This window comes from Salarias fasciatus, chromosome 4 (genome assembly GCF_902148845.1).
Source record: "Salarias fasciatus chromosome 4, fSalaFa1.1, whole genome shotgun sequence".
Classification (NCBI taxonomy): Eukaryota; Metazoa; Chordata; class Actinopteri; order Blenniiformes; family Blenniidae; genus Salarias; species Salarias fasciatus.
Genome location: NC_043748.1, coordinates 24,343,744 through 24,414,317, shown reverse-complemented (window position 1 = coordinate 24,414,317; position 70,574 = coordinate 24,343,744). Strand labels below are relative to the sequence as shown.

Below are 70,574 nucleotides of genomic sequence, written 5' to 3'. Positions count from 1 at the left end.
GTAATTTCCAGGCTCTGCTGGATCCAAATTAGGTTTCTTTAAAATAGGACTTATCGCAGCCTGTTTTAAAAAGTCTGGAACCAAACCAGAAGAAAGGGAGACATTAATGACTTTCACAACATGTGGAGCAACAACGTCAGTAACTTTGTAAAGCAAAGATGTCGGTAACACATCAAAAGGGCAGGAGGAGGGCTTCATTTTCCTCAGCATTACCATGACATCTTCCATTGACACAACAGGAAACAAAGACCAGGAGCAAGTGATAGGAGACACAGAAGTCATGCGCACACTAGACGGATTCACATTTTGTCTGATGTCTTCCACTTTTGTCACAAAATATTTCAGAAACTTGTTGCAGTCATCAGTGGTGAAAATAGACACAGGTGGAGATGAACTGCCACCTTAACGTGGTGGGGGAGTTTGAGAGCCTGCATGATCCCAGGAGCTATGTTGCCGGGGGGCTTTATGCCCCCTAGTAGGGTCTCCCATGGCAAACAGGTCCTGGGTGACGGGCCAGACTGAGAGCAGTTCAACAGCCCTTATGAGAAGAGAGACAACAAAGGTCGTTACGTCGCCCGGTATGGCGCAGCCGGGGCCCCACCCTGGAGCCAGGCCTGGGGTTGGGGCTCGTAAGCGAGCGCCTGGTGGCCGGGTCTTTGCCCCGTGGGCAAAGACCCGTGGTTTCCGAACCGGACCCCCTCCGGCCCCTGGCTGCACCTAGAAATTCTGTCCATGAAGATTATGAACAGAACCGGTGACAAAGGACAGCTCTGCCAGAGTCCAACATGCACCGGGAACAGGTCTGACTTACTGCCGGCAATGTGGACCAGACCCCTACTCCGGTCATACAGAGACTGGACGGCCCTTAACAAGGGGCCCCGGACTCCGTATTCCCGGAGCACCCCCCACAAGACACCACGAGGGACGTGGTCCAACGCCTTCTCCAAGTTCATGAAACACATGTGAACCTCAGCCTCTGCTTCCTCCACGGAGGATGTGGTGATGGGATTAAGGAGGTCCTCAAAGTATTCCTTCCACCGTCTGATAATATCCTCAGTTCATCCCCAGAGGTCAGCAGCTCCACCTCCACTGTAAACAGTGTTGGCGGAGACCTGCTTTCCCCTCCTGAGGCGCCGGACGGTTTGCCAGAATTTCTTCGAGGCTGACCGATAGTCCTCCTCCATGGCCTCCTGAACTCCTCCCAGACCCGAGTTTTTGCCTCCACAACCACTCGGGCTGCAGTTCGCTTGGCCTGCCGGCACCCGTCAGCTGCTTCTGGAGTCCCATGAGCCAACAAGACTCAATAGACCCCCTTCTTCAGCTTCATTTTCAGAAATATCAGCATCTTTTTTAATTTTTTTTCATCTTATTCCTGTTTCCAATACTTTTAGATATTTTTAAAAATGATATATTTTTTATTTTTACATGATTGCATGATTAATGATTCCTTTTTGTATTTTATATAAATTTACTATTATAACAGTTTAAGGTGTATTTCAGTGCTACTTTACATTGTTTAGATTTTTTTTAGCAACAAAATTGGATTTTATGCCACTTAAAATTTAAAGCTTCATTTATGTAGTTAAACTTTTTTTTCAGTTTTTCTTTCAAGGATTTTCTTTTAATCTCAGTAATTTATCAATTCAATTCAATTCAATTCAATTCAATTCAATTCAATTCAATTCAATTCAATTCAATTCAGCTTTATTTATGAAGTGCCAATTACAACATGGTTGTTTCTAGACACTTTTACAGAGAAACCCAACAGATCCACATGAGCAAGCATAAGCCACTGTGGAAAGGAAAAACTCCCTTTAAGCAGGAAGAAACCTTTTTTGAACCAGGCTCAGAGGAGGAGAACCCTGCAGAACCAGGCTCAGAGGTGGTCTTTCTGCTGTCCCGGTTGGGGTGAGGGGACAGAAACAGAGATAGGACAGACAGGTTCTTGTATCTACATACAGTTCATATATAAACACAGAGTACATAGGCTACAAGAGGAACAATCATCAATGACATGTAGTAATACAATGAAATTACAGTAGTACAATGAAATTACACTGAAACGAGAGAAGGAGCACAACTGGGAGCCGGTTCCACATGGTAGGAGCCCGGGGTTCAGTAAACCTTCCACCCACTGGGTCCGGGTTCCTCCATTAATCAGTGGAACAGCTGTTTTGATTGATGCCGTATTAGACTTGCACCCATTGGATCCAGGCTGTCTCAATGGATCAGCTGATTGATGTTCTGTCTGCGATCCCTCAAGCACGGCTCTAGTCCACCTCAGAGACAGCCTCTTCGTCCAGGCTTCTGGTGTTCTGACTTTTTGGTCTCCCACAGTGGAGAGAGAGAGAGAGAGAGAGAGAGAGAGAGAGAGAGAGAGAGAGAGAGAGAGAGAGAGAGAGAGAGAGAGAGAGAGAGAGAGAGAGAGATCATGCTATTTCCATTGAAGTGGACACAGGTTCACAGATTTATACAATAAATCCACGACTCATTTTCCCAACATCACCTTACAGAACAGTTACATAATGGTTGGGAGAGAGAGAGAGGACATGACCCTAGCTGTAAACTTTATTGAACAGAAAGGTCTTCATCCTGGTCTTAAAGCAGAGACTGAGTGAGTCTCCCTTACAGACTCTGGGAGCTGGTTCCACATAGCAGGAGCCTGATAGCTAAAAGCTCTGCCTCCTGTTCTACTGTTAGAGAACCAGGAACCTCCAGCAGACCAGCACTCTGAGAAGGAAGCGTTCTCCTGGGACAGTCTGGGACTAATAGCTGTTTAAGATATGATGGTTCCTGGTTGTTCAGGGCTTTATAGGTTAAGAGGAGGATTTTGAATTCTATTCTAGATTTAATGGGAAACTAGTGAAGGGAAGCTAATATTGGGGTGATATGATCTCTCCTACTGGTTCTTGTGAGAACTCTTGCTGCAGCGTTTTGAACCAGTTGGAGACTTTTTAGGCAGTTATTGGTTCCTGATAACAAGGAATTACAGTAGTGTACACTGGAGGAACAAATGATGGATTCATTTCTCAGCATGGCTTTGAGTCAGCATGTTCCTGATTTTAGAAATATTAACAGGTGAAAGAAGGAGGTCCTGCAGACCTGTTTAATGTGGGAGTTAAAGGTCAAAGGTCACTCCCAGGTTCCTCACAGTGTTACTGGGAGTTAAAGCAACACCATCTAGGGTCAGTATTTGATTAGATAAGTTTTTCCTCAGGTGTTTTGGGCCAAATAAAATGAATTATGTTTTGTCTGAATTTAGGAGGAGAAAATTATGATTCATCCAGGTTTTTATGTCATTAAGGCAAGCTTCTAGTTTGACAAGCTGATCGGTGTCGTCTGGTTTCAGGGATAGGTAGATCTGTGTATCATCTGCATAACAGTGGAAGTTAATGGAGTGTTTCCTGATGATGTTCCCTACAGGAAGCATGTATAATGTGAAGAGTATAGGTCCTAAAACAGAACCCTGTGGGACTCCATATTTAACTTTGATCTGGGCTGAAGAATGATCATTAACATTAACAAAGTGGAACCTGTCTGTCAAATATGATTGAAACCAGTTTAATGCTGAACCTTTAATCCCAACAGTATATTCTAGTCTCTGTAGTAGAATATCATGATCAACAGTGTCGAATGCTGCACTGAGATCTAACAGGACCAGAACAGAGACCAGTCCTCTATCTGAGGCTGTGAGAAGATCATCAGTGACTTTTACCAGAGCTGTCTCTGTACTGTGATGAGCTCTGAACCTGATTGAAAAGACTCTAATAGGTCATTGTTATATAAATGGTTGCTAAGCTGACTTCAACAGCTTTCTCTAGGATTTTAGAAATAAAGGGAAGGTTGGATATTGGTCTGTAACTTGTAACTTGTGAAAACTATCAGTTTTGTCCATCATTCAGGCATCGTTTCACATGGTTACTTGTTGCTGTGGAAGCGGTCTCAGCTTCTGAGTCATTTTAGTAGTTTTTCTGACACTTTCAGCTGTTTTGGCTGTTCTTTTTTAAAATAGTTTTACCAATATTAGTCTTTTTTTGAGTCCTTTCACAGCGATTTTAGCTGCTGCGGCTGTTTCAGATGTTAAATCCATTTTACCCAGAGTGGAGGCTGTTTAACCTCATTACAGCTGCCATCGTCAGCAGTGGAGTTTCCTCTGTGGTGAGACTGCAGCAGCTGCTCCAACAGGAGCAAGAGAAGAAGGACAATGAGGAAAAAAACAGTGAAAAAAAGACACAACATCATTCCAGCGACCATCCTGTTGGGGCAATGTTAATGAGTGTGTTGATGTTCATCATCCTAAACTAGATTTTTCTGTTCAAAAAGCCATTGTTACAGTGGATGGCCTTAATCACACAGCTGGGATTCAAACCAGGGACCCCAACACCACCGGTTCTCCACTAATCATCTTACCATTTACAAATGAAGCGATAAGAAAGCTGAGTTTGAGTAAAGATGACGTGTTCCTGGGGTTTGTGGGTCATCTGGAGCGCTCCGTGTGAAGTGGACTGCACTTCATGCTTTTATCACGTCTCGGCTGCATTACTGCAGCCAGCCGGGCTTTCCACGCACGTCTCTGGTTCACAACGTCTGAGTGGAGCAGGAGAGAGGGAGCATCACTCCCAGAATGCTCTGGACCTGCAGCTCTCAGCGAAACACCTTCCTCTTTTCCATATTATCTGCAGATCTGGATCCAAATCCATCAGCCGGTTATCGAGTTAATCTGCTCTGAGACATAAAAACTGAAGCTTCCTGCTGCAGAGGAAGACTGGATTGTGATGCATGAGGCAATAAAAACTGCAAAATGACCAAGTGAGCAACCCCGACGATGGTGAAGAAGAAAACCAGCTGCTGCAGCGACGCCTGAGGTGAAAAGGTTTGCTAAAATATGGTTTTGAGCAGGACGCTAGAAGGGCTCTGCAGCAGGGACACAGCTCCAGACTGTCCAGGCTCATCTGGAGGACACAGTCCGCACGCCTCTCATGAAAACATGCACTTCCTCATGAATATTTAGGGCTTCCTCCATCTTCCTCCGTCCGTTCAGACAGCTGCTGATGGAGAAGTAGATTAGATTATTTTAGCCCCTTCTGGGCGTCGCAAAGCTGCATTTATGATTCAACAGACAGTTCTAGACGTGAATCTGCTGGAAGACAATGTATGAAATAACTTTGGGTTATTGAATTATTGGCAAAATGTCTGAACAGTATTGGCTCAAATATTGTGTGACACTATTAGAAAGTCAATTCTTAGAAAATGGAGGCAGTTCTTCCATTGGAGGACAGTCCTCTACCTTCCTTCTGTTCCTGTGAGCCGTGAGGGAAAAAGCAGAGCTGGAAACTCCTTCAGTCGGCGGGTCGATCACCTCCAACTCCCTCCAACCTTCTCATGGATCTAACATCACAACTGTAATCGTCTCATGCTATCGTTACATCTGCTCCCAGGATATAGACCCCTCCTGTCGGAATGTCCCACAGCCGAGCAGCCAATCCGAGATCCAGCCCAGAGATTTGAACCCGAGGCTCCTTCCTTCACAGCTCATTGATCAAATACTCTGTCGTTTAGCTCTAATGTCGAGCTGCTCTCATTCCAGAGCTCGGCACTGGAGGACAAACCGGTGGAGCAAAATGAAACACTGTGTCATGGATTCATCCTTTAGGTTCCATCATGGAATAATAATAATAATAATAATGATGGCAGAGCAACAGACCGCGGGTCAAACTGCTCGTTCTACTGCAGATACGTTCCACATTTAATCAGCATTTAAGGAATTTACATCCACCAGTGTGGAGAGGAGGTGGAGGAGGCGAGGGAAAAGAGAGGCGAAGCAGTTCCTGGGTTGTGAATGAGGCCTGATGGAGACCCCGAGAGGCCGGCTGCTCCCAGAACTGACCCATCCAGCTGAAGCCTCTTTAAAGCCTTCGTGTCTTCAGCTGCACCGGGTGGACGTCTGCTCCGAGAAAAACAGAAAACAAAAGTCACGACAGCAAACCCTCCAAAACCTCCGGCAAACACTAGAGAGGAGGAAAAGCCTCGGCGCTGGACGGCTTCACTGTGAGGAGCTGGATCAGCAGCGTCAGGAGGTCAAGTCTGCAGTCCAGGGTGGAAAAGAACCCTTCAACAACCTCAACAAATAGTTTTCTTTCTTTTCTAGAATCCACGTTGTGTTCACTAAAAGCTTGAAGTGTGTTTGTTCATAGATTATATTGCAGGAATAATCAGATTCCTTCAAACGACTGCAGGGGACATTCAAGACAAGACCGTTCTTTATTGATCTCACCATCAGGAGTTTTCCTCTGTTACTACAGCAGATACTAGAGTTCTAATAAATATCAAAAACAATAATGTCACAATCACATAAAAACAGGAAAGTAATGTTGGAAATAATTTGACTGAATACCAGAAATTATTACAATGGCACAGAATAAGTAAAAGAATCATGTGTATTGCAGTGACAGATGTTAACAGATGTTTTATTGTCCAGGTTTGAACGTTGACTTGTTGTGATTCTGTTGAGGTTTGGATGAAGGGATCGGGGCTGCACTGCGTTCCCTCTGAAGAGAACTGCCGAGACGCTTTAATAAAACCCAGTTCAGTCAATAAGGAACGGCTTTCCTTTGCGTGACGAGGCGGGGTTTCAGTCTTTCAGGCTCAGGCCAGGACTCTCTGATGAGCGGAGACGACTGTCACCACCGTCTTGGTCTGAGGCATGAAGGCAGGGAAAACCTCCCATGAGGACAAATAGGGAGGAAGAGGGCGCCTGTATAAATAGCCCGGCCCCGGGGGCTCGGCGCTTATGTAAGTCCAATTAGGGCCTCTGAGTGGCTGCCAGACCGCCAGGCCGCCCTGGACCGGGACGCTGAGGGAGAGGAACCCGGCTCTCCCTCCGATGGCACCCAGGAAGCAGGTCATCTGATCCCCTGGACCCGCTCAGTGGCTCCCCCTGCTGGCCCCTCACTCCCCCACCCCCTTCCTGACAGTCAGTCCCTGCTGACCAACACCCCCAAGAGCAAAACCCTGGTGGTCCTGAGGAGGCGTCAGCTCAGTGAGAGGGGTCAAAGGTCACAGCGGCGTGTTTCTAATCAATACATTTCCTGAAGACCGCTGAATGAGACCAACAGGAAGTGGGATCTGGGGTCCAGCCTCAGTCCCAGGTGTGGTCCAGGTCTGAGAGGACCAGCCACCTGGTTCTCCACCTCCAGCGGAGTCTGACTGACGGACTTTCTCCAGGTTTTTATGATTCTGCCTCCGCCTCAGTCTTGGATCCAAATCTGATCCTGATCCTGATCCTGAGCCACGTTGGGCCCGGATCGGGGCTCTCTGCCCACCGGGGGAGAAGTTCTACCCTAAACACCCCAGCAGGACGCCGAGTGGCTGCCCTGTGATTACACACCAGCAATCACATCCTCCGACATTACACTGGCTGTGTGTGTGTGTGTGTGTGTGTGTGTGTGTGTGTGTGTGTGTGTGTGTGTGTGTGTCACGTTTTTCCACTGACATCAGTGACTTGCTGTAGCAGGGCTCTTTGGCTGGTTATGTAAGGTTGTATGTAACATCTCTTTTTCTTGCTGTGCCTGACACACACACACACACACACACACACACACACACACACACACACACACACACACACACACACACACACACACACACACACTCGCCCGGTGGCCTGATGGGCTCAGTGATGCGTGCAGAGGACAGAGGACAGAGCAGGGACGCCTGTCAAGGAAGCAAGGGACAAAGAATCACCTTCAGTGTTGTCATATTAGAGCTGGTTTTTAGTATTAACTCTGAACGTCTTGTTTCTGCTGCGAAGCGCTTTAAAAAGAGATTATTTAAATTGATGTTATTGATTTTGTTTACAGGACAGTTATTTTGAGGTGTGGGCATTTATACTGTATTTATGTGTAATTATTGAATCATATAAACTCTGTGAGGTGTCTTATAAATGAAAGATAATGCTAAAAACAATGCCGTTGAATGTTCTGGTCAGTGTGTGTTTTTGTACTGAGTGTATCAGTGATTGAACGACTATAAAGGAATCTCATTTTTCCATTTTCACCCAAACTGAACGGGGAACCTGAAAACCATTCTGAGCTTTCAGGTTCTGAGTCGTGACAGAAAAGCATCTTAGGCAGGAGGACGGGACGGGATTTGAGGCTCATGTTTAATTAAAACCCTGCGGGGGGCAGGTGGAGTCCGAGTCCCGGGTGGACGAGGCTTCAGGAGGACGGTGAATGTTTCCAAACTTTGATCAATACCCAGCAGCTCTGCATCCATCCAGTAGGTCACCGACCAATCAGCTGCCACCAGTGAATCAATGATGTCATCCAGGACCTTTGACCCCTTGTGGGGTCAGCACAGGGCTGAGCTATCCTCATTAACACACTGAAATAAAAACACACACCACTCATTTCAGAGGGATTCAGGTTTTTAGATGTTTGACTTGTTAACTTTCATCCGATTTACTTTACTGAAGGGAAACAGAGTTCCAGGAGCGACAGTCCTCTTCAGGAGGGCCGTTCTACAAATGTGGGAACAGGGCGCCCTCTAGTGTTCCTACACTGCTGCTACAGTTAAATCAGCCACAGACACCAAAAACAGCTGCTTCACTTTCTGTTGATAGAAATCACAAATAAAAGTTTCACACTCTGAATCTGGATATTCAGGTCAGGCTGTATCAGCTAATGATCAGGTATTTACTGGATTGAAATAATAAGGATCAGATCATGTGATCCTCAGTATTGATTCAGAGGGAGCAGTGTTCCTGTTGATGGTTCCGGTTCAGGGACTCTCATCCTGTCAGGACTACGGTTCAGATCAGAAGGTTTTTGTTGTTGTTTTGAGTTCTTCCTGGTTTTTTTTTTTTTGACCTCTGACTAAAACCCCGGATCTGATCCGCGCTTTAAGGTTGAAAGTTGTGTTTTACACCTTCGCCAGATCCTGACAGTGAAGCAGGAGGAAACATCTGCTCTGGTCTCATCTCTGAGGCTGAGGACCAGGGATTGAACCTCCAGTCATACTCACCCCGGCCACTGGAGGTCGCTATGGAGAGATAATCCATCCTGAGGCAGCAGCAATAAACTCTTCCCCCCAAACAGGTGGAAGTGCTGAGAGTCCTGAACAGCCAGCGTCTGAGCTGGTTCTGAGAGCGGTGAGACCGACGCGTCCCGTAACGCCATCGTTTCCCCCTGAGAGCTCCGGACATGAGAACTCCTGTCTCCTGACACCCGGGCGGCGTCATGAACGTTCCTCTCATGGTGTTGGGAACACCAGGTTCCCTGAACCGCCTCGGGACGACCCAATGAGCCCACTGGGGCCGGCATGCTGGCACGGCGGCCATATTGGATGAGGACCCGCTGCTCGCACAAAACTGAAGCAAATCAACAAATCAACTCAAGAATAAAGCGAATCCTGAAAATCATAAATGCACCGCTATGCTATTTGATGAGGTTTTTCGTTTTTTGTGTTAATATCCACCACATTGTTAAAAATGTGTGTTAACCTCCTGTGAGGAATGGCCGCCATGACCAGCACTGTTACTGAAAGTTCATTTTTAATTAAAAAAACAGCATACTGGCTCATTACTACATGTCTGCTTCCAACCAGGTGAAATGTGTCTTAAATTCTGTAACTTCTGATCATTTTAATGGTCTGAAGGAGAACGGAGGGCTGAGTCCTCATCCAAGATGGCGGCAATACTGCTGATCTTCATGATTTTGTTGCCTTTTTTCTTAATCTACAAGACAAAGATGTCGAAGCATTATTATATTGAACAGTGATTTCCTTTGCAGACTGAGAATGCCTGTCGTTGTGCAGACACGAGGACTGATCATGAGAGGTGTAACAACGCCTTTCTCCACATTGGACAGATTAACAGTCAGTTAGGAGGTAAATGCAACATGTAGCATCAACGTGTCGTTGTATTTGGTTCAGAGGATACCGACGTCTCAGTTTGAAACACTGTGTGGACTCCAGGAACTGCCAGAGGAACCAGGACTGCTGCTTTACAAGTTCCTGTACAAATAATAGAAGCACATTCAGTCTGTGGCGTCTGCTTTTTGCTCCACTCTCACCAACCCTTCTGCATTCAGACGGTCTGAAGAGAGCGGCGGTGAGGCTGTCCTCTGTCCGTCCTGAGGACTGTGTCTGCCGGCGGGCCGAGAGACGCTGGTCCATCAGGCCGCGCTTCATCCAAATTACTGAGGAATGCGGAGCCTCAATTCTCTGGCCCCGGTGATTCGCCACAGACATCAAGCAGTGTGAGGAGATTCCTCCGGGCGAGTCAGAGCACGACACACACACACACACACACACACACACACACACACACACACACACACACACACACACACACACACACACACACACACACACACACACACATACACACACTACCCTGGCTTACCGCCGGCTCGCCTCTCAGATGTAATGATTTATGTTTTGGGGACGAGGTTTTGCGTCCTGAAACAAAGAGTGTGCGTGACGTGGGAGCAGCTTCACACACTCACACACACACACACACACACACACACACACACACACACACACACACACACACACACACGCACACACACACACACACACACACACACACACACACACACACACACACACACACACAGTGAAACCTCCTCCTGAGAGGCGTCCTTCCTGTAAACCACCGTTTCCACAATTCAGAGAGCAGCTCTGCTTCACACGGCTGGGACGGAGGATCAGGGGGTTCTCATTAGCCCAGCGGCTCCAACCTGCAGGATTAATGTCACAGTGACTTTGCATGATCTGCACACAGGCTGGAATGTGCCCTGTGTGTGTGTGTGTGTGTGTGTGTGTGTGTGGACGGCGGGGGGTCATCCAGACCCGGTCTCAGAGTCACGGTTGCAGACACGCAGGCCAGACCGAGCCGCCGTCAGGCTCTGCAGACCGTTCAGGTCCGTCAGGCTGATCCTCCTCAGAATCAGACTGAGACCAAAACAGCAGACGGGATAAAGCTGGTCTGAAGGCCTGAAGGCCCGCTGGTCAGACCAGCAACACATCAACACACTCCTCTGCTTTCTGGCTGAATTTCACCTGAAAATATTGAGCTGTTGGGGAACTCCAGGGCTGTGGTGGTATTTCCTGCCGGCTGGGGTTCTGCTCCCAGAGGTCACTCAGATGGCGATAAACACTCACGATGGGAAAACAAACACACACGGTGCCGGTCCGGGTCGGCCGGTCGACCACTGCAGCCGTGAGTGCTGGAGATCAAGTTTATCTGGAGCTGAAAAACACTGAATCTAAAGGGGGATAAAGGGGCAGACATCTTGTCTTCTTTCTGCTCCCTTTCATTCTTGTTTGGTGACTGTCTGTGTTTGCATGAAACCTTTTTATTTAACTGAATGAAATAAAACAAACAAACACTGAAAAACCTTTAAAATGAGGCAAACCCGGCGTCGGATAGATTACATCTCATATATAGTTTTAATACATGTAAAAAAAACCTGTGTCTTATGTTGAAGGTGTGACGTTTCAGTTGAAGACAGTGAACCTTTCATGACATTTAACCTGATTTCCGCAGCTTCTCTTGTCTTTTTAGCTTTTCTTTGGGGATAATTTTGACACTTCAGGTGTTTTAAACGCTTTGGACTCTGTTGAAGCAGTTTTGCTTTTTTTTTTCTTTTAGAATCTTTTGTGCATGAATTCAAATCATTCCAGTTTTTTAAGCCTTTGCTTTTAGCTTTTCTCTACCTTTCTAACATCCATTTTAAACATGATGGGTGTCGGTGTGCCCGGGCTTTGTGTCTTCATGTTCTCCCTGTGGATTTTTCTCCAGATGATTCTTTAATATTTTCTGGAAGAACTTCTGTAAATATAAGAGTTTGGCGTTAATCCCAAAGCTCAGGCTGCTGTCTCTGGAGTGGGGCTGGGGGGGTCTGGGGGTCTGGGTGGCCTGGACCTGAACCTAATCCTCCTCATCATGCAGATTTCGGGTGTTTATGAGGAGACGAGTGGAGATAAGGATGTTTTTCTATCGGAGCCTGAAACTCACTGAACAAAGCCTCCTTTGTGCGTAAACTTCACTTTGCATCTCTGCAGGTAAGGAGGGGGGCTGCGCTGCTTTTTCCAGGTGTTGCTCCTGGCCCCGCCCCCTCGCGGCCCCCCTGCCCTGCCCCCGCCCCCCGGGCAGGGGGGTGGACGGGGGGACGGGTGGGTGGGACGCCGACGCGCGGATCCTGGTCCCGGATCCCGCAGGACAGAGAAACGAGAGGCGCAGTGAGCAGCTGCAGCTTCTCCTCAGCCCGGACCCCGGACCCAGGACCCCGGACCCAGGACCCAGGACCCCCCGCTCCGCCCGGACCCCCCCGCTCCGCTCTCTCCTCCACAGCTGAGCCGCGCGCCTCCGGACAGGATGTCGGACCTTCCCATGAACGACCACCTCGAAGGCATTCTCTCAGACTTTGAAGGTAAGCGTGGAGGCCCTGGGTCCGGGTCCGGGTCCGGGTCTGGGTCTGGTACTGGGTCTGGGTCTGGTTCCTCTCAGAAAGCCTCGCGCCTCTTTCAGCTGCACATTTAGTGAAAGTCCGCTCTGAAGTCTCTCTCCTGCTCTTTCACTGCTGCAGTACCTTGTGGGAGTGTGTGTGTGTGTGTGTGTGTGTGTGTGTGTGTGTGTGTGTGTGTGTGTGTGTGTGTGTGTGTGTGTGTCTGTTCCAGCGTGAAGCTGAAGTGTTTCTGGTTGATGCAGAAGCTTGAAAAGGTTCTGAAATGTGTTGAACTTAAAGGTTTATAAACTGTGGATGTGCGCAGCTGCAGGAGTCAAAAACAGTTAATGTGGCACGAGGCATTCATCTTAATAAGAGGTTTTAGTCCAGGAAGCAAAGCAGGAAACGGTTTAATGGAGTCAAACTCTCGAGCTGCTTGAAACGTTTAATTCTAAATGCATGAAAACCAGCTGGGAAATCATTCGAAACTGTTTACATTTATTTGCAAAACAGTCCTAAAAGCAGCTTAAAACGCTCTTTAAATGTTCTTCAGGCACAGTTAGTCTGTTCCTCAGAGCACAGGAACCAGGCTGATCCTCTGCAAACAGCAGCAAAACACACAGCCAATCAGAGAGCAGCCCCAGGAGCCCAGAACCTGTCTGGGACCAGCTCAGTGGGGGTGTGTGAGAGGGAGTGTGTGAGAGGGAGTGTGTGAGAGTGAGTGTGTGAGAGGGAGTGTGTGAGAGTGAGTGTGTGAGAGGGAGTGTGTGAGAGTGAGTGTGAGAGTGAGTGTGTGAGAGTGAGTGTGTGAGAGTGAGTGTGTGAGAGTGAGTGTGTGAGAGGGAGTGTGTGAGAGGGAGTGTGTGAGAGGGAGTGTGTGAGAGTGAGTGTGTGAGAGGGAGTGTGTGAGAGGGAGTGTGTGAGAGGGAGTGTGTGAGAGTGAGTGTGTGAGAGTGAGTGTGTGAGAGTGAGTGTGTGAGAGTGAGTGTGAGAGTGAGTGTGAGAGGGAGTGTGTGAGAGTGAGTGTGTGAGAGGGAGTGTGTGAGAGTGAGTGTGAGAGTGAGTGTGTGAGAGTGAGTGTGTGAGAGGGAGTGTGTGAGAGTGAGTGTGTGAGAGGGAGTGTGTGAGAGGGAGTGTGTGAGAGGGAGTGTGTGAGACTGAGGAAGCTTGGATCTTCAGGACCAGCGGAGCAGACAGGAAGCAGAGCAGAAGGTGAATCCGGCTTTAGACTGAAACCCTGCTGGACTCTGCGAGGGGGCGGAGCCGACTGACCGGCTCGTCCTGCAGGACGCTGGAAAACTGTCCAGGGTCCGAGGAGGCCCGGCAGCCTGATGGTGCCTCCGCCGTGCTTCGCGCTGGGGGTGGGAGCCTGTGGTCACGTTGCTGTCAGGTGGTTCTGGTTCTGGTTCTGGTTCTGGTTCTGGTTCTGGTTCTGGTCCAGCGTGTCGTGTCGGAGGTCCTGTCCAGTCCAGAGCGTCCTGACTGGACCATAAATGACCATCAAGTCCAGTTTGAACCTCCTTCAGCTCTCCGGGTCTTCAGATGACTTCCTGTCAGGCGGGAGAACAGTAAACCAGTCTTCCTCCTGGTCTCGTTGGACGCGATGTGGACCGTCTTCTCAGGCCGGAGAGTCTTCAGTCTGACGCTTCACTTCCTGTCTGGAAACTGAGGGTTCAGCAGGACATGCTCCCACCGAGCCGGAGCTTCGGGCTAAACTGGCTGAGTCCCGTTCTGACGCAGCTTCCACCGACCATTCTGACGTTCTGAAGACATTTACAGGCTTTTCTACTGACCTCGTGAAATGAAGGCCTGGGAAGTGGACATAGAGACAATCCGAGTTTGAATTTGGTCCAGGAAACGGTAACTGTGCCGTAAACACCGACCTCTTCATGAGCATGAGTGCTGTCAGTTCCAAGCTACTGATCTCATGGGGGGGTCGCTGCTCGTGTCTCTTTCTGCAGTTCCCTCAGTGGATTCAAAGCTCCGGTTTCTTCTTCTGTTTTGTTTTCTTGAAGAAGTTTGGTTCAGTCTTCATCTCACATGGAGGGGACAGCTTCAGCCTGCAGAGACATGGGGGGGGGGACACAGTGTGAGCTTTGAAAACTTTTTTCAGACTCATATACGTGTGTGTGTGTGTGTGTGTGTGTGTGTGTGTGTCTGTGTGTGTGTGTGTGTATGTGAGAGAGCTGTGCTCACAGCAGTGCTACGTTGAGGCAGACACACACCTCACACACTCTGAGTCTGGCTGCTGTCTCAGTCGGACACACACTCAGCAGCAGGTCCTGCTGAACATGACGGCTGCACGGTTCTCAAGACGTCGCCGTGTGAATGCAGAACGCTTCTTGTGAAACGGGTTTAGATCCGCTGACGTAGCTTCCCGCCGTGGCGGTGCCCTGGACCTCCGTCACTCCTGACCGGCCCGAACACGAAATCCGTCTTTTACAATTTCACTCCTTTGAAACACGACCCAGACGTCATTTTCGCATTTTTTAAGGTTTGCCTGCTCGTGTCTGGTTCCAGCTGGATCGCCGCCGTCGTGTCTGTCTGACGCGCTTCTGGCACATCGCCATGGAGACGGGTTTGTGGGAAATCTTCTGCAGCAGCAGCTTTTCATCCAATCTAACATTCACGAAGTGACCAGACGCATGCTGCGTCGGGAGCCGTGAGTCGGGTGCTGGATGGCCCCCCCCAACTTTAGCTGGACTCTGTCCCCGTCCGTCCCCCCGGTCGGTCCTCTCCTGGACTCCGTCCCCCCGGTCAGTCCTCTCCTGGACTCCGTCCCCCCGGTCAGTCCTCTCCTGGACTCCGTCCCCCCGGTCAGTCCTCTCCTGGACTCCGTCCCCCCAGTCAGTCCTCTCCTGGACTCCGTCCCCCCAGTCAGTCCTCTCCTGGATTCTGTCCCCCCCGGTCAGTCCTCTCCTGGACTCCGTCCCCCCGGTCAGTCCTCCCCTGGACTCCGTCCCCCCGGTCAGTCCTCTCCTGGACTCCGTCCCCACGGTCAGTCCTCCCCTGGACTCTGTCCCCCCCGGTCAGTCCTCTCCTGGACTCCGTCCCCCCGGTCAGTCCTCTCCTGGACTCCGTCCCCCCGGTCAGTCCTCTCCTGGACTCCGTCCCCCCGGTCAGTCCTCTCCTGGACTCCGTCCCCCCCGGTCAGTCCTCTCCTGGACTCTGTCCCCCCGGTCAGTCCTCTCCTGGACTCTGTCCCCCGGTCAGTCCTCTCCTGGACTCCGTCCCCCCGGGCCGGCCTCTCCTGTCCGTCCTCCTGCAGTTGGACCGGTCTCCCTCCTTCGGACCCCGCTGGGTTTTCGTTGCGGTCGGGCTCCTCGGGGGCGGCCTGCATACCTCGGAGGACGCTCCCGGCAATTAGGCGTCTGGGCGAGACGGGAACCGGCCGCCGGGGCTGATGGGAAGCAGGTACGGCTGTAATTTCACCGATCTGCTGCCGGAGATGAAAACAGCCACGAGGAGAGTGGAGCGGCTCGGCCGGCTGCCTCACGGAGGCGACATTAAATCAGGTCTGGGTGGATCTGATAAGGCGAGCCTGCCGGCGGCTGCAGCAGCGCCCGCTGGCCGCATGCAGCTGGTCCTGGTTCTTAAAGAAGCGTTTTCTCGGGTTATTATAACTCGTAATCGTCAGACGGGACCCTCAGCAGAGGACAGGCCTCAGCACGCTGGATTCCAGCGTCTCCAGCGGGAGCGCCGGTCTCCAGGCGGTCCTGTACAGTCGGCTCACGTGTTTGTGATGTTTTTGAAAAGTGGATTAAGGTGTCTCCCGTTCGCTCATTTGCTGTGTGTGTGTGTGTGTGTGTGTGTGTGAACACACTGGGGCCGAGCGGAGAGCTGCTGCCGCTTCCTGTTTCAGGCCCATGAATGGAGGGATTGTTGATCGCTGATCCCATCTGCAGCCCGGTTCAGACCCAGCCAAACTCAAGCTTTCAGTGTGTCTCCGTCACGTAGCCGCCGCCGCCGCCGCCGCCGCCGCCGCCGCCAATGTTTACCATTCCAGACACTTTCTAAAGCGTGGAGCTCAGCATCGACTGGTGCTGAAGCAGCAGACCGCCATGGGGCCGCCGCAGAGCTTCACCTGGTGAAGGTTCCATTCACAGTGAATTCAAACATCAACTTCCAGGCCTCGGGTTGGTGGTTCGATGCCCCGCTGGTGCTTAAGTGTCCTTGGGCAGGGAGCTGGATCTCACACTGTTTTTGAATGGCGGAGTGAGACTGAAGACTTAGTGTGACGGAGGCGTGCAGCAGCAAACATGCATCAGTCCTGTTTTTGGAAGAAACATTCCCTTTAAACAAAATGTCACCTCTATCAAGTAAATGTCCCTTTTTTTAAAAAATCAGAGTTTAACTCTTTAACTAACTCGCACCGAACACTTTTCAATCTGGACTTTTTCACCGTCTGATCCAGAACCAGAGCGATACTGACTGAGCTTCACTGCTCAGCAGGCGGAGGCTTCCTGCTGCTGCTGCGTCTCAGATTTACTATGTTCTCCTTGTTTATGTCCAGGTTATATCTGAAACATGCAGTTCAAAGCGCTGTGGTCAAAGTGACAGACCATCTGCTGCCGTTCTACTTTGATTCCTCTTGGTTCTGGTTTCCTTGAGTTTTTTTGGGGTTTTTTTTCCCCATCAAAACGTCCTTCATTCAGCATTCATCACAAACTGCATGGTGTGTGTGTGTGTGTGTGTGTGTGTTTCCATAAAGGATTCTCCTTCTCTCTGGTTCCGGTCTGGACTGGAGTCCTGGTCTGAAGCCGGTTCTGAATGGCGGCGTGAAGCTTGTCAGATCTGTGACGACTCAATAACCGCAGAGTTCCTGACCCCCGGCGGCCCCGGGGTCAGTGTTCAGAGCGTGGTCTGGGCAGGGGCCTGTTCTCCGGCCCCCCGGGCCCCCCGGGCCCCCCGGGCCCCTGGCTCCTCTGACACTCTCTTATTGCCGCGCTGAACCCAGACGGTTCTGAGCTTCCGGCTGTTTCGGGAACCGCCTGTTGAAGCCCTTTGTGTCTGGGCCCGGCTGACCTCCGTCCGCAGCGACGCCTCGGGGACGCGCTGCGGCGCAGACCCTCGGCGTTGACCTCCCAAATACCCGTCTGGATGAATGAGCAATCCTTCTTATGGACACGCCCATCGGGCCTTGCAGGAAGACGCTGGAAGCTGTTAGACCAACGGAGAAGGAAGGACTCCGAATACCTGCTCCATGAGAGGCGCAGAGCCCGGATTCCACCATGGTCTGTGCTCCGGTGGTCTCCAGGGTCCATCTGGGCTGCCTTCTCTTTTTGTCTGAGGAGTTTGGTGAATGTTGTGATGACAGTGAGAATTCTCTTGCTTGTGGATTTGATACAGCTAAATAAACGCAGAGGGGTTTAAACTTCTCTTCCCGAGAGAATCCTCCTCAGTGGCTTTAACTGACCGCAGGCTGGCGGCCGGTTTACGGCTCCTCCGGCTGGTTAACCCCGGTTAACCCCGGTTAACCCCGGTTAACCCCGGAGCGGCGGGATGAGAGATTAGAGGAGATCAGGGAGAACCGGGAGCCCTGGCCGTCCCGCCACATCCTGGTACCGCGCTCCTGCAGGACTCAGCGAGGGTCCCATGACTTCCTGACCCAGTGAACCCCTTACCCCCTCGTCTCTCTCAAAACACACACCTCCTCACACACACACACACACACACACACTCTCTCTGTGAAAGCTTGTTGTTTTTGCTCCTGGCTGACGGTCCTGGCTGGAAAACACGGTCTCCGACATTCCAGCCTTCACTCGTGCGCTCGCACCATCAGCCGGGATTCTCCTCAGTCATCGGCTCCACTGGCTGGACTGCACAGCGTCACACACACCACTGCAGGGTTCCCACACACACACACACACACACACAAAAGCTTTCAGCTGCTTCACGATGAGCAGATTCCAACAGGTTCCCGTCACTGAAACCATTCCTTTGCTTCTTGACACGGTGTTGGTTTCAATGACGCCACATATGTGAAGAATTTGCATTTGTGGGATGAGTGGCGGGACAAACCGCTGGCAGAGTCACTGTGTGAACAAGTCCTTCTCTTTGGAGATGAACTCCAGTTCAGTCTGGACTCACTGCAGCTGCCCCTGGTTTAAATTACCCATAATTCCCCCTCCTCCCCGCTCATCAGATATCGGTGGCTTCATGGGCGACGATCTGATTACCTGATAAAAGCCATAATCGCTCCGTTCTCGTGGCTTATTGGCCGCTGTTTTCAGACCGGAAGAACCAGAGGAGGGAGCTCATCCAACAAATGCATGCACATGTACTGAGGGTGGCGTGGAATAGACTGGTGTTTTCATTGAGTAAGTAAATTGTCTTGGTACTGGGAGCTGCTGCCGCTGGAGGTGGGCTTTCACAGTCAGCATGGCCGGATCCCGGAGGAGAAGCATCTGTACAAGTCTGTAGCTGCAGCGCTGCTCCCGCCTTCACTCCAGAGGCAGCTAACCCCGGGACGGCCCACGTCTTTAATGCAGCGTAATGCTCTGAGGCAGCAGGTGCCTGCGGAGGCCGGGCCGGCACGCAGCTGAGACACACTCGTGGGATCGCTCGTCTAAGTGTGTGTGCGGTGTGCACGGTTATGAGCCGTGACACTGTTATTTTCAGTATTACAACATCACAAACGGCTGCCTGGAATGCGTCTTCCAGGTGTGCTTATCGCCAGTGGAAGTGTGTGAGTGTGTGTGTGTGTGTGTGTGTGTGTGTGTGTGTGTGTGTGTGTGTGTGTGTGTGTGTGTGTGCAGGTCTGTGTGTGTGTGTGCATGAATCAATGCTTGAGGTCACACATATTTCATTTGGGAAGAATTTGAAGGATTTGCAATCTAATTAATGTTTGCACACAAATATCCAGTTCATCGTGTTTAATAAGGTGTTCCAGGAAATCAGACTTATTTAATCCAGAGTTCAGGTTTAACTTTACTTAATTTACTTTAATTTACCTTAATTTTGAGTCATATGTTCCACACTAAGCTATAACTGAACCCGGAATTTAGCCTGTTCCACTTTCTAATGTGCATTGCACACCCTCAGAGTGGCCAAAGCCTCGGGCCGCCCCTGTGATAGCCCCCCTCCCCCCCAGGGGCTGTATCTGCAGCAGTATCTTGGTCTTTCCACAGAGCCATAGCGCCGAACGCTGTCTGGAATGTGGTTGTATTAGCGGTGGTGGTGGTGGTGATGGGGTCGGGGACAAGCCCAGACTTAGCATTCCCTCGTGTGCCCACAGGGCGGGCTGGGCTGGATGGGCCGGGCTGGGCCCCCCGTCCCCGTCCTCTCAGTATTTACTGGATCACTGGTCACTAAAACCTCAACGAATAGTTGGATAATTGGTCAAGGCAGTGAGTGCAGGGTCCCTGACATGTACCGCTCTGGCAGCTTCCTTCCAGCCCGCCTTGCTTCCATCCATCCTAAAACACTCATCATAACAACTGATTCTTTCATTTTAGTGACCGTAAATCATGTTCTGCCAAAACATGAAGAGCAGGAGAAAGGTAGTCGGTACAACACCTTAATCAACACAGGAATTTGGAGCAGCATAGTCAGGACGGTATTAGGAGTCAGTACTAGCACTGAGCCATGCTACATGCTAAACATGACTAAAGTACGACCGATAACCGTTGGAGGGGTTCGCGGTAAAGCATAGTGGTGTATCATCTGCGTATGGAGTATGAATTAAGCTCTATGGTATTTAAATTGTATCAGTACTCGGTATCATCTCTGCCCAGAACCAAACCCCTCTTGGTCCCGGCACACTTCGGGCTGGCCGTGAACCTGACCTGTCTCGGGTATTGAGCGGTGAGACAGTCCAGTTCCAGACAGGTACTGGAACCATGAGCAGTGGCCTCTGAGCACCGGCCAGTCAGGGGTCACGGCTGGCAGCTGCCTCAGCGCCCCCTCTTGACAGCGGTGACGCAGATGCTTCCGTTTCTGTCAGCAGGTCTTCTCATCCCTGCCAACAGAGTTCGCTATCTCTGTCCACGAGGTTCTCGGCTTCTGGATGTCCTTGTAGTTCTTCAGACCTGGATTATAAGGATGGGGGAGCCGCCTGAAGGCTTCAAAGTTGGTGTCCATCTTTGTTCGTTTGCTGTGGCGCTCTGGCGCATGCGTCACCAGCACATTTGTGCAATGCAGTCACAAAATTTGGGCTTTGTGAAAAACGTCTGGGGAGGGATCCTAGCGGACAGGAGTCGATGAAGATTTTTATGAAACACGGACCGATGCGGACCGAGCGCACATGGACCTGGAGGCCTTCAGAAACGGTGTTAAAGCTTCCAGTGGCAGGATGGGGATCACTATACAAGTCTGAGTTGTTTGAAACCAGGTATAATGTCCAAAGACCAGGACATTAACCTGATCTGTGGCAGAAACAATGATGTCCTGTTTTTGTTTATTAATTTATTTAAATTTTCAGCTCAGAGGCCTTTAAGTTCAGCCAAGCTAATTCTTCTACCAACTGTATTCTGCACCCTGAGCCTGTCCCTGGAATGTGACGGTGACATTTAGACTACCGTCACAATTTAGTCACGCACGCACACACACACACACACACACACACACACACACACACACACACACACACACACACACACACACACACACACACACACAGTTTCTTGGTTTGCAGGAATGTGATGCTGACCGGCTGAACTGAAGGTCACTTGTTCACTGTTTTTTTTTTTTTTTTTTTAATTCCTTCATGAGTTTCTGGACTTTTTCCAAAACCTGCAACAACCGCAGCTCTTCACTTCACGGCTGCTGACCGACTTCACAGGACAAATCCCACAATAGCCCCTTTCACACCTGCCCTTTATTGACTTAGAAACGCTGCAGAATGAGCCCCAATGGTCGAAGGATAAAAGAAGCTTTCATGGCGTGAGATTCGATCAGACTGATTCAGGGCCTCAAACGAAATCTGAAAGAATCCGTTTTCAATATGTTACCGTGTAAAGGTGAAACTTTTCTGAAATGAAAACACGAAAATGATGCTTTCATGTCAAACGCTGTGTTAAAGGGACCTGAAAGCTGAAAGACTGCAGGGCTCTGGCAGGACGGTGAAACTTGTTGATCACACTGGGAAAAGATGAGGATCTTGTTGATGTTATCAGTTGAGGATGCCAGGAGCCGTTTCCACTGCACAATTACCATGATTTATTTATCCTCTGGTTAATGAGTAACTTCAACCAAGCCGGTTCCCTCACAGCTGCCCTCATATGTCGAAGTTTAGGGTCTGGACTGTACATGCATTATTACAGCTGCAGGCCTTACAGGTTAACCTGACACACACACACTCACACACACACATCCTTTCCAACCCTGGAGCAGGAATGTTGGACAAAATGCATTTTTCTCTGCGCTGGCTGAGGAGTAGTAACTCGGAGGCATTTGAAATCCTCTGGAAAAGCAATCAATTACGAGGGTGTTCGACTTGACAAATGGTGCCTAACAGGAGGAGATAAAAGTCAAAGCAGACACACGTGCACGCGCAGCCACGTGCACTGCTGCTGGATGGCCGCCCCGCGGCGTGCACACACTCCCCGGGACGGAGCCGTGGAGGCAGCCCGAGCGCCAGAGACACGGAGCGTTTGGGCTTCTGGCTTTATCAGATGACGCATTGTGTAATGGGAGAGGATTAGGGTGAGAATGAAGGAACACAACAGGTAGACACACACACACACACACACACACACTCACACACACTGACACAGGAGAGACGAGGTGCAGCGGCACTGTCACGGTAATTATTTTGTTTGACAGGGTGTTAGCAATTACCTGATACCAGGACTCCTTATCTCCTGCATGGAGGGCAGGTTCAGACTTGTAGACTCAGTGAACCTAGCCAGACACACACACACACACACACACACACACACACACACACACACACACACACACACACACACCTTCCCCGCAGCCTGCCTGGAGCCTGCAGGGGCTGCGAGCCATTAGCAGCTCAGGTCGGAACTCGGCAGGTAAATGATTTAAAGCCAGTCTGCCTCCGTTCAGCCACTCAGGGACTCCAGATCAGTCCCTCTAAACTCCACCATCGGTCGTGAAACCTGAATCAACTAGAACAGCCTTAACTGCTGCGGTATCAGGTGATAGCTGGACATGTGTCCATATTGCAGTTTGAGCGATCTGTTTTGTTCGCAGTGGCTTTTTGCCGTCGCCCAGCAGGTGGCAGTGTTGTCAGGCTGCTACTCATGATGAGCGAAACGTCAGTCTGGGCCTTGTGCAGCTTGAGCAGGTGGAATCTGTTTTTAACGCTGTAAAATCGCTGCCTGTGTGAGAACGTATGTGGAGGAGCTCAGATTCATCTGCACTTCGAAGCAGTGAGGAGAACCGGGCCGACTGTGTTCATGTACCTGCATTCAGGGTGCGTTCACTGAAAAGCCACGAGGAACACCGTCAGCGAAGTGAGGAACAAAAGCCAACACCTGTCCTAGATGCTCTGTGGTCCGTTGGGAAAACGGTCCTGTAGACACGTGAAACCAAAGTCGAGTTCTTTGAAATCAATCCATTCATGAGGGCAGAGCTTCAGCAGAGCTTCAGCAGACGGTTGGAGTTACCAGAACAGCAGAACAGAATTACCCAGACTGAACAACCAGTCCAGCAGCAGCAGCAGCAGCAGCGAGGAGAGATCACGTTTTATTAGATAGATATTAACCTTTCAGTGTGCAGTGGTAGAACTGATGAAACGTCAGTGATGGAGAAATCCTTCCAGTCAGCCTGGGATCGACATCATGAAACAGATTTATTATTTTATAGCTTCTCAGGTTCCCAACGTATTCCCAACGCTGCGAGATCAGCTGCGTTCAGCTGGAAACAGGCCAAGAAAGACCAGCTTGCTTCAGGTCCTGTTTACACTCAAGCTATTGCAGCTGAAAATGTGAAATTTTTGTTGCGTTTTCGGGTTTTTTGACATGTGTGTCTGAGTACAGATCATCCCACAGGACTCTTTGTACATGAGGGACAACCACAAATGCTTGTGTGCTTCTGTTAATATTTCCTGTTGAGTTTATCTATTAACCAACTTAAAAAAAGCTGATATTGCCAGTTCCTTTTGGTGGTGTTAAAGTAGTGCTGGTTAAAGCACCTCCATCCTTCCATTCAAGAGTGAAACAACCAAACCAATCATTTGGTTTTCATGGCTGGACCTTTGACTTGTTTCAATTGTATGATTTAAATTCAAAAGCCAGTTTTCCATATTTGATTAAAAAAAAATTAAATAAAGATGCCCCTGAATAACAGTTTCCAACAACATTTTGTGTGAATTACTGTATTACATACTGTCCATGTTCACATGTGCAGTAATTGTTGACAATCCTGGTTCAGCAGCTTTTATTCCAGAACCTGATGTGAATTTGTTCCTCAACTTTTCGCCCACGATGAGCCTTCTTTGTTTTCTTCATCACGGGAAGAGTTTTTCTTTTCTCCAGTTCCTCGCTGGTTTCTCTCTCTAAACTCTTTCTGTTATTGTTTCCATCTTTCAGCTCTTTGTTTCCCTGTGGTTTCTTTGAATTGTGCCGTGTAGTTTTGTATATAGGTGGAGATTTTAGGGGCTTTCCTGTGGTACTGTAGCAGCTTTCTGTTGTCATACAGTGACATCTGGTGGTCCCAGGTGGTACGACTTCTCGCTGTTATGCAGTGTGGTGTCCTGCTACCTTCTAAAGTGTGTCTGAACAACGGATGATAGAATCTGGATTCTTTTCTTAGAGTTTTTTTTGTTCTTGGAAATTGGAATCTCAGATTTGGTCCCTTTATTCATCCATAGCCCTAACGACTTGCTTTTTCTTTCTTCCTGTCTGCAGCACTGAAAAGATCTTTTGACGCTGAAGATGCTGACGACACCCCGTCCTTCTCGCCTGCCTCCCCTGTGCCCACGCCCATCTCGCCCTCTTCCTGCCACTTCGGACGATCTCCTCCTTTTACCTTCAACAACAAGAGCCTGGGTTCTTCGGTCCATCCTCACCCCCACCTGGGTTCCAGGCCCAGCCCCGTGCTTAAATCCCGCGCTGTGGCCAGCAGCTTGTCCTTCAACCGAGGAACCGCCAACAAGCCGTCCGTCCACAACAACGGCGCCTCCGTGACCAGAGCGGCGTCCTTCCAGAGCAGGCTGAACCCCAGCGCCTTCTCCATGCTGTCGGGGCCCGGGAGCGACGACGACAGCCTCCACAGCTCCACGTCCAGCCTGGAGTACTCCGGGCTCGGCGGCTACACCCTGCCTCTGGGCAGGATGGGGTCGTACCACAGCCCTCAGCCCCAGCGCGAGTACCGCGGAGCTCCGGACGCCAGCGTGAAGAAGGCCTCCTGCCATGGGAGCGTTTTCAGCTCGGAGGCCGGCCAGAGGCAGGCGCTGCTGCAGGGGGTCCAGGAGCCACGGGGGGTGAACCACGGCTCCGTCTCCATTCACGACATCCACATTCCTGGCGGAGTCGATGCAGCCGGGACGCAGAAGGGTGCTGTGAAGTACCGCGATGCCAATGCCAACTGGAATGGCCATCTGAGTAACAGCAATGCTTTTGGGGAAGAGCGGTACGGCGGCTTCAGAAAACTCTCCCAGCAGCAAGACCCTCGAGCCCCGAAGCCCTCCCAGCCCAGAGCCAAAGAAACCCCCCGCCTCAACAAGTTCCCTCTGGATCTGGACAGTCTGGTCAACAGCATGTCCCCCTCTTCACCCACCAGCATCGAGGTGGTACCCATGAGCCCCTCCCACCCAGATCCAGCGTCCAGGAGCTCAGGGGGGGCCCAGCATCACTTTGACCCTCCGTCCAGTGCCGCCAGCCCGTCGGCCTCCCTCAGCAGCCTGGACAGCTCCTCTGACACAGCGCCTCACCCCTTTCACCACCCCTTCTCGAACTTCTCCCCGTGCTCCCCCTCTCAGAGCTCCAGCTCTGTCCCAGAGATGATTGCCTCCCATGTTCCTCTCTCCCCGGCGCAGACCTTCCAGCTGGACATCCTGCCGAGGCCCCAGGTGGTTCAGGTCGTCCCCACCCTGCCCAGTCCCTCCAGTTCGTCCAGCACGTCCAGCCTGAGAGCCGTCGGCTCTTTGGAAGACGGAGACGACGATGCCGGAGATTCCGTCGGCCTGATCTTACAGCGGATTGCCTCTTTCTCCTGGCCGGCCCCCACCGACGGTCCGGCCAGCGGCCTGACCCCGTCCCCCGGTGTCCAAAGCAGCAGGGAGTCCACAACCACGTTGGGAGTTCCCGCATGGAGACAGGAAAAGAAGGAACGGGAAGGTAAGATCATTTTAATGACGCTAAAACGAGACGACACTCCTGAAAAGAGACAAATTCTCCTGAAGAGTTTTACACACACTGCTTTAATCAGCTGAGACAGTTCCAGGGGGGGCGGGGGGGGGGGGGGGGGGGGGGGGGGGGGGGGTTACTCTTCCTCTGCTGTCTTTCTCTCTCTGTAAATGTGTTTGTGTGCTCTGAGCAAGTGATGACAGCAAACTTCCTCTGCTTCCATTGTCCTTGTGTGACTCTAGGAGGACATGTGAAGGTTAGTCAGAGGGAACCAGGCAGATACGAATGTCTGCACACACTCACTCTCACACACAATAACACACTAATCAATCACTTTTCAGCTTATTCAGTGCATTAGGTAACTGTCTCCTGCTGACCCATCCAGTGTCGTTGTGATGTAGATGATAAATTCCACCGCTTGGACAGGCCACAGTGGTTAAACCCTATATCCTGGGAAAGTGTGGGGAAATTTGAACAGTGTCAAAATGTACTCCTACTGTTGAAGTTAACGGTGTTTATGTGTGTAAACAGGGCCTGAGAGAGTGTTCATCAGAATTAGATAAAAAGGTTTGAGGTGCCTTTTAACACTTGTTAGAGATTTCTCCTGGTGGACATGCAGTGGGAGGGAACTCCTCTGGAAAAGCAAAATGCAGCTTGAACAATCTTTCTGTTTCATAACAGGAACTTTTTATTAAAGCAGCACCGGCTGGTCCGTGATGTGATTTTCAGTCTGCAGGGACTTTAAAACAGACGTCATGAGGTCTAGATGTGAAGATGTTCTCTGAGGATTGGGCGCTCTGCCGCGGCGTCCGGATGTTTACGCGGCGCTCTGCTGGAGTCGCAGGTTAAAAACACAGAGCGGAGCAGAAGACAAACAAACAGCAGCATCTGCTTTCACACACCTGTGGGGGCTTTCCAGCCGTCTCTCCTGGACTGGGTCCAGTTCCTCTCAGATAAAAAGAAGAAGAAGAAGAAGAAGACATGAAAGAGGCTTCCAATGATCCGGAAAATTCTATCTTAATTTGAGCTTTTTACGAGTCTGCTGTGCAGAGAGAGAAGAGCAGCACGTGTCTTTCATACCTGTTACTCAGTTTACTCCGGATCAGAACCGGCAGGTAGCTAAAGGTTGGTATTGTACTCGTCCGTCCATGAAGTGGTATCAGTCCATCTCCAGTCACCTGAAGTCATCTCCTACTAGCCAGTGTTCTGCTCCACTGGGTCTGGTTGTTCAGAGAGAAACGGACTGGTTCTGAATGTCTAACTGACCTGGTTTATCTCAACACTCAAAGAACAGCCTGGATGCATCTCTTCAAGCTGTTCTCCTGTTGCTTCATGTATCTCCGACAGGGTGGAGAAGTGGGTCGAGCTGTCAGTCAGTCAGTGGAACTCATCCTGTGGTAACCTTTCACACTCCCAGCTGCCGGGTCGGACACATTTCTTTCCCCTCACGACCCCGACCAGACCGACCTGGACCTTTTCTTCAGGAATGCAGATTCCTGAGTGCTGGAGTCCAGTCAGCTGCTGTCATGTGATTGGCTGATTAGATCTATGCTATGATGAGCAGTTTACAGACCGCTGTGTCCAGTTGTGTGTGTGTGTGTAGCAGTGAGATTGTCACTGTGTTGTTCCTTGTAAAAGGTCCAGCTGTGAGGCTGAACGCGCCGCAGCGTTCAGGAATGCAGAGTTTATACTAGTCGAGCCAATGAGAGATGAAAACATTAATATCAGAGACAAACGAGTCAACATAACGAAAACTTCTCTGGATGAGACGAGAAGAAGCTGCAGACGTTTTCTCTTTCATCAGATTGGCCCCAGCGGTGCACAGCTTCAAAATAAAAGCATGGTGGTTCTGTGCTTGAGACGATGGTTTTCCTTGGGGAACTCGGAGCGGCCTGGTTATCTGTGAAACCAAAGTTCAGCTCCTGCCACTCAGCAAACAGACCCCCCGCCCCCCATCTGTCTCCTCCGCCGTCCCTCCCTCCTTTGTCTGGCGTCTTCCTTCAGACCTTATCGCTTCTCTCCCAGCAGCCTCACGCCTTCCTAACTGGCTTGTGTGGAATTAATTTCCATAAAACAGGTGGAAACCCAATAAGATGGATTTAAAAAGAAGTGAACTAAACCTCGATTGAGAAACCTAACCCTGAGCTAAGCTAGCATGGAGGCTTCCTGCTGTCTTGACAGTCTGGCTGTACATACAGCTGTGTGAGTTTCATTTATGATCAATGAGAAAGAAAAAAACTGGCAGAAATAGGAGTGTGTTCAAAAGAAGAACAGGATGGGACCAAGAGCAGATCCCTGAGGAACTCCTCCACTGAGAGAGAGTTTTCCCGCAGTAACGCTGAAGCTCACCGCCTGGTTTTCGTGTCTCGTCTGACAGCTGCTGCTCTGCTCAGAACACGACGCTCCTGCAGTCACTTCTAAATTATAGGCTTGATGTGCTCTAATGGATGTTTACAGTCAAATTATTATTGCTCTCTATCCTGTTTTGTTTCCCATCTGAAGCATTAGAGGCAGAGAAGGGGCTCCGGGCCGCGGAGGAAGGAGGTCTGTTTGCTGGGATCAAGTTCTCATTAAAGTTTTCTAAAGAAAGAAAGAATGTTGTTTGGTGTCGTCCTGATCTGTAGCTGCAGGAACCCGGCAGGGACGCCTCCGGAGCTCAGAGGACAGCCGTCAGCGGATTCAAACCACTTGCTTTCGTGGAATGTTCAGTTAAATGTGTGAAGTTAATGAAAAATAGCGTTAAAAAACTTGGAATTAGGCAGATTCAAAATGCAAAACAGAAGATTTTATTGGACTTTATTGCAGGAACTTTAGTTTCAGTTGCAGCTGATGCGTTCAAGCGCTCTGAAGTTTGTGGGAAAATAATCCGTGGTGGTCGACGAGGCGAGTCATTCTGCTGCTGGAGGTGACCTTTGATCCCATGTCCTGCTCAGAGACCTTAAAGGCTGCTCTATGATCCTTCTCCAACATGTCTCCAGTACCAGCGGCAGAGCAGCAGCCTGCAGCAGCATGATTGTTCCGCCGCCGTGCTTCAAACAGAGCGGCATTTTCCCACAGTGCTCTGCTGCGGTTTCATGTGTCTCCAGAACCTGATCTCCGGCGGACTGAGGAACCTTTCTGGCGTTCTTTCAGTGCCGCCGCTCTGCTTGGCTTCGGCCCAACGCCTGAAATCTGAGCGCACCAAGCTGAAACAGGGACTTTTCCGGCGGTTCCACCGGAGTGGACAGGAAGCTCACACCTGCTGTTTACGCGGCGATGATTCCCTGAAAGTGGGAGAGACCGGCGTTCAGATGACGCAGCAGCGCCGGTCATTTCGCAGCAGATGTCGAAACGGAAAGCCGGGTGGAAACGGCGCTAACCGATGTTTAAGCCGACGCCCAAAACACGGCGACAGGTTCGTTCCTCCAGCCGTCACCGTGCAATCAGCGCCGAACACACTCAAAACAGTCATCACGGGAAAACCACAGCCGCACTGAACAAGTCTCTCTCATGTCCCTGCTGTGTTCTAAAGCAGGTATCCGTTTCAGAGTGAAAGTTCAGACGCAGGGAGGGACGAGGAGAAACCAGATCGGGTCTTTCCGTCCTGTTCTCTGATCTCCTGCACGTTTCTCCTCGTCTGCTCCGGTTCCTGCTTCCTGATCCGTCTTCTCGCTGTTCCTCTCTCTCCAAACACTGCGTGTGATGCTCGGCGCTGTCGGGCTCGCCTCAAAGGTCGGGGGAGTCCGGCGTTTCCGAGCACGCTCAAAAACAAAGGAAACGGTGAAAATGAGGCCGTGTTGTGAGGGGAGCCTCCTCTCGGCCTCAGCCTCAGCCCGCCGGCCTTTCCTTCCCATCAGGCCTGCTTCCTGCCCGCTCGTTTGGTTCAAGGCCCCCGAAATGTGTTTCCTGCACCAGATAAGATTAGCTGTTGAGGTTTGCTGCACAAACAACCAGAGACTGTCTCTCACACCCAGAGCGCGGACGGTCAGGGAAGACGACACATGAAAGGACGACAGGACCGGAGACAGCAGACACGCCAGGGTCCTGAAGCCTCCTGGTCCCACGCCGACGCAGTCCCATCAGCCCCGGGTCAGTCCGCCTGGAAAATAGAAGAAGGCCCCGCTGAAAACACAAAACGTCTGTTTTGGGGGATCTGTTTACTTGAGTTCAGTTGAAGTCGGTTTCACACTCGATTGCAAGGTGTAAATAAAGGTCATCGGCAGTCATGTCTTCCAATGGGAAGCCAACTTCAAGAAAATTTGCTCTTGTGTCTGTACATATTTTTTAGCATTTCCAAGTTAAATAATCACAAAATCAGACCCACACTTTGTGTGTGTGTGTGTGTGTGTGTGTGTGTGTGTGTGTGTGTGTGTGGAAGTGAGCTATCACAGCAGTGTACTTAACTTCACATCAACAGGAAACTATAAACTTCAAGTAGCACTCAGGGCGAAAGCTTCAGAGTCTGACTCATCTTTAATAAACCCCTCCGCCTGGGGAGCCAGCGTGTCCGAGTGTGTGTGTGTGTGTGTGTGTGTGTGTGTGTGCGTGTGTGTGTGTGTGTGTGTGTGTGTGTGTGTGTGTGTGTGTGTGCGTGTGATCTGAAAGACGAAGCGGCTCCGCTCTGACATCCACAGCTGGAAAACGTTGGCGGCACGTGGAGGGAACAGGCCTGCGTCCGCTACGGCGTGAGCGAGTGTTGTGATGGAGTGTGTGAGGACACGGAGACGGCGGGCGCCAGGAGGGATCGGGGAGGGGCAGGAGGAGCGACGGGGGGCTGTTTACACCACGACGTTTTGGGGTTCTGCTCACACAACAACAACGTCTCTGCTGAACCCTGACTGTCCCGGTCTGAAGTCTACTCCTCAGATCTGTTAAAGAGCCGCTGACAGCTAAAAACTGAATGTGTGCTCTGTAGCAGCGCCACCTGGAGGTCAAAAGAGTGACAGCAAGAACAGATTTCCGCCGCATCATCCTCTTCCAAGCTTTCTGATTTGTAGGTTTTTCTGATTCTTGACTCATAAATTAAGGATCAAAGTCTCGTCTGCGGGTGAACTCACTGCCACAGCGGCCCTCCTCTCCTCTCTGGGCCTAAATTTAGCTCCGTTTGTTTTCTGTCAACACTAAAGTTCAGTTCGTCACAGGACAGAAGAGTCTGGTGGACGAGGGGAGCCGGGAGGAGGGCCGGCCGCCTGCGGCTTTGTCTTCATGTTGATACACGCTGCGAGGCACACACTCCACATTCCTGCTCCAAGCACTGTGTGTGTGTGTGTGTGTGTGTGTGTGTGTGAGAGAGAGAGAGAGAGTTTTACATCTAATTAGAGGGCAGCGGTTCATTTTAGTATTACTGAACTCTATTTATAACTTGAGATGCTGTTTCAAAGTGCTGTTCTTAATTGTATGAACCTTTTATTATTGTTATTATTATTTTGCTGCAGTTGTTTTTCGTGTATTTGGAACTTTATAAACTGAGCTTCAGAGTTTTGTTTGCTTTAAATCTCAGTCACATCATTACCAGTTTGAAACACTGATTAAAACTGAAATGATTTGTCATCCTGCTGGCCCACAATGCACTGGCTTCATGAAAGCTGGACTTTTTCATCCTTACATGAAAACAAAGGAAGCCGCCCGGACTCGCTGTCTAAAGGTTATTCTGCTGTCTGAACGTGAGCTGGGGACATTCTGTCATTAGTGTTTCAGTGTGGTGGCGGCGTGGCGGCGGACTGGAGCAGGAATCAGAGGAAATCACCTGAAGCGAGGGTTTTAAAGAGAGGGTCCTGGATGTGGCCCGTGTGGCGGCGGCGAGCTGTTCTCCGACCAGCCAGCAGGGGGCAGTGGAGGCGTTTGACTCGGTGGAGGAGGCAGACTGAATATAGTCCCTCAGTGCTCAGCAGGTTGAGGAGAGGGGGTGTGTGGTCGGCCTGAGAACCCGAGCAGTCTGGGAAACGGATCACGGGGAGCTGCTGGTCTGGAGCCCGGAGCACCGGGACGCCCGGCCGGACCGTGGAGCCCAGAATGACGACAGACTGGCTTATTTATCAACCCTGAGCGGTGCTCACGGTTTTGGTCCTTCAGGCTGAGGATGGAGTCTGCTACAGTAACATCAGCTCCCGTCAACGTCTCGGCTGTCGGCTACATTTTATCCTCTTCCTGTGAGGCTGCAGAGAGATACTGTCTCAACCTGCAGGGTTTCAAGGCCACCACGCCGTTTATCCTTTCTCAGGGGTTTCTGGGTATTTGGTTGAAGTCTTCGCAGCTTGGTTGAAAGTCCTCGTTGAGTTCTTGATACGACTTGAGCCTACATTTTACTTTAAGTAACGGAAACTCCCAAAACCTCATGTGTATCAGCTTACGATCAATTTGATTTTTCATTCATATTCGCTTCCATACTTTCCAGGCAATTTTGTTTATTTACCCATTTTTAAAGCATCTTTTTTGTTTCATGAAGCCATTTTCAGGATTTTAGCTGTTTTTCACATTATAGTTGAAAGTAATCAAGAAGTCTGATGAGTTTAAAACCTTTTTTCCTCCTTGTGAAGGTGACTGTGGTATGTCAATAAATAGAGGGAAGATAAAATGTCGATTGTGGCATAATGGCCACATGTGGCTGCGGAGCCGCGGGTTGAGCACCGCTGCTGTGGCTGGCTTTAATTGGATCTCTTCCCTCGTAGCTCCGGGCTGGAGTGAAGCAACACGAGGCTGCATGTGTCACCTGACAGCCGCAGAAGATCTAACCAGGAAACCATTTCCTCCACACACACACACACACACACAGCAGGAAATGCATCACCCTGTGACACACACACACACAGTTCCACGCCCCTGCACACACTGCCTGGACCTCCGGACTGAGGCAGCAGACGGCCGGCCTCGGCAGCAGGTGAGGAGCAGCGCCGCCGCTTCCTGCTGCTCTGCGGCGTTTCTGGAAGATTCCCTGGTGGGAGCCGGTCTGCGGGCCTGTGAGCTTCACTCTGTTTGTTCTTCAGACGTCGTTGATTCACAGAGGAAGGAGGCAGATGTGCCAGGAAGGAGATTTAACCTGTTCAGTGTGTCGTGAATTAACTGAGAGTTAAAGGGATTTATGCGAAATTCAAGCGATGCTGCTTTTGTGCGTTAGGGGGCAGAAGTGAGTCCCGACTGTTTTCACTGTGTGTTTATTATCTAATATTTGTTGATTGGTCACACGAGACGCTACATTCATTAGAAATTGGATGCTGGGGCTTTTTTATGATTCAACTGATTTGTTGAATTTAGAAATGGCAGCACGTTACTTCCTGTGTGTCCGGGCGCTGGTGTCAGCGTCGGCATTTTTTAGCATGTGGCATCGTCCCGATGAGTAAAACTGGTCCACATTTACTTCTGTAAAGAGTACGGAAATGTGAAATTGCAAAGTTACAACTGATACGTTTCCACTGCCTGCAGTGTCTGGTATCATTAATCTGATCAGTGAGAATGTCGTCAGGTCGAGTTTTGATTTTTCTGATTCAGCGTATTTCACAGATTTGAGTTATAAATGGATTTAAGTTAGAAAACTTGTCAAGGTGTTTTCATTTGAGACTTAAGATTAAAACCTTCTTATCAATTCAAAATGACGGTGAGAACATCAAACAAATGAGGCTGTATGAAGTAAAACCTGCAAAATCTTTCAGTATTAGGAGAAAATATATGACGATGGAAATCCTGACCAGTGTTGTTTCTCTTGGCCTGAACTTCCATCAGGTGTGTTTGTGTTGGTGACCTGCCGTCACCAGGGGAGTTAGGACTGTCAGACCTTTATATTCTTTCAGGTGAATGAATTGGGACTTTTCATGTATAAATTTCTGTCATATGAAATGTGGGTAACACTTTACTTGAAGCCCCCCTGTAGAACACATTATAAGTACATTATAGCGCTGTGTAACTATAGTTATAAACACTTATAAATGATCACAGTGCTTTATAACATCAGGCCCTAACCCTAACCCTATGCTGTACAGAGGGATGCGTTATACCGGGAGCTTCAAGTGAAGTGTTCCTGAAATCTGCAGTGAACGATCTTCAGTTTTGGTGAAGACGCAGCCGGAGACTCAGAGAATCAGATCTTCTTCTTCTGACGGCGTTACAGATTACCATCAGTCAAAACTCAGCAGACGACAAACACGACTCTCAGTCGAGATCCGGTGGTTTCCCAGCATGCAGTGCAGGAGGAGGTGTGGTTAGTACTGCAGTGGTTGGCACTGCTGGCTGTTTTGGTTGCAGCTTCACTGGTACCTGCAGGTTCCAGGTTAACGGCGCCGTGGCGTCTGACGTCGACTCACGCTGCAGATCTGTTCAGAAGGTTTGGTCAGTGCCGGGTTCCGCCTTCGGCTCACGGATCAGACGCTGGAGCAGGGAGAAGGTTTCAGATTGGACCCCCTTCAGTCTGCAGCTGGAGGAGCCATGGACCGAGACACCGAACCCCAGCAGCGCTCAGGGCAAAGATGGCCCCTCCAGTGTCCTGGAGCAAGACTGTCCTCGATGGATGGATGACACAGCCCCTGGTTGGTGTAGCATGACCTTTGACCCCCATCAGACTCCAAGGAGGAGACTTTCAGCCGAATGAGGAGGAGAACAATGATCTCCAGCAGGTGTGTTTGCTCATGAACACCTCGACATCTGAGCCAGCGGAGACAGGAAGTGGCGACAGGAAGTGGACCTGGCAGCGCCGGGATTGGTTAATCTGCTGGCGGTTCCTGTTCCGGTGCCGGGGAACTGGAGGAAGTGCAGGCTGCCTGAGGTGCTCAGATCAGATTAGATTACGGTGGCTGTGCGTCCCGGCGGCCGGGCGGCTCTGAGGCAGATCAGATCCATGTGATCCACTGAGGCTGGAGTCCTGAGCGCTGACGGCTCAGTCCCTGCGGGATAAATGACCCTGACAGGGCCGGAGGGCGGAGTCCTGCTCCTCGCAGGGATTAGTGGAAGCTCCTTGGGCCATTTGCATGTGAATGGACCTGAAGGCTCCCTCCCTCCCCCCCTGCCTCCCTCGCCCGCTCTCTCTCAGCCTGCAGCCGGAGCGGGACGCGAAGCGAGGGGGCATCGCCGCTGCTCCGAGCGCCTTGCAGCAGGACGTGGCCGGCGCGCTCCCCGGACGCCTCGCCGCAGACCGCCGGCCCTGTGAATGAGAGAAGGTAGGACGGCGTTCCGCTGCGTCCTCGCGGCGAGCGCCGGGCTCCGTGCGCCGGCCACGCTGGCCCCCGAACAATGAGAGCCCCTGGGACGGGTCCAGGATGGGGGTGGGGGCTTTTGTTCGGCCTCGGCTGCTTTCTTACCAACTGTTGAATCAGACAGGTTCTCCGAGTTGCTGGGAGAGCTGGGAGTTCTCTGCCTGCCAGCGTTCTCCCTCTCCAGTCTGTTTGCTGATGCCTCACGTCCAGGAAGGTTCTATTTTCCAGAGTGTGCAGAGTTCCCACATGGCCGAGCGACGCTCTGCTCTGCTAAAGTCGTTCAGGACAAACTGATTCTCACTCCATTCGTGGGAAGATTCAGGTTTCTTCACGACGGTTTAGCCTTTACACTAAATCTTTCAAGATGTTCACCGTCAGTTGACTAATTGAAAAAAGAATCAATTGAGGATCTGAATGATTTATTCCTGGTGGCCACAGGTCAGAGGTCAAATATACAAAATCCAACAAAGTCAACAGGAAATGAAAACCATCCTGGTGGAAAATGTCAGCAAGAGAAAGAGCACGGTCAGTTTTCTGAACAGATCTGAAAGCATAAAGATGCTAAAGTGCGTCGTTTTGCAGGTCTTATTGCGTTTGCAGTTCTTCTGAATACCACTGCAAATTCAATACTTTGTGTCGATGTCAAATATGAGACCCGTGGGCTTAAAGTGGCCCAACGGAGAATCTAGTCCGGTCTGGAGATTGAATGGAAGCACCTGCCGGTTCCGGCTGAAGGGCTGTGGGAGGAGTAGCGGAGTTGGCACCACTCTGAGACCTGAGTGGACGATCTGTGGCTCGGTGAGCTGCATGATGAGGCTTCAGCAGTCTGAGAAAGATTACCCGCTGAGTGTGTCTCAGCTTTATTGAAAATCTTGCATCAACCTCTCAGTCTGTGCATGTCTGAATGTTTCAAAGTGGAGCGCAGGAGTTCAGTGTTTGGTCAATACTGAGAGCCTGAGACAGTGAAGAAACATTTACATGGCAGTGATTTCAGTTCACTTCAGTTCAGCTTTATTTACGTACAACACCGTCATTTCCAGGCACTTTTACTGGGAAAAACCCAACAATGTAATGTGAAAATGTTTGCTAGTATTCAGGGTGTTGTGACAACAGAACTCTGAGTCGCTGAAAACACAACTTTTTGAAAATGCTGGAGCTCCGTCTCCATGTGGAAGTGCTGCTAATGCACATGGAGGAAACAGTAGTTCTGCTCAGTGATAATACGATCGACAAGGTTTCTATCCAGATTCTCCTGGTCCTGGTCCTGGTCCTGGTCCCAGTACCCCATGAAAACTACATTGTTTTCATTGTTTCTGCTGTTTTCGTGTGAATGGAAATGGTTTTCAGAACAGAAACAGTGTTCTCCCTGGTAACTGCTTCCATCGGCCCTCAGGGAAAGTCGCTGTTTATTCCCCGGTAAGACACTGGCGGAGAGTCCAGCTGTGTTCCTGATGTGCTGAGAGCTGATCGCCGGGCTCTGGAGCTCGTCTGGCCTCAGACAGCCACACATGCAGGCGGAGCGTCTCGGTCGTGCTTCACGGTTCTGCCCGGTAACAGCAGGTCCATGATGGATGCCTCCCTGCAGCTCTGTGCACTGCTGCTGTCAGGCCAACATTCTCACTGCTGCTGCACTTTCTACCCCAGGAGTTTGGGCTTTTAGCTGTTTTTTTCTTAAACCCTTTGAGTTTTCTGCTGATTGAAAGAAAACCATGACTTCCATTCTGTCCACTAACAGAAGTCTCTGTATGATGTCTGGTTAACAGGAGCGTTTTTGACTCTGTCGCTCAGGAGTTTTCTGTCAGATTGAGGTTTGTGCTTTGAGCGAACTCCTCAGAACATTCGTCTTGTCGACCAGAAGGTCTTTCAGCGGCTGTTTCAGGACAGATGTGGCTCCCTCGGGGATTTCTGAGACGTTGACTGCATGATGCTGCCTCCGCCATGCTTCATTTAAAGCCACAGTGAGCCTTGATGATGTTGATCAGATGGAGGGCTGATGGCTTTACGCTTTTATTTTTCAGTTTCATCAGATGATAAACCTTGTTGACTCTTTATTCTTATTAAATCTTGAACTGCGACTTCTTCATTTGACACTCTGCCCAGAGCGTTAGACTATCGGAGACAGTGTCCTCTGTGAGGGACTGAAGGTCTGAAGCTCTTCTGAGTTTTCAGAGGAGTCTTCATGTTGGTCACTGGACTCATCTCCTTCTTGTTGAATCTCTAAACAGAAAATATTTCCTCTACTTTTTTTTGATAAACTACAGAAGCCGGTGTTCGCTGACTTTCCATTCCCTCACGTCTACTAGTTGGTTTACTGTGGCTCAGTTTGTTGCTCAGTGTGTTGTTTTCCAAAAAGTTGGCAATTTGATTCCCATCCCAGCATTCCCTTGTGTCCTTGAGCCAGATATCAAAGCCTTAACCTTTGGCCAGTGGAGTGTCAGTAGCTTCCATTGGGTTCAGACTGAGTGAATGTGACTGAACACCTTCCTCCGTGCATGAACCAGGGTTTGAATCCCTCTGAGCATCTTTCTATCCAATAACTCCAACCGGAACTGCAGGAAGTCTCCTCTGAGTCTGGTTCTGCAGGTTTTTTCTGTTTAAAGGGAGTTTTTTTTCTTTCCAGTCTCTCCTCTACTCGCTGATGTAGAATCGTTGGTTTTTCCTGTAGAGGTTCTTTGAGATTACCGTCTTGTTCTCGGTGCTTCAGAAATAATGAACTGAAGTTGAATGAATCTTTCTGTCTGCATTATTATATTTCATATTCATTGTTTCCATGATATCCACGGGCACAGTAAACTCATCACAAACGAGTGATTCATGGAAAGAGTGAAGGTTGGACTAGCGGTCCTGGATTCACGTTCTTCATCGCTGAATGAAATGTCCCGGGTGAAGACGTCTCCGGTCAGCCTGTCCTCGTGCGTCCTGACTCACCAGGATTACTTCTGTGCCAGTAGTTGTACAAGTTGGATATTTTTAGCTGATTAAATTATGAGGACTTGCAGCGTCGGTGCGGCAGGCCGGTCCGTTGCTCCCTCCTGTTCCCGCCGCCGTCGCCCAGACGCTCAAATCAAACACGCCTGGCGTCATTGTATCGGAGAGCGCTTGTAGCACACACGGCCTGGAAGCCAATCCTCTTAGAACACACGGCAGACTAAACACATGCGCTCGCGCCGCCGGGAGGGGATAAACTCACCCGCCTCAGGTCTGCAGAGAGACGAGTGTCTGCACAGCTCGCCGCTCGCCGGTGGACTTTGAAAGTTCATTGATGTGAAGCATCAGAACCGTTGGAGTTTAAAGTGAAGCCAGTGGAACAGCAGCGAGCCAGACGTTTAGTTTTGTGAAAACGGACATTTTTCATCATGTGAATAGAAAAAAGAAAGACTTAAAGTTTGAATTTAAAGGTTCTCGTAGGATTATTTTGCCGGTCCTGTGCTCTCAGACATGAGGAGCAGACCGGGAGCAGAACGCCGTCTGGCCGTCTGCCAGTTTGAGTCTGAACGCCGCCATCATAACTCAGCGGAGAAGCTCCTGCCTGACGCTCCGTTCAGCCTCAGCTTCATCACTGAGTCACGTCCTGGAAACTGTTCCCGTTCCTCAGAATCCGCCGGAGAGTCGGAGACAGACCGGTCGGCCCCGATGGAGGAGAGCGGCGAGAAGGAGAGGAGGATCATGGCGGACGAGCCGCAGGACGAGGTGAAGGGCGAAGAACACCAGGAAGAGAAGCACACCATGGAGGAGGAGGGGAAGGGGAAGGAGAAGGGCACTGACGAAGGAGAGATCCAGAAGGAGTTCCAGCTGGAGGCGGAGCTGAAGGTGGAGGTCGTCCCGGCGGCGCCCGGCCTGCAGGGCCTGCAGGGCGGCCTGGTCCGGGGCGCCGACCTGTTCGGCTACGTGGGCATCGAGGCCGTTCTGGACCAGATGAGGCGCAAGACCATGAAGGCCGGGTTCGAGTTCAACATCATGGTGGTCGGTGAGTCTCCACAACACACACACACACACACACACACACACACACACACACACACACACACACACACACACACACACACACACACACACACACACACACACACACACACACACACCAACAGAGGGTGATTTAATCTAATTTTTCTTTGTGTTTTGGGATCAGTTTACAGCACTAACGGCTCAGCGCCTCTGAAAACAACTTTTTCAAAATATCTCCCAGCTCTCATCATGTACTCGGCTAGTTCTCTATCCATTAAAGCTGGGGTTGGCGATCTGAATGAGATACATTTTTTTAAATACTGGTTAAAATGATCTTTATGAACCGATGGGAAGCAATTCATAGCGTGTTCTTACAGTAGAGCGGAAAATATCCGCTATCTACAGCAGCAGTAAACCGGGAAAAACAGCAACCAATCGTCTTGACGGGACACCTTTTTTTAAACCAATCAAATCCCTTCGCCGTTCGACCTGCCCCCTGCGCGTACATGTCAATGGCGTGCACTGACCCTGGTTCAGTGCGTGCGTTGCCAAGCTGAGAAGGACGGAGCGTCGTTGCTGAATGGCGGAGAAGAATGTTTGGGGGTTTACTTACCGTTGAGTGCGCCATAACTTGGCGTAGTGCAAATAAAGAAAAACGAAGAAACGAAGCGCTGAGGACAGGTTAGTGCTGTAACAGCGGGGGGAGCTGGGCGGAGCTGGGCGGAGCTGGGCGGAGCCTTGGGGAGATGCTATATTCGAATACATGCTAGTTTTCGCCAACCGTAGCTTTAATCTTTAGACTGATTTTTCAATCATTAAACCAATCTAAACAACTTTTATCATGCTTAGTACATAGGATATAGCATCACTGGCGTGAGAGCCCCGGAAGTCTTTGGCATGTAGCATGTAGCATGTAGCATGTAGCATGTAGCATGTAGCATGGCTAGTAACACAGCTGCACCTGCACCAGACGGGACACAGATAGGTAAAAAACATGAGAGTGAAGAAGGCATACCTGGAATGGAAGAATCACAATAATCAGAAGATTAAACATGTTTTACAGAAGAAACTGAATGTTTTAGAAAATTAGAACACAGCCGTGAAAAGTTATTGTTGTTTATTTCATTCAGTTACAGAAGATGTTACACAGGTTTGTATGGAAATGAAGGCCAACAAGTGCTTTTAACAACCACTCTCAAGCCCAAAGTGTGTGTGAGTGAATGAGTGTGTGAGAGTGTGTGTGTGTGTGTGTGTGAGCCAACATCTTTTCTTTCCCTGATTCAAACTGGGCTCCCCTGCTGAGCTGCAGCCAATCACAGAGCTCCACATTAGGTTAGTCGTCCTCTGAGCCAATGGGCCGAGCTCTCCGCTGTGGCCAGCCGGCGGCTCGGCCAATGGGGAGGCAGGTAGCGTCTCCTCCGGGTCCCCAGGATGGATGGCAGGTTCTGCTCACAGCTCTTTGTGCTGGAGGCCAGACTCAGCAGGTCTCTCTCTCTCTCTCTCTCTCTCTCTCTCTCTCTCTCTCATCCCACATCTTGATTTTCCGACTGAAAGAGGAAGCACCAGCCTTCATAGAGGAAGTGGTTGTGAAAGTGTGTGTTCTCTCCTGTGACACACACACTTCCCCTCAAGTTTAACTGAAAACACAGACATGGATGTCACTGTCACTCTGCCGTTGTTTACGTCTCATTTTGCACTTTCAGGTGAAAATTTTACATTTTCGTTGATTTTCGAGGTCTGTTCACATGATAGTTGTGCTCGGAGGCACCGGAAACGCAACTTTTTAAAAATTTCTCTGAAAACGGGAAAAAAAAGCAACTTTCCTTAAATGGCGCTACTGCACATGCTCAGTAGGGGGCACCTGATAGCCCAAAGCAGGGAACGTTTCGAGGTTCCGAGTTTGCCTTAATTAAACCATTAAATGTTTGAAATATTGAATCTGATGGAACACGAAATGCTCTGAACATAAAATGCTGAATGTCCCATGATGCATTGCTTCCAACAGAAACAACAAAATAATGCTAGAAAAATAATAAATTTCAATTTTCAGCTTAAAAAAACTTTCATTTCTGAACTATTGTAACAGCAAATGCACTGAAATAAATTCCAAGGAAAGAAAACAAATCAAGGAAAATCTCTTTTTTCCCCTATTAATGGTTCCTCATGGAACCCACAGCCTTTGACGAGGTCTGATTGGGCTGGTGTCTGCCTGAAGGGTTACCTGGGTTCTACCTGGCAACTTCCAGGGGAAAAGCCTCAAAACCTTGTTCCCTTTTAAAAGTTTTTGATGTTTCGATAAAGCTTCTTGGTTCCAAACAACAACCTGAACTTTTACTTGATGCTTATTGTTCATATCGATCCATCGGTTCTGATTTCCCCCCGATGACGGACTTCATTCCTCTTAACCAACATCAACTCACCTCTTTCTCTCTCTGATCGATGTTTTTACCCCAGTGATTAGTTCAACCAGTTTTTTTTTAATAGTTAAAGGAATACTCCACCCAAAAAACGATTTGGCCTCATTTTCTACTCACCCTCATGCTGAGAAACACTCTGGAGCACTTTTTTGACGATTCAAATGCAGTTGGAGATGTTTGGGGATTTTCGTGGTCAACAAACAGGGACCGACAGAGCCCGACAGGAAAAATGGTCCATAAAATCCACAAAACGTTCCCATTTTCCTTCATACTGCTCGTCCGCTGTAATCCAAGTGTCCTGAGCGCGTAACGTCCATAATTAATTCTTAACGAGGTCATTTAGTACATTTTTAGCGCCCAAACAGGGCGCTGTCATACAGCTCCATTGCATGTCTGCGCGCGCACCCTGAACTACGGAAGCCGCGGCAGACCAAGCAACACGCTTGTGCCCTTTCAGCAGGACACCGAATTCAAAGCTTTAAAACAGTAGCCAATCACTTTTGTGATTGTCCACAGCTCGGTCACTCACAGCAGAATATAAACAGCGGAACTTCTTCTTCTACGCTTGCAATTAAGAAAAGTAGTCGCTGAAAGCGCGCAAGCGTCTGGCTTGGTCTGCCGCGGCTTCCGTAGTTCAGGGTGCGCGCGCAGACATGCAATGGAGCTGTATGAAAGTGCCCTGTTTGGGCTCTTAAAATGTACTAAATGACCTCGTTAAGAATTAATTATGGACGTTACGCGCTCAGTACACTTGGATTACAGCGGACGAGCAGTATGAAGGAAAATGGGAACGTTTTGTGGATTTTATGGACCATTTTTTCTGTCGGGCTCTGTCGGTCCCTGTTTGTTGACAACGAAAATCCCCAAACATCTCCAACTGCATTTGAAACGTCAAAAAAGTGCTCCAGAGTGTTTCTCAGCATGAGGGTGAGTAGAAAATGAGGCCAAATCGTTTTTTGGGTGGAGTATTCCTTTAAAAGTGAAATTAAGGGATGATACACAGCGGTTCATCATCGGCGTATAGGATTGTTCGGCCATTGAAAGCATTGAACTGTGTGTGTGTGTGTGTGTGTGTGTGTGTGTGTGTGTGTGTGTGTGTGTGTGTGTGTGTGTCCAGGTCAGAGCGGTCTGGGGAAATCCACACTGGTCAACACTCTGTTCAAGTCCAAGATCAGCCGCAAGTCCTGCTCAGCGAACTACGAAGAGAAGATCCCCAAAACAGTCAAACTGCACTCAGTCAGCCACGGTGAGGGAACACACACACACACACACACACACACACACACACACACACACACACACACACACACACACACACACACACACACACGCACACATGCATGCACGCACACACGCACACACGCACACACACATGCTTTCTGAAGACTGAAGATGTGAGGAGGTCATCAGCAGGAAACCCACTTTGAACTCAGAGCAGGAAAAATCCTTTTCTATAATTAGTATTACTGTAAAGAAAGTGTTGATTTTGGACGAACATTTCTTCAAAGCTTTCTGAACACACTCTCCTGGTGCGACTTTCTGCCTCTGCATGGCTGAAGACATCTGCTCCTCCTCCCAGTCTGGCTTTACGGCCCCTCCAGGGGAGGAATTCACAGCGGGTTCTACTTTCTTTGGAGAAACATTTAAGTTAATGTCTTGCCCTTCCCGGATTTGTCCAGCGGACCGTTTGTTTGAAACTAATACATGTTTTGCTGGCTGAGCATGGTGGTGGCTGCATCATGCTGCAGGGCTTAGAGGGAGTGTGAGGGTCTTTTTGGTTCCACTGTAGGATTAAAACCAGTAGCTGTGACTCTCACTTCATGCTCTCATATCACATTTCCGCTCACCAGTCATCTCACGAACAGGAACCCAAACTGGAACCGTTCTGGTCCGGTTCTCACTTTATCCTCTGATCGAGACGTTCTTGTTGACTGGAAACGGTTCTAATGACGGAGAAGGAGAACTTCATCGGTATGGTCAGAAACCCCTCCTGCAGCCTCCACATCCCAGCAGGAAGAGAGAGAGAGAGAACGCAGCATCGACAAGTTTAAACGCATCACCGAGTTCCTCATATTAACCCCTTCATGCCTGATTTTTATTTTTCTATCTGATGCTGCAGGATGTAAATTCAGTGTTTAATTCAGATACTTTACACCCCAGGATGTGGTGATAAGTCCATAATCTAATGTCCAAAACCACTCTGACCTGAGCCTGTACGACAGGAGGAGAACATATAAAGATCCAGTTGTGTAGATGATGCTCTTGAAAATAGAATGGCTGCTTCTCTTCTTCAAAAGAGTTAATCGAGAGTTTTTGTGGCTCCGTTCTGAATCATCGCCCTGTTGTTCACATTATTTCAGGCGTTTTGAATTTGCAGGGCTTGATTCGACCGAGGGAAACTTGATTTATCGCCGTGTTTTGCAACACGGATGTTGACTGCATGGCCGTGAATGTTGTGCAACAGTCGCTGAGGGAAATGAAGCTTCGGCCATCCAGCCGGCCTGAAGCCAGAAGCTGGTGTTCCTCTGAACGCTCTGCTGGTGGGCTCTGGAGGCGTCGAGCTCTCGGCCCTGCAGGATGTGAGGTTTGCCCCCCCACACTGAGGGGCTGGCTCGGACTGGACCAGAGGGCACTTCCTGTCACTGAGGCAACAGGTTGCTGCTGTGGCTGAAACTGAAACACGCCCGGTGAACCGTGGGTCACTTCCTGTTCTTCTTCTGCTTCATGCAGAGAAATCAGACTGATCTGAACGTCAGGATGTCTGAACACCGTATCTCTGCATTTCCCTGGAGTGTTTGACTGACAGCGATAACCTCTTTCAGCAGTATTTCCCAGAGCAGGAAGTGAAACCCGCCGCTGTGCCGCCGCTCTCTTATTACAGGTACTGCGAGTCCTGATGGTCGGGCTCCAGGTGTTTGCCTGGTGCTTCCGATCAGAGCAGATTCCTGGCTGCTGACTCAACGGCGGCTCACACACTCAAATCACAGTGTTCGGTTCACGGCTTTTCCTGCGCCGACTCAGTGACAGTGAAGGCAGCACGCCGTCGTCGCACAAGCCTCAGACTCACCAGAAGAAAACGCTTTCTGTCCTGCTTCTTTATTTGATTCCTTTCTCTCTTGCCAGTCGTATTTTTTTAACTCGCTTTGCCGCTGGAGCGCTGCTCTCCGGATTGAGATCTATTTGTGATGGATCGGGTCGTCTGTGGTCGGCGTGCAGCTAAACGTCTGTTTCTGTCTGCAGTGATCGAAGAGAAGGGAGTGAAGATGAAGCTGACGGTGGTCGACACTCCGGGGTTCGGAGACCAGATCAACAATGAGAACTGGTGAGTGGAGGCGGAAGCACGGCGCCTGTCCCACCGTCCCTTCAAAATAAAAGCCCGTTCCCTGCTCTCCTTGCAGCTGGGAGCCCATCGTGGAGTACGTCAACGAGCAGTACGAGAAATACCTGCGAGAGGAGCTGCATGTGACCCGCAAGAGGAGGATCCCCGACAGCAGGGTGCACTGCTGCATCTACTTCCTGCCTGCCACCGGACACAGGTCAGCCCAGCTGGCCTGGACCTGGACCTGGACCTGGACCTGGACCTGGAATCCAGGGTCTTCTGTTAACTAGAAAATTTACATGAGAAAAAACTGAATTTATGGGAGTAAACGGGAAAAAAAGGACTTAACTGAGTTCATCTCTTACGAGGGAACTTAAATATAGATGGGGAAATCAGATTTGAACACAATCCAGACTAGAAGAAGCGGATTTCCTGCCTTTACAGCTGCATATCTCTGCACTGACAGGACGGCTGCAGCCTGTGGGGGAGTCTGGGTGGTAGTGTGTGTTTTATTCTGTGTATTAAAAAAAAATCTAGTCATTACTCAACTTTCACCTCCAAATGTCACATCTGGCTGTTGGAGGTGTTGAACTGAGTCGTTTCATGCAGACGAGGACATTTCTGATGCAGCAGTAATGAACATTTCCCAAATTCTCATGAAATTTTACTGGAAACTTTCCAGACACTTTCCCACCCCAGACCAGACCACGTTAGTATTTTCTCTCCAGATGATGCTGATCGTCATGTTTATATCAGGATGCGGCGTTTTAAACAGCGTCAGACGTCAGGAAACAAGCTGCCCCGTCTGCCCCTGAACGCCTCTTCACCTCTTGGAGTCGGTTCATTCCAGACTGTCGCTGCTGGTTCACACTTTAACCACCGAACTGACTGCAGCGCAGACCTCACAGACGGCTGTGCTTCCTTTAAGCTTTACGTGCGTTCACTTCGATCGTCTGCAATCTTGCATGTTCATGTGGCTACGTGCGCGCGTACGTGCACACATGCATGAGTTTTCTCCCCAAACTGCTGGTCTCAGTTTACTAATGTGACGAATCAACTGGATTCCTCTGTAATTACAACAATTTTGGGCTCAGGCGTTAAGACCCGGAGTCCAGCTTGGACGAGTTTGACAGATTGTAGGAGGGACGGTCATTAGCTCGATCCGCCGAGGACAAATCCACGTCCGCAAGGTGTTTCCCTGCAGGGGATCCACAGGTCAGCAGAGGTCGCGTCTCAGCGAAAACCTGCACCTTCTCATTTTTAGAAACCTCCATCATTCTGCAGCATTCGGCTCGTTTTTACACATTCCTGCTCTCCACATGGCTTAATGCTAATGCTACATGGTTCATAGGGGATTTTACTTTTAGCCTAGCGTTAGCGATCGACCGATTCAGGTCTGAGCGTGGGGTGATTTTTGTTTCCCTGCAATCCACAATGAATCCGAAACAGCAGCTGCTTTCACAGAAAAACTGCAGTCATTGTGCGAAATGCAGAACTTTTATTGCATTCTGGGCGTCCGTTTCTGCTGTTTCCATGTGAACAGACACCGTTTTCAATACGCTGCTGTTAAACGGGAAACTTTTCTGAAGCGAAAATTTAAAAAAATGACGGACTTCATGTTTGACACCTCTGGTTTAAGGGAAACAGTGTCCTCGGTGTACTGCAGTTAATCCACTGCTACAAATGTACCAGTGTGTCACTCTGTTGGAAACTCTAAACTATTTTAAAACAGACTTTTTTTTTTAGTTCTGTAACATCTCCAAGGTTTTCAAACAGTGTAAAGACTGACTGAAAATAAGCTCACGCTGTCAACTTCCTTATGTTAATAAAATATAATTTTCTCTTGATGTCCTGAAAAGCTCCCATGATCCACTTTGGTGCTCTTTGCTGCAGATATGTGGAGGAAAATAGGGATGAGTAGTTAAGCAGCTGGAAGCTGGAAGCGAAGCCAGGCGCTTTCCCAGACTCACTTCTCTCTGCGGGTCTCTCAGGTTACGTCCCATCGACGTGGAGTTCATGAAGAGGCTGGGGAAGATCGTGAGCATCGTGCCGGTCATCGCCAAGGCCGACACGCTGACGGTGGAGGAGAGGCAAGACTTCAAGGAGAGGGTGAGGAACGCTGTTTTTCTTCCTCTGAAGTTCTTCACCTGCTCCTCTCAGTGGGGTTCAGAAGCTGCCTGCAGTGTCTGAGGCTGTTTACTGAGTTTCCTGCACCTGAATTTTCCAGAAATAAGCAGAGGCAGTCAGAGCTTCCTCCATGGCGGTTTGCTTGTAGCCATCGCCCTCTTGTGGCCGTGTGTGGGAACTGCAGCAGCAGGGTCCTAAGTTCACATCTTCAACTCAAACAGACTCTCTCAACTCACAAAGCAGGAATCCTCCGAACTAAAGCGATGGTCAGATTTCCAGATCTTCTGGATTCTCCTGTGATGGTTTAAAGACATCCTGCCTCTCCTGAAACCCCTCCACCCCCCCGGTGCTCACTGGAACATTTACCTGCTCAGAACGAGTCCTTCTGATGGTTCCAGCTCCAGATGGGTTGACTGGACCTGCGCTTCTTGTTTGACAGATAAGAAGAGACTTGGCAGCCAACGGGATCGGAGTTTATCCCCAGGCAGAGTACGACGAGGACGCAGAGGAGCGACTGCTCAACGACAGGATCCGGGTAAAGTCGGCGCCCCGGACTCTTAACGTTGTTCACAGAGTTTAGAGATTAACCGTGTGATCGCCCCTGTGCAGGAGAGCCTTCCCTTCGCCGTGGTGGGAACCGACAAGGAGCACCAGGTCAACGGGAACAAGGTCCTGGGCCGCAAAACCAAGTGGGGGATCATCGAAGGCAAGTCTGCGTTCGGCGTCCGCCGAATCTGACGAGACGAGACGGAATCCGCCACATGTGGAACGTTTCAGCTGCTTGTTTTTCACATGTTTTTCTGGAACAGGATGTAATTTCAGTGTTTGCTCTCCCCCCAGTGGAAAACGTGGCGCACTGCGAGTTTGCCAACCTGAGAGATCTTCTCATCAGGTGAGTCTCCTCTGTTTATGTTTGATTTTTGTTTCCACTCTCAGAATTTTCAGTGTTTCTGTCCGCTTCAAACGTTCTCCGTCGCCGCAGGTCTCACCTGCAGGACCTGAAGGAAGTGACGCACAGCATCCTGTATGAGAAGTACCGCGTCCGGCGGCTCAACGAGAGCAACATCACCTTCAGCGAACTGGGACTGTCCGCCTGGCCTCTGGAGAACGGGACTGACAAAAACGAGTCGGACAGCCACCTCTGATGGCCTTCCTCCTCCTCCTCCTCCTCAGAGTCCCATAGGGGAACCAGGACGGGGTTTTTATGATCTTTAACGATGGGACTCAGTAGCGGAAATGAATGAAATGTGTTTTTGAAGGTCAGCAGAACAGAGTGTGACACCGTGAACGGAGGAAAGAGCAGGACCAGAGCCTGGGTCACTAATCCACCCATCAGTCCCTCCTCTGTTGGGAGGATCAGATCTACCAGGTATCAACAGCTTCCTTGCCGTAGCCTCACTTTCATCGCCGTGGCTTATTTTATATTCACGTTTCTGCCTGGAAATTAAAATAAAATACAGCCAGTAAGGTTAGTCTGGTCTGCTGAAGGTAGAAGCCTTGAAGCCTTTAAGAACGGAGGATGGCGTGGTCAATCTGTGGATTCTGACGGCTCCACGGCAGACAGACGCCGCTCAGAAACTCTGCAGTGATTCTGGTGAAGGCGTTTCCCCAGCTGGCCCACCACGGCTTTAGTTTGTGGACCTTATGATACAGATAGGATTCAGATTTATGAACACAAATTAACATGAATAAAAAACAAAGTGTGAAGAGAAGCTCAAGCCTCTAAAATCCGTGTTTGCTCACAGCTGATCAGCAGCATTTCAGCTCCACCTGAACCTGAACCTGGTACAGAGATCATATCAAGCACATTTCGAGAACCGGAAGATGTTGTGTCGTTTTGTTCTCCACGCTGCTTTCTGTGCATGTGGGTGAGGAAAGGTGCCTGAGCAGCCTCGCCGTTCACTTCCTGAGGATTTTCACACTCATCTATCATGTTGGGATGAAAACAGAGGAAATGCTGACTACAACTTATTTTATTACTTTAATTTGTTTTCATTAACATCACCTTACATTCAGTTCTACAAGTGTGTGTTAATGAAATAAATATTAGTTTTTATTCCTTTTTTTTAAATCATGATTCATTGTTTAAAAAAAACATGAAGAGATACTGAGGCATGCTGGGAAAAACCGTCCACTTCCTGTAGTTTAGCGAACTTAAAACCTCCTCTAGAAACTTCTGCTGAGGAGTTCATCTCTGAAACCAGGTTTCTGTTTTGTTAAAACACTTCAGAGTGGAGCTGGTTTCAGTGAGCTGATTAAAGAGAATTGATCACATCCGGGTCGGTTTCTATATGCAGACGACTCGTCTTCGTCTCCAGCACAGCTTCTCTTCTTCCTCATTTTTCATCCTCCTGAGCCGCTGCTGTCCGGAGTCTTTTCCTCTCAGGCTCATTGGAACAACATGCTTTGAAAACAAACTGTTAACCAAGCTTTAACATAACAGGAGACCGTCGATGAAAATCCAGCTGCAGTCTGTGGGTCAGTGGGAAACGCCTTCCCAGCATGCTTCAGTCCGTCTGTCAGTCTGTTAGAAATATTATAAAGTGGAAGCTGAAACTACTAGTTAGTTTATTAAAACATTGTTTAGAACAGAGTTTATTTTAATTATAATCTAGAGGAAATAAGATAATGAAATGATTCTCGGTGTAAAAACAAGACTTTGAAATCCTCCCTCGCGGTTCCTGACCACGTCATGTGACGTGTAGAGACTTCAGGTGAATGTCGGACGAGCCATCCCCTGAAACTGTCCGGCCTGTTTTCCCGTCCGCTCCGCTCTGCTGCCTGTAATCCCCTCATGTTGATCTGAATTGATAGCAGATTTAGGGAAGTGAATGATGAAGCCGTAGACGTCCGGGAGGCCCGTTGCTTGTTTCCGTCAGAGTTTATTAGCCTTTCTGTTTGATTCCCGACTGACCGTCGACACTGGATAGACCTGATACTGACGCTGTTGATGTGCTGAAGCGTGTTTAGGAGAAAAACAGTGTTTAAGATGCTTTTCAAAAGCTTTCAGTCTATATTAAAGTGCCAAAAGTATAGAAGTACATGAGCAGTGTTGTTTCTTCTGTTTCTTTCACTCATTTGTTCCGGTTTTCAAACAGTTTTTCCTTGAAGACATAAGAGTGGACATTGTTTTGAACTCGTTTTTGAGGTGTAACCATTGATTGTTTTCATTCTTCAGTGTATTTTCTTAAAAGGTCTTCTTATTCCTTCTTATGTGGGTGATTAAAGCCTATAAAACAAATGTTCAAAACAGAAAACAATGTGATAACTGAGGTATTTGTGGTGAAAAAGGTTTATGCTGGTTGTTTATGTATTAAAACCATGCTGTGTAGCTTTTAAGGGAGTGTTGCTGAGCAGTTTGTTTGAATTAAATCAAACCTCAGACATTTGGTCACTGGCCTCTTTAACATTTTAGCAATGGATTAAGTGAATAATCAACAAAAACTAAAAGTGAAGTGTAGTTCACTCTTAAACAGAACTGATGGGTAGTGTTAGCGATATATTCAAGGTAAGGTTTATTTCGAGTGTAGTTGTCGCTGCCAGCTTTCCTTCCTGGCTTCAGTCCTGCAGGATGTTTGATTCCTTCATATTTTAGGGGAAGACCTGATCCCATCCTCCCTCCTCCGTGTCAAACCACAGCAGACTCCACTTCCTGTTGTGTCAGATCCTCGGCGATCGGTCCAGTTCAGACTTCAACCATCAACCACGACAAAACAAACAAGTTCCGGCAGATTTTCCACATTATCAGTAAACTGTCAGTATTTATTTTTACTGCTTACTTAAAGTTGTGCTGTACAAGGGTTGTAACAAAATGGTGACAGATGAAGACCATTTACTGGAGACAGGAAATAGAAATCATTGATCTTAGAAAATGAGCGTCGGTGAAGGGCCCCGGGTCGGTCGGCCGGCCGGTCGGTGGCGGTTAGAAGCTGAGAAGTGACTGTGCATGTCAGAGCTCATGATATGTAAACGTACACGTGAATCCCGGGAAGCTCGTCCAAAGCAAAAATACTGAAGAACTACCAAACACACGCCTGTCGATCAGACTGAGGAGCGCGGTGCCAAACACGCCCAATCGATCAATACCGCCAGGGCCGAGAACGGCGGGCGGCGATCGACCCGCTCAGGTCTGCCAACCGGGACTACAGTCGGACTCCCTCTGGTCTCACAACCTTCAACGCTCAGATCCAACCAGCGATCAAACGGGGCGGCTGCCTCCGGATTTTATCACAACCGAGGGACGATCTTCCCGCCGGACAGGAGCTGAAGATGAAGCGCAGCGGGGCTCGTTCCAGAAAGCTTCTGCTTTGACTCTGGGGTGAAACGGTTCACGGCTACAGCGCTGCTTGACCCTGAGACTGAGCTTCAGAGCAGAGCAGATGGGAGGTTTCCAACGTCTCCGATGGACGCAAACGCCGAGAGAGAGGCAACTTTTAGAGGTTTGTCTGGATCAACATTTCTTTTTTCATTCCAATCAGAGCAGTTTTTTAGAGTGTGGAGAGCCGATAAAAGATCTGACTAACAGTAGTGGAAAAAGTCACATTAAGACAAAAAAAAGAATAAAGAAAACACTTTAAGCCTTAAAACAGTTGAATTAAGCACAAGAAGGGTTTAAAACTCTAAAATGTCGATTCTGACCCAAAGTCTTTCGCTGCTGAACTAAGCGAAGCGAGGCCCCGTTTCCACGGCAACGACTCCAAGTGAAAACACAGAACTTTCTCTGCGTTTCTGGTGTCTGTTTACACGACAGCGGTGCTTGAAGCAACTCAAAACCACTTCAGCGTGAACGGAGCCCGACGCCGAACCTGCTGGCTTTCTGAAACGAGCCCCGCGGTTTGACAGAACTGCTCTGTGGAGGCGGCCGGGGCACCGCTTCCCTCTCATCAATGGCACGGCGTGGCGTAACGCCACATGCGCTCCGCCCAACACCAGCACGCCCCTGGCAGTCCTTCGGCATTCACACATGAGGTGGATTGAAGTCTGGAGCTCATGGGAGTGTGAGCCAGCGAGCACGGCGGCGGCAGCGCCGCCGCAGGCAGCCTGCTGGATCATGTCGGATGGTATTTACACTTGAGGTCCAATAGTTTTGCTTCCACACACTCCTCAGTCCTCCCCGTACGGTCATCGCTCGGCTTGGGTGGCTTCACCGTAACGCCGGGTTAACGCCGGCGCCGCGTCGCAGCACAGCGACACACACCCCGAGGAAGCTGCGCCCGACTCGTGGCGGTGACGCTCACCGCTGACTGAAGTGTGTCCCATGTGTAGCACGCAGATGCATTTATTGAGGGGCCGTCAACGTCACAACGCAATAATAATAATAATAATAATAATAATAATAATAATAACAAAAACAGCAATCAATTAATAGGCAATCTGAAACCAACAAAATAGTTTGAAGATTTTCTTCAATAAATAAACTCTGTAAAATAAGACAGTAAAAATAATTTAAATAAATAAATACATGAATAAATAAATATATTTATGTACACACAAACTCACACACATCTGAAAATGAGCCACCCTGCAACAAAAAGCACACGACGTTAAAAAAAAAAAAAAAACAAAAAAAAAAGAAAAGGAAAGGGAAACCAGCCTGGTCCGCTGCGCGGTCCGGTTTTGTCGTCGTCAGCGATCGCCCGAGGCGACGCAGCCGCTTTTTCTGCACTGCTGCGAATGCATTTGGCACAAACGTAACACTGTCTGACGCCGATCCGGCGCCGTCGGACGGCCGCCGGTCGGCACGTCGCTGGACACACAAGGCAAGAGGAGGGGCGGCGGCTCGACGGCCTGGTTAGCGGCGGCTCGCCGGAGGAAGCGGCTGACAGCGACCGTCTGACGGGCTCTTCGGTTTGTGGGGAACTGGAATCGTTTCCTTCTTACCTACAGTCTGAAATATCAACTGGATTTTCAATAACAGATGAAATGTTTAGCAGAAGGTAGAGGGAAGAAGACGCTCGGATCAGGACTTTCTGAACTGAACTCCCAGCAGGCAGAGTGAAGCTAATCGAACAGCGAGCCTGGAGCTTCGTGACTTCTTCCTGAGAACGTCTTATTTTTTGAATATATTTGCTTCGACTGAGTCAGAAGCCGTGAATTATGTAGAGCTCAGCTATCAAATTGTGATTTTTCAACTGATTCATTTTGCAACGCGGCGCTTCCAAAGATGAGGCTCCACAGCGCCGTTAGCTAGCCGGCTCGCCGCTTCCCTCCTTCCACAAGGAAATAAATGTTTCAAAGTCTCCTCCACAGTCAGACCTGTTATATAATCCCCTTCACCTGCTTTCACTGAAGAGATTCAACTTTCAAGATGATTTCAAACTAAAAGCTGCTCGGACGGCAGGTCACAAAAAAAAAGTTCACAGATTCCCACAAACAGAAGGAGAAAGCCGCCGCCGCTGCCGTCGCCGCCTCTCATTTTAAAGTCAATACTGAAAACAGCCGGCGTCACGCATTAGCATTAGCAGCCAAATCAACACCAAACGTGTTTCTATCAGCGCTGAAAACCAGTCAACCCGCTGAAGGACCCGCTGTAACGGCAAACCTTGCTAACCTGTCGAGTCCAGAAAAGTAAACTCATCACTACGAGAGTGAAATTCCACTTAGAACTCTGGATTCCGACGCATCATTTGAGATAAAAGCATTTTTCATCCCTCCGACTCGTCCGTCTCCCACCGCGACCTTTCACCTCACAACAGTCCCTCAGTCCGCATCTGCTCATCAAATCATACAAAAACCCAAGAAGTGACGGAGTCCATCCAGCGTGCAACTTCCAAAAAAGCCAATGTAAACATTAGTTTTGAAATTTCTTTGTCTTCATGTCCTTTTTGTTTTTTTTTTTTTGTCTTTTTTTTTTTCTTGAGGATGGGGATTTCTGACGAGACACAGAAATGAGGGGGGAAAAGCGGGTGTTACTTCCGAAAAGATGGGGAGCTGTGAGTCCTGGACGGAGAAAGGAGACGCGTCATCTCCGTCTCTCTGACTTGGTAAAACTGCGTTTTGAGTTCTCTCTCTCCGAGTCCGGGTTCTCCAGCCGCCGCGTGGCGTCTCCCATCTGAACGAGAAAAAAACCGAATCGTTGAGACCTTCTGGGAAAAGGAATGAGACAGCGGTTATATTACAGAGCGATGGGCGTCCGTCAGGAGCGTGAGCGCTCGGAGTCTGGCTTCGCTTTACATTTACAGTCATGTTGGTGAGTGTGTTTACAGTGTATGAGCACATGTGTGAGTTCCAACGGCTAAATCACAAAGGTCTTTATTCCCCGTTTCCTCCCCGCTTCCTCCACATCTTGCGCATCTCTCCGTCCGGTATCCGTCCGGTTAAAAAAAAAAAAGAACCATCCAGGTCTTTGGAGAAGCAGACAACCCTTCCTGCGTGTCGTGAAGAAAGAGGCTTGCTGTCAGACAAGACGTCGCACCAAGCTCTTCCCTCCAGCAACGCCGAGTCCTCCGGGCGCCGGCACGTACCATCATCGGCCTTCCCGCCTCTCTGTCGTCTACTCAATGGGTGGAACTGAAGGGAGGGCGGGGCACGGGGGCGGGTTAGTCGGGATCGGCGGTGGTACAGTGGGAGTAGTTCGGTATCCAGGATGGCGTTTGAGAAAAGAGTGAGGAACAGGTAAGGAGGAGGAAGGTGGGGGCGCGGCGTTCCTGCCGGTCTTACTCGATGACCATGCACTGGGGCAGGTGCTGGGAGTAGTACTTGAAGAGCTCGGCCGTGGCCCCGGGGCAGTTGGTCAGCTCCAGCTCCTCCAGCTCGTGGAGCTGGATGAGGCCCGACAGCCCGGTGGTGGTCAGCAGGGGGCAGCCTGGAGGGGCAGCCACAGAGACGCTTAGAGAAGGTCAAAGGTCATCACCAACAGAAGGACCGGGTCACGGAGGAATCCTACCTGCGAGGGACAGTAGACGAAGACTTCTCATTCCAAACAAATGCTGCAGGCCGAAGTCCTGAACCTGAAACCGCCGACACACACACACACACACACACTCAGGATCGGCTCGCGGACACACTGCCCCCGGTGGTCGGGAGGAAACATGACGAGCGGCCCGGCGTTTACCTGACAGCACCAGCGCAGGTAGAGGCTTCTTAACGACGACATGGTGGACAAGTACCCCAAACCGGTGTCCGTGATCCGCACACACCTGGGAGCAGACACAACACACACCGTCACACTTCCCCTCCAGCTGAGCCTCCACCGCTCCCTCCTTCAACCACAAGAGGGAGCAGTTCGCCAGTCAGTGATTTTATCTATGTGCCAAATATCAGCATGTTTTTCTGCTGTGGAGCAGCGGAGCAGTGTGTGGTGAGTGTGTGGAGCCCGTCCAGCCGCCCGGACCCTGACCTGTCCAGCACCAGCTCCTCCAGCTTGTGCAGGTCGCAGGCGATGTACTCCAGGGCCATGTCGGTGATGCGGGGGCACCAGGACAGGTCCAGGCTGCGCAGCTTGCGCAGGTTCTCGGCCACCAGCTCCACGCCGTCGTCGGTGATCTTGGAGCAGCCGGACAGGCTGAGGGCGGTCAGGTTGGGGAGGCTGTGCACCATGTTGACCACGCCGTGGTTGGTGATCTCCCAGCAGGAGTGCAGCCGCAGGGTGTGGGTGGTGTAGCCCTGCAGATGGAGCTCACATGAGACTTCCCACTTCGCCCATCTGATGTGTCATCTTAGTACTATTCCCAATACTATCAGACGTTTCTGACACTGAAGTCGTATTCCTTTGAATTAAATAATTGTTTCTGGTCATTTTGAATGTTGAAGAATCCAAATTAATGAGCTTCAATACTTTTAAGAATTCATTTATCAAAGGTTGAAAATGTAAAACTACTGTGGTGTGATTAAATACATTTTTTCGAGTAAAGTCTAGTAAATATGACCAAGTTTAGGTTTTCGGTTGAGTTCAAGGGTCATACTCAAGCTGATACCCCTTTCTCACTGCAACCCGTGTTCTCGACCCGCTAACAATCGCCTTTTGACTCCTTTCACACTGCCTGCAGACCTGGGTCAAGCCGCCTGCTGGCGAGCCGACTCGCTGCGTTTTCCCGCTGATGATGTCCCGCGTTGATGACATCATCAGCGCGGCGGAGCAAAACAAAAGTAAACAATGGACGAGAGCTCAGTCCCCGTCACCTGTAGACGAGTCTCCTCTTCCCCACGGATCAGGAGGAACTCTCTGGTCTCGCTATCTTGCCACTGCTGGGTCATGTTGACTTAGGAAATCTCACGCTGTGTCTACAAACAACTAGCGCGCTAACGTAGCCACGCTACGTCGACGTCATCACGTAAATTACTGCGTCGACTCAAGTCAGCCTTTCACACTCCCTTTCGCCCCTCCCACTTAAAGCTGATAGCAGCGACCCGCTAAAAACCCGGGTCGATTGCAGGGTTGAAAGACCTGGGTCTAAATGCCGATTAAGCCCTTTCCCACTGCCACGAGGAGCCGATTGTTAGCGGGTTTAAACGGGTTTTTTGGCCAGTGGGAAAGGGGCTTAAGTGGCCACTGCAGACTCTGGGATTTCATCAGAGGACCACCTCAGAGCTCCTTTAAACAGCTGTTTCTCAAATTGTGTTGCTTTATGTCAGACATCACAAAAACTGACCACAGTGCTCGTTGTCTCACATCTTGCCAGGGTATTGATCATCTGTTGAACCCTGTCCAAATTCCTAATGAGAGGTGTTTATCAGAAGCCAATCAAGCATTCTTCAATCTTTTTACATTCCTAGTGTTGCCCTTTCTTTTTCACACGGCTCCTCAGCCAGCACCCCCACAGCTTTAGTCTGTGGACTTCGTCATCAGGTATTTTCATGGTCGGAGATCAACGGCTTCAGCGGACTCTGTCCGGGCCCTGGGCCACGGCGCCGTTCCGCCGGTCGCTGCGGCGGCTCTACCTGTTTGGCGGTGAAGTAGGCCATGGCGGTGTCGGTGACGTGGTAGGCCTGCAGGCTCAGCTCCGACAGGTTGGGCAGGAGCTGCGAGATAGCAGCGATGGCGTCGTCCGCCACGTTGATGCAGTCGCTGACGCTGAGAGACGTTAGCCGGGCGTTGAGGCTGGACCACAGGCCGGCCTCCGTGAAGTCGTTGCAGCCGGACAGCTCCAGGTGCATCAGGCCCTGCATCTGCTCTAACATGACCTGCAAAACAGCAGCGGCCAGCGTGAAGGCAGCGCCTGAAACTGGCCAAGGACCATTTCACAACAGAACAGGATCCTTTACTGTCATTGTTCAACAAGTATTTAAAACTGTGAGGGCTGCCTTCAAACGGTGCAGATCCATTGATGCTGTTATGAAACACGGAAGCGGCAGATGAAGAACTTTAAAACATGAACAGCTCTGACTCTGCAGTGTCACTCAGATCGAAACGGTATTGAGAAGCAAAACGATCCACTCGAAGCCAGTCCTTCAGTGACGACGCTTCCTGCCTCGAAGCAGAAACGCCATTATGGTCATAATGTTACGGCTCATCCGTGCACCATGCCGGTCATGACTCTGAGCTGAATGCGGATTCTTTCCCGGCTGAAGCATCCATGGCCTCATGCTTCGTGTCATACGGAGGTTTTCTTCCTCTTTGTCGGTGCAATAAAGCTCAAATCAGCACTTCACAACAGGAATGTCCATATATAGATCCTGCAGCCAACAATTTGAGCTTTCTCCATGGCAACCATCCACTCATCCCAGAATAGCAGCCTGGCCTGGGAGGCATGGAGAGCCATCTGAGAGGCTCTCTCCAGGCATCATGCCTTTTTTATTCCTGCAGCGGAGATGCAACGGTACAAAGATGACGCGAGGTTTCTGACTGTCCGCTCAGTGCTGATGCTGGAACCCTAACCCGTCAGGCAGGGACAACCAGAAAAACGCCGACTGAGAGACTGAATCCCACTAATGAGGAGCTACAAACAGAACATCAGCTTCTGAAAAGTGTGTTTAAAAGTACTTTTGTGGGTGTTGGGGTGATCTGGAGGTAATGTCTGTCTCCAGTTTCAGCTCTGAATTAATACTGCCGAGAGACGCAGTGAGAGGAAAGACCGATTCTGAGTTTTCACTATCAGCAGGCAGAAATCTGAAGAGACAGGCGTTCAGCTGTACTGCCGCAGGGACGGGGAGCCACTTTTCCTTCAACACGCTCATTGTTTCTCATCTTGTCACGTATGACAGAAGTCATTCACAAACACTCGTATTAAAGGAAGCGATTCTGTGGCAGTCAGAGCTCTTTACGCTGAAGCCGATCCAGACGCTGCGAGTCAAACCGAGCTTTTTCTTCAGATGCTGATGCCACTGGCAGCAAAGTACTTTTTGAACAAGCAGAGATGCTCCGATACCATCGAGGACAGAAATCACAATTTGACTTTATTCAATGTGCAGAAAATGTACTGACGACCCAAGGAATGTGGAGCACAGAGGGACAAATATCAACGACTCGGCTCTAAAAACAGGCTGGAAAAAAGCTGCTTTGTTGCTGTATTTCATTCTATTATGTAAAATGAGCAACAAAAACAAAAAAATGGATGAAACAGTTCGAGACTTAGCCTGAAAACTCACAATGAGTCAGATAGACCGTACGTACTAAATGGATTTCATTCATCCAGCCACTGGAGAATTCTCCACAGCGCTTTACTCTCTTAATTCCATTCACTCATTCACACTCCGGTGGAGGCGGCTGCCATGTGAGAAGCTCCGCCCACTCCACCAGGGTCAGGGCTTCCAGAAACATGATGGTTTTTGTGACTGTTGCAAGAATCCCTGATTATGCAGCGTGTTTGCTTAAAAAATGCAGGATATTTATACAATTTTATGTGATGAAGCTGCAGGAACTTGTAAAAAGTGATTTGATGAATAAGAAAAAACAGTGATAACCTGAACAACCTGTTCTCAGGAGGCCACTGCCTTAATTTAAGAATTATTTTCTAACGACTTTCTATGATAAGCAAGCAGACGACATGACAGAAATTATGTTTTCATCTTGTTTCATTTCAGACCGGAGCTTCTCAAAAAGAAAACGCTGCTACAACTTCTGTATAAATGATTAACTCAAACAAAAAAATACAATGTGTGCTTCCTGTTTTACGAAATATATCTTGTGTTAAACTAGGTTCCCTGTAAGGTAACAGTCTGCTCGTCTTTTCTGCTTATTTTTGTTGGCAAACGAGGCTGACCTGACTTCATCGTGCCACATTATTTATTTATTCACACAAACAGAAGGGTCAATAAGGGAGATCAGTATCACAAAATGTAACATCAGGTCCAGATCTGTAAAGATTTCAAGGCCTTCAGATTTGCAAAAGGATAGAATCCAGATATTATGTAATGTCAACCAGAAAAGTTAAAAACAGGGTTTCATTAAATAAAAAGTGGTTTTATGAATGTGAAACGTAGCTAAAGAGATCAGCAGGTCAATGATGGAATTTTTGTTGTCACATTGCTGGAGGACAAACAAAACCTGTTTCCAGTATTAACTGAAATTGACAATTTACGAAAGATGAAAAGAAAGAAATGATTCCAGAACAGTTTGGAGTCAAAAATAAACGAGTTCCTGTAAAAAAGTGCACAAAACAGCAATATCTGATTTCATTCTTTTTAGATAACTTTTACAGGAATAAAATCTACGTCTGATTTTCAAGGATTCTTCTTTTATCCTGTTAGAAATGAGAAAATAATGTGGGCGGAGCCAGACCTTCCTCCATGTCTCATCATCCACAGTTTGATTGTGAAGCGGCTCATTAAGGAGACCCAGAGATATATTTTTGAAAGAGGTTCTATTTCCTGTATTATTATTTCTGGGCTTATTGTTCCTTCTGCTCGGTTTGCAGCTTTTCGATTAACACCTCTGACCTGAAAGACTTTTAATGAAACAGTGTCAGAGCTCAGTTTTATAGACTCTGACTGTTTATAAAGTTTAATTTCTTGCTTTGTTGTCGTCGTTCACAGATGTATGGAGCTTCGTTGAAGTGCTGAGACGACAGAAACTCAAACACAGCAGGACCTCAGAACCGAGCGGGAGCAGCAGAAACACCCGACTGTTTTCTTCAAGACAACAAGTGAACTGAAAGTCGGTGACGGGTTCGTGTCAACAGCAAACAAAATCAAGGCAAATCTCCAACATTCCAGTGGCGATCGCCTGGACTCACCTCCAGCCCGGCGTCTGTGATGGTGGACCTCTTCAGGCTGACCGAGCGAACGCCTTTCTTGGACAGCGGGTAGTTATCGATGAACTCGCAGATGTCGAGGTCCGACACCCCCACTAGGCAGAAGGACTGGAAGCCCCGCAGCGCGAAGGCCTGCAGGCTGACGAACTCCTTCTCGCCGTTGGGCAGCAGGGTGTACAGCTCCTTGGCGTGCAGGATGGGCGTCACGCCCTCCCAGAACTTGGGCTGGTACAGCACTTTGCGCCACGTCTTGCAGACCTGCGCCAGCACGCACTTCTCGGCCGTGGTGAAGTACCAGAGCAGCCGGTTGAGCAGCTTCTCGTCCAGCACCAGCTGCCGCTCCAGCAGGACGGGCTTGGGCAGGGTGAGCGGCGGCAGCGGCCGGAGCGACGGCTTCAGGCCCGCCAGGGGCTTCCCGGGATCCAGGTCGGAGGCCAGCAGGGCGGGCGCGGCGTCCAGGTGGTGGTGGTGGTGGTAGGGCAGCGAGGACGGCGGGGGGGGCAGGATGGAGGGGACGGAGGACGACTGGCAGAGGCGGTTCTTGGCGGCGGGCGTCCCCTTGGTGATGCTGGCGCTGCCCAGGCCGTTGGGCTGGCTCGGCGGCAGCTTCACCATGCCGTTGCGAGTCACACAGGGAGACTTCAGCTCGCTGGGGGTGGACATGTTCAACATCGGGAACCTGAGGCGAGAAGACAGGCCGGGTTAAAGCAGCAGGACCAAGTCCCGTTCCTGACCACGAGCAGAGTCGCTCCCTGGATTTGACTCAGACAGCAGTTTTTCCACTGCTTCAGCATTCCCACAATGCTTCACTCACACACACACACACACACACACAGAGATGGTGACAGCTGCCATGGATAGTGCTCAGTCGTCAGTTTGAGGTCCAGTGTCTTGCTCAAGGACACTTGAACATGTAGACAGAGGAAGACGAGGTGAGAGCAGCTGTCTCCACACAGTCCTCACGCTGGTCCTCACCGGAAGACTAACCTGGGATTCAGTCCAAGAACTCTTCACCGTACGGACGCGGCCAGAGGAGGAGCAACTCGGGGCTCACGGCGCTCAAGGACGCTCTGATATGTAGTCAGAGAAAGGAGGGGGAATGGAACCGGCAACCTACACACTACCAAACAGAGCTTCAGCTGTTCATCCAGAGGAGCTCGTCACTTCCTCCGCAGCAGGGAATCGAACCCTTTACCTGAACCACACCTCCAAAACTGAACCGAGCAAAACGAGAGACACGCCACAGAGAGGCAGGAAGCGCCTTCGTACGGCTGAATCGATGAACCTACAGAGCCGAAGCAGAGCCGTGCAGCCGGTCGCTTTGCTCACAGGATGCTAAAAGTCTCGTCGTCTCGACTGTTGAAGGAAGCAGGAATCCCATCAGGCTGTGCTCACTGCCGCCGGACAAACCCTCACACGGTTACAGTTTGGGATTTTCATTGTTGTCAAAGATATTAATCAACAAGTGACTGTCTTTCAGCAGTTTATAAATATCATAAATGTGGATTATTGAGGAAAAAAGTCTTCTGGATACTGGAAAGATTCTAATATCTATGAAGAAGTTATTTTTAGCCGAAGGCTTCCAGTCATGAGATCCAGTCTAGAGCAGATGTTCTGGAGAGAAAAAGAGGTTTTGTACATTTCCTACAAGCCTTCATACCAGGATGGGGAAATGTTGGTCTTAATATGGAAACTAAAGTTAGTGGACAGCAAGGAGACCTGCAGTCCACCTGGGGTCTGCGGTCTCTGTAATGTAGCTGACAAGCGACAGGACAGACGTCTACAAAGGTTACACAGTGTAATCCAGGGTGTTTCATGGATTTTTAAGGATTGTTTAAGAATAAAAAAGTCCGTCTTTGACGTCCTGCAGATCTCTTGTGAATGAGACGGATAAGCATGTTGGACGGTTTGTTTCTTGACGTTGTTATTACGATATTTTCATTCCTCCAGAATAGAAACAGACTTCATTTGCTTCACAGTCTTCAATATGTTTGCGAGATTTTCTGACTTTAGTGGGATTTAATGTGAACAACACAGGATCTGCAGGAGGAATCGGAGGTTTACTGATGAAGCACAGAACCAGAACGGGGCCTAAACACATCTTTTCACGTGCAGGACTGTTGCACAGCACAAACAGTTCTACTATAGACGTCCAGCAGAGAGAAAAAACCAATCAAGCACCTCCACAGACGTAGGACGTCTGAGCTGTGAGCTTCTGGTCTCTGTCCCGGTCTATTTTACCTTGAACCTTTAACCGCTCAGATTATTGTGAACTCCATCAGCCTTGTTTCTATCCCGGCCGGCTGGGAGCGAACTGCCCCGGCCAGCAGTTTGTATTGTGTGGCGTGTGTTCGGCATTTCAGTGAAACCATTTTGCTCGGGGCCAACAATGCTGTCACGACCGCCGAGCGGCCGTTTGAACAGGCCGGCCCTCTTTTGTTGCCTCCATTCAGCCGAGCCGGCCACGGCGCCGAGCGGGGAGGCGAGCGCCGGCCTCTTCTGGCCGCTTCTCCCTGACCTCGCCGCGTCGGCAGCGGGAGGACGGCCGGCGGCTCAGAGCGCTGCGTTATGTAACGCGCTGACGGCGGGGCTTCGCACACAACAGGCTCTCAGTGCCACAGCTGCGCCGCTAACACCTGCTACATATGCATCCTCTCCAACGCAGAGCCAGCACGGCGGCCTCCTCGCAGGGCGGCGGGCCGCTCCGGGGCTTCGGGTTCCTCCACACGCTGCTGATGGGCTGTGAGCAGACGAAGGCCGCGGCACGAACGAGCTTCGTCCGTTACATAATACATAAGACATTCGAGCCAGAGCCGAGGCCAGGCACGACTGGGAAACACTGAAACTGATGTAGTTAGCATGCCAGGCCACGAGTTGGCGCTGTTTGCTAACACACATGCACATAGCAGGACCAGGACCAGGAGAATCTGGACCGAGAGTCGTGACACTCTGGGGGGAAAAGAAAGACATCTTTATTTTAGGGCTGGGCGTGTTAACGCGTTAATAACGCTGACAAATATTTTCATCAGGCGTTAACGCCCCCACGCCCCCCCCCCCCCCCCTCCCCACACACACACATTGTGCTCCAGCTGTGCGTCAAAAACGCACACCCATCTGCTGCGCTTTCTGCAGTGACACACGGTCCATTCCTCATTATTTGCCATAATGAACTCAGCCGAATTATCGGAAAAATCAGGAGGAAAAGGCTGATTTAAGGCACAAACTGAACTGAGGAGCGCAAATATGACAAAAAAGAAAGTGAAACTTAAATCGCGTCTATTGCCGGCAGATCGTTTCGTCTTCAGGAGCTGAAAACACGCAAAATAAAGTCAATTTCTCTTCAACACACAATCTGTCTTAAAGGACCTATATCATGCAAAATCCGTTTTTTGGGGGTTTTTAGCATGCCCCAAAGTTGAATTCCCTTAAAAACCACCCCCAAAATGTTATTTGCCTTCATCCACGCATGTCTGAGTAATCTCTTTCAGTCTGCTGCTCTCTGCAGCAGCCCCTCCCTTCGGGTAGAAAACAGCTCGTTTGAAACTCTTCAAAGCTAAGTACGTCACAAAAGTTGAACTCCTCCCCACCACCCACCACTCTTCTCCCACCCCACCCCCGCGCAGACAACACCCCACTCTCCTCTGACCAGCAGCAGCTGATTCGCATTTTCCACTGAGGACCCCCCCCCCACAGGCCCTCGGCAATCAGCATTGCTGCTTTTTGTATCTCCGATTACGGAGATAAACTTTAACCATCGTCTGAAAGCAACAATCAAGCAAGAGCAAGAGTCTGAAGGGTCTGAAGAGTCTGAAGAGTCTGAAGGGTCTGCACTTGGTGAGTTTCTCACAGGTAAAGACGTTTTGTGTGTATTTGTGTGTAGAGAAGCTAAAGCTAAAGAGCTAAAGCTAACCCTGAGAGACACTAACGTAGCTCCGATTGGCTGAAGTAGCTGTCAGTCAAAGTCCACAGGGGGAGAGGCGGGATCTTCAGTGAAACAGAGCGTTTTCTCTTCTGGGTTTCAGAATTAACCTCCGAAAATCCTTTATTTAACACAAAATGACTTTTCCTTAGCGCCAAAAATAAACTATTACCATGTTAATGCCAATCATAGGGTTTGGAAAAAAGCATGTTACATGTCCTTTAACGAGGCACGATTCGGCTTGACTGAACGTATCCTGTCTTCTCTTTCTGAAGGTCAGAAATAGAATGAAGTTTGAGGAAGTGTGTGCTCATAACAAACTTCGTTTTTCCTCTGCTCTGCTCTTCCTGGTGTGTGTGTGTGTGTGTGTGTGTGTGAGCGTGTGTGTGTGTGTGTGTGTGTGTGTTGGGGGGGTGGCAATCTTGGTAAAGACTTGGTATTTTATGCTTTTAAGTTACTATAAATCATATTTGATGAACTGAAAAATTATTATTGTTAAATTATGCTATCTGCAAAATTCTTGCAAAAACACAAGGTCCCTGTCCCCGACTGGGGCAGGATGATCATTACAGGGTACTTTTGAATTCATTATTGTTTTATGTGCATAATGCGATTAATCGCGATTAATCGCAGAAAAGCAATGCGATTAATCGCGGTTAAGAAATTGAATCGTTGCCCAGCACTACTTTATTTACATCAGCCTGCATAGAAACCCGGTTAGGAGCTGCAACGAGCAGCCGGACCTGCAGGGGGCGCTGAGGCATGAAGCCAGGCCAGATCATCAGAATCCTGGAAAAACCACAACACAGGCCGCACGCGTGCCGGTAGTGCTGCTAAAGCTAGTGGCAACACGCTAATATCCTGCAGCAGGAGAAGAAGCACTAACAGTAGAGCACGGAGGAGGAACCATGATGCTGCAGGGCTGCTCTATCGCAGGCCTCACCCTATCAGCGGTATAAAGAGATTTTAGAGTGAGATGTCTGGATCAGTGAAAGAAAACCGGAAGACAGACCAAAAACAAACATCCGAAATGATGAAGGAATGGCTGAAAGGAAGAAAACCAAAACATCCTGAGCTCACTCCCATGAAAACCGTCGGCGTGAGCTGAAAATGTTGACGAGCTCGAACAAGTTGCAGAGGAAGAGTGGGAGGAAACACGAGCTGAGACGTTCAGGAAGCTTCTGGATCACAGCTCACCAACCTTCTTTTAAACATTATTTTTCCGGTGGGACGGTGTGAAAAAACGCCTTAGCCAAGGCTGAACAATGCAATTAAAAAAAAAAAAAAAAAAAAAAAACCTGATGGAGTTCAGCGTAGGACAGACATGCTGACCAATGTCAAGCAATTTTTAAAATAAAAAACTCAATGCCCACCAACAGAAATTTAAAATTCCGCTTTCAAAATCAAACTGTGTATTCTCTCTTTGCGGCCCAGTGCTGGTCCTCGGGCCGGCGGTTGGGGACCCCTGTGAGAGATAATGTTTAGAGGCTGCTAGCACTGAGCGTGAAACTAAATATTAAAAATATGAAAGAGGCGCCGTTACTGCTGCACACAGTGTTTTGTTTTGTTTTTTTCCTTTTTCTTGAAGTGACGATAATGAGTTGAGGAACTGTTTTCTTTGTTAAATGACTTTGGAACTCCAAACAAAAGATGCTGACCATATGTATGTATCACACTTCCATTCACGTCTCAGATCCTGCAGTAATGGCAGAGAGCAGGACGGTGTGTTAGATACTATGGTGAGTTTCCGCTCCAGCAGACCTGGCGTCTGATCTACTGATCTGCACGCAGAGAAACAGGAGTTATTACACATTTGTAACCATTTATGTTGCTGCTGATGATTCTGTTTTGAGGAGATGGAGATGCTCTATACTCTGGAAGCTAGAGGAGGAAGATGCTCTATAAACCATCCTGTTACTGCTGAACGGAGGGACAATGCCAGTGTTTAGCTTTAAGGCTCTGGTTCTAAAGAGCGACAAATCGTCCTGTGACTGAATACTTTTATTTAAATAAACTGGAATGTTTGGATTGAAGTGATAATGCTGTTATGAGCAGCTTTGTAATGAATGAATGAATGGCTCCAGTTCACACACTCAGTTCTCACTTTTCTCGCAGAAAACAATCCACACACTCTCCTCTGACGCTCACGTCTTCTTTCAGTGGCAGACCTGGAGTCCCAGGACGTCCTGGAAGCTCTGCCTCAGGAAACACAGCAGCAGCAGTAAATTCTGCAATCAGTAGTAACAACTACTGGATTTATTTATTTGTTTATTGGGAGTGTATTTGAGGAGTTCATGTCATTCATCAGTTGCTGGGACTGTGAACTTTGAACTATAACTTTAAATGATCCGAATTATTCATTGACAGCACTGTCATGTAAATGTGATTCATTCTCAGCACGATTATATCTATTTTCATTGTTTTATATAAAGTAAATGAGCAGTTTGTGTGCAGCAGCTGCTCCAGATGTTTGGTCCGGACTAAACTGCTGGATTAAAATCTGGCTCTTCCGTAGATTACACCGGTTTAATCCAGGTAATCATCTGTCTGCAGCTTCTAATTTCTATAAACATTAACTCCTGCTCTTTACTGTCAGCCTGCTGCATGAACAGATCAGAACATGGAATTCAGTCAGCGGATAAATCTGGCTTGATAAAACATAAAAGTCACACCAGATAAAAACCACTCAAATAATTCATGACTGAATTAAACACAGTGTTTAAATATTAACCCTGCTGCTGGGAAAAAGTCCGTTTGTCCTTAATTTGAGTGACTTGAAGAGTCAGCGAGTTGAAACGTGAATATTTTTCATCTTGGCTTGACTCAGCTCACTCAGAGTTTGTGTGGCGATATGTCATGTTAAAGAAGTCGTTTCCTTTAAAAACATCCTCGTCTCAGCACTGGAAGGACTGGAGCTGTGCTCTGTGAAGGAAGAGTCAACACGTGGCCCGCGGCCCACCAGCTGGTCCAGTCCAGTCTGTGACATAATTAACTGAAATTCATAAAACTCATCTTTAAGCTGCTAAAAATGAAGGAAACGGACCAAAAACACGGCGGTTTGACGTTTCACTGCAGGGGAAACATGAAAATGGCCCAAAGTTAGATACTGTTTCTCTTGCTCTGTGAAATTCAACTTGTTGATGCTTTGTTGAAGTTTAACTTTGCATGAATTATCTACAGATTATTCTGCAGCCACGCTGTTATTGTGATCTGAGGGTTGTTGTGGCCCTGAACCGGAGGGACAGCTCATCATTCAGGGTCCGTTTACACGACAACAGAGCCGCTGAAAACACAACTTCATGAAAACGGCTCCCGACATGGAAATAATCCCCAGTACTGGTCCTGGTCCAGATCCTCCTGGTCCTGGTCCTGGTCCTGGTGTTTTAACTGACAGTCACCATAATAACAATCCATCTTGGTGTTCTGTCTTGTTGTGTAACAGACTGCAGCGCCCGCTAGTGGAAGACATGGAGCACTTCCATCTACAGAGAGTTGCAGTGTAAACATGAGACTTTTCTGGAACGAGGAGCTTTTCCACTCTGGGCCTTCGACCCGGGACGTGCCGGCTGTCTGAGTTTTGTGGAGAACGTGTGGAACCGGTCCTCAGTGATGCTCTGACAGGTGGAGGGTCCACAGAGACCCGGACCCGGACCCGGACCCCGCGGAGCAGCGGCCGCGGCAGGATGGAGTCCGGCGGAGAGGAGCGGAGCTGCCGGAGCGTCCGGGCCGGAACCGGGCCCAGGCGGGCCGACCGCGCCGACCCGCCGCTCCGGTCCCGTGTTCGAGCCCAGAAGATGAGAGAGGAGCGGCGTTGCGTCACCGACAGACGCTGACGTCATGCTGTTTGTTCATAATACGCAGCCCGATGCGGCTGAGCGGCTCGCGACAGGCCGCGTCCGCACCCGCACAAAGAGCCGGGGCGCACGGCCCCCGCGCGCCATCCCCGCACCGTGCCCCGCACCGTGCCCCGCGGCCTCCCGCGCCTCGGCCCGCTGCAGCGCGTGGATGGATGCTGCTGCCATTTAAAGCATCCATCACAAGCACAGACACCCACACTCCTCCTCCTCCTCCTCCTCCTCCTCCTCCTCCTCCTCGCGCTCATCCATGGACTCCATCCTCCTCATCCGGCCCTGCTTTCCAAATGCGTCTTTTTTTTTCAGCCTACCTTTCAGATGGAGTCTCGCGCGGGCGTTAATCCATGATCGGTGCGGCGCTTCGGTTCCACGAGGACTCCGCGTCCTAACGGCGGGCAGGAGACGCGCCTGCCGAGCCCATACAGGCGCAGGAGTCGCACCCCGCTCCCGGTCCAAAAAAAAAAAAAAAAAAAAAGAAAGAAGGCAAAAAGGCAAAATGTGAGGCCGGGTGAGAGCCGGTGAGCCGCGAGGACAGCGAGCCGAGCGGCTGCACGGGGCCGGGAGCGCGCGCACCGAAACCCAGCGAAACCAGCGCGTCTGTTGTGTTTTCCAGCGCGTTAGTCCTCCTCCATAACACAGCGGCCCCTCGCGATCGCGTAATTTCTCCCGCACGCACGCACACGCACGCACACGCACGCACGCACACGCAGCTCCGTGTCATTTAAAGAGATAGGCGGCTGGAGCCGCTGTGTCTGCCTCTTATGTAACACCATCTCCTCCTGTCCACACACACACACACACACACACACACACACACACACACACACACACACACACACACACACACACACGCTGGCTCTATCTGCTCTTGTATGTCAGGACTCTGCAACCTTTCCTACTTTACATAAATCTGGAGCCATCAAACCATCAAGTGGAGCTGAGATAAGATGAGATAAGATGAGATAAGATGAGATAAGATGAGATCCTTTCTGTCTTTATTCATCTCAGAGTGGGGGAATTCAGTGTGTTTAGCAGCTGTCACACACAGACACCAATGCTCTTCACTCAGACCTCTTACCAGGGAGGTCTGGCACACATGATGGTCACATATAGAATAGAACAGAATAGAACAGACTTCACTGATCTCTCCATGGAGACATTTACAGTGACAGAGGCTCGTGGGACACAGCGGAGCGAAAAGTGATGAAAGGTGCAAATAAAGAATAAGTTACAGTGCAACTCGTAGTCAGAATAATAAAAAACTAAAAAGAGAAAAGATCTAACTTTATGTACAACTTAAATGTTAAAATATAACAGGAACTATAAATACCATACTGATTATAAGACGACCCCTATCTTTTTCAAATATCATTTTGTGAAAATAGAAATATGTTGAAGACAATAAGGTTACTCATAACACAACTTTTTATTGTACAATTATTCTAAACTCAAAAACTCACAACAGAGACAACATTTCATGTGATTTAAGATAAAAAAAAATTACTGCAGTGTTGAATAAAAAATATATTCTTTTCCTCAAAATAAGCAACAATAAGAAACAATTAAGTTCCTCAAAGGTTCAATAACTGCTAATGATGTAAATAACTTTATAACCATCAAACTGAAGTTCTATTCAACTTCATGAGCATTAATAATTCAGTCTAATATATCTTGGCTGCTTGGCAGTTGTTTGTTGACTCTGTTGCGTTGATTATCAAAAACTTGGCCTCTGTTTGCTCACTTGTGTTCGAGCTCCTTCGTTCCAGTCGGTCTCTTCCAGGTCACCGGTACTTTGGCTACATCTAGCGGCGCGGATGTGTAATGATAATCTAGTCCTCCATTATAGTACGACCCCATTTTGGAGAATAAAAAATATATCATCCTATATTCGGGCCAATACGATATGTTTGGTTGATAAAGTGACCACGGTTGCAGGATATTATAACGTCCGGGGGTTTTTGCTCACGTTCTCCACCGTGGATTTGTCCATTTTGACAGCGGTGGACAAGAAGGACCAGGTCTGTCCTGCAGTGAGGGTGTCTCAGTCCGCTGAGCTCCTCTACCGTCCACTGCAGTGGCTCAGAGCTGTCGTCCATCATGGATGAACAACACGTCTTCCACAGAGTCCAGAGGACAGCCGGGACAGAGCTGTCCCTCCACTCCAGCTTGGTGAGTCTCTAGTGGACAGCAGAGAAACCACAGAGTGATAAAGGTCCTGAGCAGCGGTCTGGACTCTCCCGAGGACCTCAGTGTCCTCAGAAGGTGGAGACACTCTGGCCCTTCTTGTCCAGAGCGTCGGTGTTGTGGGACCAGTCCAGTTTACTGTGGAGGTGAACACCCAGGGACTGGAGACTGTCCAGATTTGGTAAAAGAACAACTCTGCCCATGATCAATGGGAAACTACTTCACCTGAGCAGGTGCTTCATTCTCCCAGTCCGTCAGCTCGTCTCTGTTCAGCAGCTCTGGTGAAAACTGGTGTGAATATTCCTCAGATGCAGTTCAACTTCTTTGTACTCAAACAAATTAAAAAACGGAGATTTGTTGGTAATCTTTGTTTTTTCTGCCTAACCCTGATCAAACAGGACTCCTACAGTCCCTGAACCAAAATGTGTTTGACAGCCGGGGCCGGTGGAGGGGATGCTGTTCCCCCCGCTGGGTAGAGCGCACCAGATGGGACAGAGACTGCAGCTTGACCTGGAGACACGTTTGAAGCTTTCGGGGAGCTGATCCCTTCAGAGAGGCTCCATCACCCACCGTCCACACATCGAGCTTCTCTGCCAGATCAATCAATTTTCAATCAATCAATTTATTTTTGTATAGCCCAGTATCACAACAACAGCTGCCTCAGAGGCTCCAAGGTGTTACATTGGTTGATAAAAATAAAAACAGTGAATAAGCATAATGTTAATATGTCAGATTCACAGTAACGAGACAAAACGAAGCAACCACCGCCTTAGACCCTCACATCCGGCAAGAACAAACTCCAGAAACCCA

The 70,574-nt window shown here is 49.4% G+C and overlaps 2 protein-coding genes across 6 annotated transcripts; one reads left to right on the top strand and one right to left on the bottom strand.

Moving 5' to 3' along the window:
• Window positions 1-12,215: 12,215 nt before the first annotated feature.
• Window positions 12,216-50,025, top strand: septin12 (septin 12). 5 transcript variants are annotated; one of them, XM_030089510.1, is made up of 11 exons: window positions 12,216-12,437; window positions 24,272-25,702; window positions 38,465-38,836; window positions 42,349-42,477; window positions 44,472-44,553; window positions 44,630-44,767; window positions 46,542-46,659; window positions 47,117-47,212; window positions 47,287-47,383; window positions 47,518-47,569; window positions 47,660-50,025. In XM_030089510.1, the coding sequence occupies exons 1-11, from the start codon at window positions 12,383-12,385 to the stop codon at window positions 47,820-47,822; spliced, it is 2,733 nt and encodes a 910-aa protein (XP_029945370.1). In that variant the 5' UTR covers window positions 12,216-12,382; the 3' UTR covers window positions 47,823-50,025. The 5 variants fall into 5 exon arrangements, with proteins under 5 accessions (XP_029945370.1, XP_029945374.1, XP_029945373.1 ...); XM_030089514.1 differs by lacking the exons at window positions 12,216-12,437; window positions 24,272-25,702 and adding an exon at window positions 29,712-29,779; XM_030089513.1 differs by lacking the exons at window positions 12,216-12,437; window positions 24,272-25,702 and adding an exon at window positions 32,467-32,567.
• A 4,173-nt stretch (window positions 50,026-54,198) lies between these two features.
• fbxl16 (F-box and leucine-rich repeat protein 16) lies at window positions 54,199-67,939 on the bottom strand. Its single transcript, XM_030089515.1, has 7 exons — window positions 67,892-67,939; window positions 59,790-60,486; window positions 56,557-56,799; window positions 55,016-55,281; window positions 54,731-54,815; window positions 54,563-54,626; window positions 54,199-54,481 (listed from the first exon to the last, which is right to left on the bottom strand). The coding sequence occupies exons 2-7, from the start codon at window positions 60,477-60,479 to the stop codon at window positions 54,333-54,335; spliced, it is 1,497 nt and encodes a 498-aa protein (XP_029945375.1). The 5' UTR covers window positions 60,480-60,486; window positions 67,892-67,939; the 3' UTR covers window positions 54,199-54,332.
• Between the last annotated feature and the right edge of the window lie 2,635 nt (window positions 67,940-70,574).

What these genes read in the sequence shown, in the direction of transcription:
- septin12 (XM_030089510.1), top strand. Translation starts at nt 12,383, where the DNA reads ATGTCGGACCTTCCCATGAACGACCACCTCGAAGGCATTCTCTCAGAC. An exon ending in CTGCCTGCCACCGGACACAG is followed by an intron (nt 44,768 to 46,541) that starts GTCAGCCCAGCT and finishes CGGGTCTCTCAG; the next exon opens with GTTACGTCCCATCGACGTGG. An exon ending in CAAGTGGGGGATCATCGAAG is followed by an intron (nt 47,384 to 47,517) that starts GCAAGTCTGCGT and finishes CTCTCCCCCCAG; the next exon opens with TGGAAAACGTGGCGCACTGC.
- fbxl16 (XM_030089515.1), bottom strand. Translation starts at nt 60,479, where the DNA reads ATGTTGAACATGTCCACCCCCAGCGAGCTGAAGTCTCCCTGTGTGACT. An exon ending in CCTACTTCACCGCCAAACAG is followed by an intron (nt 55,282 to 56,556) that starts GTAGAGCCGCCG and finishes CTCCATCTGCAG; the next exon opens with GGCTACACCACCCACACCCT. An exon ending in GAGGAGCTGGTGCTGGACAG is followed by an intron (nt 54,816 to 55,015) that starts GTCAGGGTCCGG and finishes GTCTGCTCCCAG; the next exon opens with GTGTGTGCGGATCACGGACA.